Here is a 69911-nt window from a genome sequence, read left to right on the forward strand (position 1 = left end):
CCACTCCGCCTCGGACCTCGTCGCCGGCGACGTTTCCGACCAGGTCCGGCGATGCCACCACTACCACTCGACGCGCGGTTGAGTGGCCGTTCGAACGCGCCTAGCCGCACCTCTTTTCGTGCCCCGTACGCGTTTTCCGTCCGTCTCCGGCGTTCGGCCGCCGCGGAGGCCTCCCCGGCGTTGCTCCGGCGCGGGCGCTGACCTGGCACGGGCAGGGCCCGCCTCTGGGTCGCTGCCCGTGGGCCCCCTGGACCCAGTTGACCACGTTGACCGTGGTCAACTATGCTGACTGGGCACTCAGTGCCACTGACACACGGGCCCCCCGCCTAATTAACCTAATTAAAACATTTTCCTAAATAAAAATAATTAGCTAAACTAATTAGTCACTGACATGTGGGGCCCAACTGCTAATTAACCCCTGTTCAATTAAAATAACCCACTGTTAACCCTCTGTCTATGACATATGGGACCCACTAGTCAGTTTGACCAGTCAGCGGGTCTGTTGACCTGCTGATGTCATGCTGACACTCTGCTGATGTCATAATTCCTTTTCTGTTAATATAAATAAATCCAAAAAATGGTTTAATCTTTAAAAATTCATATAAATTAAACCGTAACTCGGATGAAAATGTTTTCTACATGAAAGTTGCTCAGAAAAATCCAACGAATCCGAGTACACGGTCCGTTCATCTGTCACATGCCCCTAGCATGCTGAACATGGAACATTCCCCCTCCGGTCATCTGTTTGATACAGGTCCGGAACCGGGAATGCATTCCCGGTTGAATTCCCCCTTCACCTTTATCGTGTAACCCTACGTTAGGTCACATCTGGCACATCTTATTGCCATGTTATGCTTTGTGGTGCTATGTTTGCTTTATATTTACTGTTTCTTCCCCCTCTTCTCTCCGGTAGACCCCCGAGACCGATGCTGCCCCTGTGATCGACTACGTCACCGACGACCCCTCCTTGCCAGAGCAACCAGGCAAGCCCCCCCCCCTTGATCACCAGATATCGCCTATTCTTCTCTATACTGCTTGCATTAGAGTAGTGTAGCATGTTACTGCTTTCGGTTAATCCTACTCTCTTGCATAGCCTCTCATTGTTGCTACAGTTGTTACCCTTACCTGCTATCCTACTGCTTAGTATAGGATGCTAGTGTTCCATCAGTGGCCCTACACTCTTGTCCGTCTGCCATGCTATACTACTGGGCCGTGATCACTTCGGGAGGTGATCACGAGTATATACTATATACTTTATATACATGACACATGTGGTGACTAAAGTCGGGTCAGCTCGTTGAGTACCCGCAAGTGATTCTGATGAGGGGGCTGAAAGGACAGGTGGCTCCATCGCGGTAGAGGTGGGCCTGGGTTCCTGACGGCCCCCGACTGTTACTTTGTGACGGAGCGGCAGGGCAGGTTGAGACCGCCTAGGAGAGAGGTGGGCCTGGCCCTGGTCGGCGTCCGCGGTTACTTCAAAATAACACGCTTAACGAGTTCTTGGTATTTGATCTGAGTCTGGCCATTTGGTCTATACGCACTAACCAACTACGCGGGGACAGTTATGGGCACTCGACGTCGTGGTATCAGCCGAAGCCTTCGTGACGTCAGCGACTGAGCGGCACGCGCCGCATTGGACCGTAAGCTCGCACTTGTAGTAAGGGGGCTAGGTCTGCTTCCGGCCGCGTACGCAACGTGCAGGTGTGCAATGGGCGATGGGCCCAGACCCCTGCGCGCATAGGATTTAGACCGGCGTGCTGACCTCTCTGTTGTGCCTAGGTAGGGCTACGACGTGTTGATCTTCCGCGGCCGGGCATGACCCAAAAAAGTGTGTCCAGCCAAAAGGGACCGAGCGTGTTGGGTTATGTGGTGCACCCCTGCAGGGAAGTTTATCTATTCGAATAGTCGTGTCCCTCGGTAAAAGGACGACCCGGAGTTGTACCTTGACCTTATGACAACTAGAACCGGATACTTAATAAAACACACCCTTCCAAGTGCCAGATATAACCCGGTGATCGCTCTCTAACAGGGCGACGAGGAGGGGATCGCCGGGTAGGTTTATGCTATGCGATGCTACTTGGTGAACTTACCATCTACTCTCTTCTACATGCTGCAAGATGGACGTGGCCTGAAGCGTAGTCTTTGACAGGATTAGCTATCCCCCTCTTATTCTGGCATTCTGCAGTTCAGTCCATCGATATGGCCCTTTACACATATACCCATGCATATGTAGTGTGGCTCCTTGCTTGAGAGTACTTTGGATGAGTACTCACGATTGCTTTTCTCCCTCTTTTCCCCCTTTCCTTTCTACCTGGTTGTCGCAACCAGATGCTGGAGCCCAGGAGCCAGACGCCACCGCCGACGATGACTCCTACTACACCGGAGGTGCCTACTACTACGTGCAGCCCGCTGACGACGACCAGGAGTAGTTTAGGAGGATCCCAGGCAGGAGGCCTGCGCCTCTTTCGATCTGTATCCCAGTTTGTGCTAGCTTTCTTAAGGCAAACTTGTTTAACTTATGTCTGTACTCAGATATTGTTGCTTCCGCTGACTCGTCTATGATCGAGCACTTGTATTCGAGCCCTCGAGGCCCCTGGCTTGTATTATGATGCTTGTATGACTTATTTATGTTTTAGAGTTGTGTTGCGATATCTTCCCGTGAGTCCCTGATCTTGATCATACACGTTTGCGTGCATGATTAGTGTACGATTGAATCGGGGGCGTCACACAAAGTGCTCGTCATAAATGGTTGCGTCGATGAAAGCTTTTGGCACTGATCCGGATGACTCTAAGTCACAAACCGGATACGTATTTATATTGAACGGTGGAGCTGTCAGTTGGTGTTGTTCTAAGCAAAGCGTCGTGGCGGAATCTACCTGTGAAGCGGAGTACATAGCTGCTTCGGAAGCAGCAAATGAAGGAGTCTGGATGAAGGAGTTCATATCCGATCTAGGTGTCATACCTAGTGCATCAGGTCCAATGAAAATCTTTTGTGACAATACTGGTACAATTGCCTTGGCAAAGGAATCCAGATTTCACAAGAGAACCAAGCACATCAAGAGATGCTTAAATTCCATCCGCGATCAAGTCAAGGAGGGAGACATAGAGATTTGCAAGATACATACGGATCTGAATGTTGCAGACCCGTTGACTAAGCCTCTCTCACGAGCAAAACATGATCAGCACCAAGACACCATGGGTGTTAGAATCATTACTGTGTAATCTAGATTACTGACTCTAGTGCAAGTGGGAGACTGAAGGAAATATGCCCTAGAGGAAATAATAAATATGTTATTTATATTTCCTTATATCATGATAAATGTTTATTATTCATGCTAGAATTGTATTAGCCGGAAACTTAGTACATGTGTGAATACATAGACAAACAAAGTGTCACTAGTATGCCTCTACTTGACTAGCTCGTTGATCAAAGATGGTTAAGTTTCCTAGCCATAGACATGAGTTGTCATGTGATGAACGGGATCACATCATTAGAGAATGATGTGATTGACAAGACCCATCCGTTAGCTTAGCACGATGATTGTTTAGTTTGTTGCTATTGCTTTCTTCATGACTTATACATGTTCCTATGACTATGAGATTATGCAACTCCCGAATACCGGAGGAACACTTAGTGTGCTATCAAACGTCACAACGTAACTGGGTGACTATAAAGATGCTCTATAGGTGTCTCCGATGGTGTTTGTTGAGTTGGCATAGATCGAGATTAGGATTTGTCACTCCGATTGTCGGAGAGGTATCTCTGGGCCCTCTCGGTAATGCACATCACTATAAGCCTTGCAAGCAATGTGACTAATGAGTTAGTTACGTGATGATGCATTACGGAATGAGTAAAGAGACTTGCCGGTAACGAGATTGAACTAGGTATTGAGATACCGACGATCGAATCTCGGGCAAGTAACATACCGATGACAAAGGGAACAACGTATGTTGTTATGCGGTTTGACCGATAAAGATCTTCGTAGAATATGTGGGAGCCAATATGAGCATCCATGTTCCGCTATTGGTTATTGACCGGAGATGAGTCTCGGTCATGTCTACATAGTTCTCGAACCCGTAGGGTCCACACGCTTAACGTTCGATGATGATCGATATTATGAGTTTATGTGTTTTGATGTACCGAAGGTAGTTCGGAGTCCCGGATGTGATCACGGACATGACGAGGAGCCTCGAAATGGTCGAGACATAAAGATCGATATATTGGAAGGCTATGTTTGGACACCGGAATGGTTCCGGATGAGTTCGGGCATTTTCTGGAGTACCGGGAGGTTATCGGAACCCCCCGGGGAGTCAATGGGCCTTACTGGGCCTTAGTGGAAGAGAGGAGGAGGCGGCCAGGTGGAGGGCGCCCCCAAGCCCAATCCGAATTGGGGTGGGGGCCGGCCCCCCTTTCCTTCTCTCCCTCTCCCTCTTCCTTCTTCTCCTACTCCAACTAGGAAGGGGGGAACCTACTCCTACTAGGAGTAGGACTCCCCCCTTGGGTGCGCCCTATGAGGGCCGACCCTCTCCTCCTCCCCTCCTTTATATATGGGGGAAGGGGCACCCCATAGACACACAAGTCAACAGTTGTTTTAGCCGTGTGCGGTGCCCCTCTCCACAGATATCCACCTCGGTCATATCGTTGTAGTGCTTAGGCGAAGCCCTGCGTTGGTAACTTCATCATCACCATCATCACGCCGTCGTGCTGAGGAAACTCTCCCTCGGCCTCAGCTGGATCAAGAGTACGAGGGACGTCACCGAGCTGAACGTGTGCAGATCGCGGAGGTGCCGTGCGTTCGGTACTTGATCGGTTGGATCGCGAAGACGTCCAACTACATCAACCGCGTTACTTAACGCTTCCGCTTTCGGTCTACGAGGGTACGTGGACACACTCTCCCGCTCGTTGCTATGCATCACATAGATAGATCTTGCGTGATCGTAGGTAAATTTTTTGAAATACTGCGTTCCCCAACACTCTGTAGTGTTACACTACGAACGTTAACAACTCATAGCTGAAATCCAAGGCGAAACTCAGGTGGATCGTTCATTGCCCAATGGAGTTCTCGGCATAACATCAAAAGAGGTGATGAAATCACATTTACGCGCGTGAACACACATATAGTGACAAGGCCATGGCACTAGCGAGAAGTTGAAGCACCATGTATAGAAATGTAAACCAGATTTTGACATAATCTCGATCACCTTTCAACTGCGTTCTTCTGTAAAACTCTATCCATAAGTACTATTAAATCTATCAAAATTAACACTAAGGGGTTGAGTATCACTAATATCATCTTCTCTACATTTTTTTCTCAACACCTAGTCTTTCTAGAGACTTCCCATATGCATGTTTATTCTTTGTTAACGTCACCTTCTTTTTAAAACAAGTCCCAAGATAAGTCTTGGTAGAGCAAATGTTCTAAATTATTTATCTACAAGAACAAAACCTTTGTTTTAACCATCAAGACCTACTCCCACTCGAATACTTCACACATGCTACTACGACAACCATTCTAAGTAATTTAAGTGACCACTTTGGCCTTCAAAGCTAGGTTGGGCTTCTTCACTCGATGGGCACGAGCGAGAGCGTTGTTGGCGGTCTATCCCAAGATTCCCAGGGAGATGAACTCATCCAACACATCATTGGACGACATGGTGTGGAAGTCCAGTCTTTGGTGAATCATAGAAGAAGTGCTCTTGTTGGAAGTCATGATCGCCTTAAGAAACTTGCACTTGATCGAACTGTCATCCATGCCCCTGCTCCCATTATCCCTTAGAGAGACTGCAAGATCCGTTAACGTACTATAAAGCTCTTCTGGGGTCTCATCCTTGTTCATGACAAACTCATCGACTTCATCTTGAATGCCATCAAACTTGGAGTATTGAATGCTCAAGCTATCGTTCAACAAAGTGTTCAGGTGGTCTCAAGCATCCTTTGCGGTCACAAAGGGACAGATGTGGGGAAGATGCTCGGATGACAGAGGTTTATGAATGATGAACAAATCAAACACATTGAGTTTCTTGTCCACTTCTTCTCTTGGAGTCAAGTTTTCTCTTGGATCGTAGAGTTTGAACCCTTCTTCAATGATTCTCCCAATTTGCGTCGAAGAAGTACTAATATGAGACTACATAAGCAAAACCAAGTTAGTAAAATTAGAAGTATCTAATTGAGGAGGCGTGCCGAGGTGAGTGATACAAGGTGAGGGAACTGTGCCACCATAGACAATTGGTGGGGAGTAACGCGGAATGAGCACCCGACCCATTTTTCCCTTGTGAAGGGTCAGGCGTCAAACCACTACCCCCCTCCTTGGAGGAGTTAGCATCTGATTCCAATGGAATAACATCCACCATTTTTCTCAGAAGTAGTGATGGTATTAGACATGCCTAATAGGAATTTATCCAACATGTCTTGTACTTTGTCCACCACAGATGTATTAAGTGAAGTCATTGTTTCATTCAGCTCATCTCAAGTGATCGAAGTACTATCCACGTCAGCAAGGATTTCGCCTTTCCATTCCTCTGTGGCAACCATACTCTTTAGGCGATCAAGCCCTTAATAAAGAGAAGAGGATCTGATATCAATCGAAAGGATCAAGATGGTTGACTGGAGGGGTGGGGTGGGGTGAATATGAGACGAACATTTTTTTCAATTTTAGGGAAACAACAAAAAATAGGTTATCTAGATAAGCAACTAGGTGAACAACCTACATGACAAGCTCAACTACAACAACAAGTTAGTACAGATACAAATTAAAGCAAGCTTGTAATAAATAAGTAGAGATAAGAAGTAGCCGCAAGTAAGACGTTGACGTAGTTCACCAAGCACCACAATGGCTCACCCTATTCTCCTCGCGCCCTCGCACAATGCAAGGTGTCATATTCCACTATGCGGTGCCCTTGAAAGACAGCAACCAGAACCTTTACAATCAAGGTTGAGGCAGACTGCACAACTTAATTGGAGGCTCCAACACCAAATGGATTGTGGTTTCGAGATGACCTATTCCATCTAGGGTGCACAAACACCCAACAATAACAAGATCCATACGATAAAGTAGAGGGGTGTCGAATTTCCTTTGTTGGAAGCCTAGAAATAGCTCGTGTCCCTCAAATCCTAGAAGATCAACAAGTTTGAGTTGCTAGGGAGCAAGATCGGGCAATATTTCGCTTTTGGCAACAATGGAGGAGAGAAAGAGGCAAGAGGTAAGAATAAAGGAGGAAGAAACTCCTCCTTATATAGCTCTCCCAAATCCAACCATTATGTCAAGTTTTGAACTAAGTGGTAGTATCGACTACATAGCTCCACCAAAGGCCCCTTCAAGTTGCAACGCGAAAGCCTGAGCCATACTATTGCTCCAAATTGCGGTAGTACTGGCTATATGAAAATAGTTGGTATTATCATGGCAGTGCCTCCTTGGTGCCAGTGTCTAGCGTAGTGCCGCTCCTACAAAGGGAGCGGTACTTCCATACCAGAATGCGGTGTTAGCAACCCACTAGCTGAGTTGTAGCATAATGGACGGAGCGACACTACCTCTCTGGACGCCGATAGTGTTGGCTATTGAAAAATAGTCGGTACTACCGTGGTGTTACCGCCTAACAACCGCTGCCAAAACAAAGGAGGAATCATCTCTCGGTGGTGGTAGGTCCGATACTGGGAGTGGTAGTGCCGCTCCAACATGGGAGTGGTACCGCCGCTTTAGTGCACGGTACTAACGCCCCGGGTGCCATCAGAGTACTACTCCCGCAAGAGGAGCGATACTATCGCAAGGCATAACGGTACTACCGGGTGTACAAAGACAACATCATGGTAGAATCTAAGACTCTCCTCGAAACTGATGGGAAGGTAATGTGAGTGCAATATATGTTGTGTGTTCGTGTTTGATTCCACCCACACCTTCCAACGCGGACCCCCTCTTAATAGTACATATTTCCTACGACCATAAAAACAAAAGCGTCGAAACCTGTGTTTTCAATCTTTTCTTTCTATAGGGGTACCTAACCGTCTTGTGCCACTATTGAATATGCCTTTGTAGTTCAAACAAATGATTAGTCCGCAAATTGTGTTGCCATCAACACCAAAATCACTTACGGAGGGAAATGCCCTTGACACCTGAGTTGTCCCGTCACATTTACCAATTACACAATCCAATCAACTAAAACTCATTGCACAACCATAACCACCAGAAAAATAAAAAAAAGATGTAGGGGGGAAACATGTGGGTCCTTTATATATGAATCATTTGTGGACTTTTGTGGAAGATGAAATGAGCTACTTCGTCCGTCTAGGTGTATAGGGCACGCATGTAATTTTAGGTCATCGATTTTACTAACTAAATACTATCGGTTATATGTCATCAAAAGTATATCATTGGATTCAAATGCGGATGTAGTTTTTAAACATATTTTTATCACATATAATACATATTTAATTAGCTAGCTAAATTGTTGACATAAAACTATACGCATTACGCGCATGCAAATAGTACTCAAAATCTCTCTACCTCATAACTCTCCCCAAAGATGACCATATATATAGCCATCCATTTTTCAGTCCATAAGAAAACTGGCTAGACTTCTTGGTCAATTAGCTTATTTGATTGAATTGACTTCTCAAAACTTAGCCTTCACGGTACTTTTTGGCTAGGATAGAAGTTTGCTTGCCAAAGGACGCTTGCATGCCAAGCTTGCTCGGTTGAGAGCTCGACCGTTGATCGAGATGTCTACTACCATGAGCCAACACGTTATCCTCACAAGTTTCTCTAGAGACACGTGGTTTCATAGCAAAGGAAAGTCGGACATCGCTGATATCCTCCTCCTCTCTGACTGAACGGGCCAACCAGCTACAACCGGCCGTAGGCCCAAGAGGTAGAGCGAAGCGAGCCATACAGCAAAGGCCCGGCCCAACTCTCGAGCCAGGGGAAACCCTAATCCCCCCAGAGCTATAAGGCGCCGCCAGCGCCGCATTTCCCCAACCCTTGCGCCACAACCAGACGGGAGGAGGAGAGCGGCGGCGAAGATGGTGTCGCTGAAGCTGCAGAAGCGCCTGGCCTCGAGCGTCCTCAAGTGCGGCAAGGGCAAGGTCTGGCTCGACCCCAATGAGGTCAACGAGATCTCCATGGCCAACTCCCGTAAGCGCCTCCCCCTCTCACTCGCTCGTCGCGCGACTCGATTGTCTCGCGTGTTTCGTAGATCTGTGGCCGAGGCGGCGATCCGCGAGGTTTAGGTTGTTCGAGGCGGGTAGAGCTCTGATTGCTTGTGCTGCGCCTGCTCATAGATCGGATGAACAGCCTCGTGTTCTTCGGGTAGCTGAGTATTTAGACGAAACATCATACAGCTGACCACTCTATGGGTTTGATTTTGTGCTGAGCTACCGTGATAGCTATGGGACGGCGTCTCAGGTAGCAGATGAATCGTCGATTCATGTAGATGCTTCGTTTGGATTGAGTCTGCACGCATGTTCTCAACTTATGTTGCGTAGTTTATGCATCTTGCAGTGTATTTAGTGTTAAATATACTGGCTTGTATGCGTAAATTGCTGAATTTTGTAGTACGAATCCATGTTGGTACCACTCGAGCTTAATGTAATTGTTTGTGCATACAGTATAATATTATGGGGGTCTCTTCATGTGATGAATAGGTTTCCTCTGTGGGGTACTGGTAAACTGCAAGAGTTTGAACCTAGTTTAAGAAATCCCGCTTGCACTTGTAAACCCTACTAACCTATCCATAGTACAAGTTGAGTCATAAGTTCTCCATTAGCTTAACCATGGTAACTCGTGAGTTATTCTGCTGATGAAGCTAAAAGAGTTGCTTGTTCTGATGTTCCTTTACCTAAACGTGCAATTATAACTTCTAACGATGAAGCTGGTTTCAGTGTTCATTTATCTTCATGTGCACTAACACAATACATCATTGTTGGATTGTACCGTACAGGTTGCTCTGTTAGCCTAAACCATGATAACTCCACACATATGTTTTTCCAGTGACAGAGTACTGCTTTAGGTGTTACTTTACCTTTGTAATTCATGTACCAGCTGTCTTGTCTGTTAAGGTTCAATTGTTGCTTTGTTTTGTGAATGTTAATCTCATGGACCTAGCTCCTTATGCTGTTCCTCGGTTTGTATTAATAAACATGTAGTTCACATGCACTTAAATGTCTGGTTATTGCAATCACATCCATTCTTCTGTTTTATGTTGTTTGTTTATAATAGGCCATTCTTGTGTTTGTTTTAACTCTTGTGTGTAATTTGTACCTGTACTGTTGTTTCAATCCATTGGTGCTCTTCATTCTTCATTATGCTGTGTCTATTGATTCCTAACTGAGCATAACTGTGATTTATTGTTTGATTAATACTTGCAGGGCAGAACATCCGGAAGCTGGTGAAGGATGGTTTCATCATCAGGAAGCCTCAGAAGATCCACTCCAGGTCTCGTGCAAGGAGGGCACATGAGGCCAAGCAGAAGGGCCGTCACTCTGGATATGGTTAGAAGCTGCAACTTTAATTGGAATGATAGTATTCGTTATTGTAGATAATTGTGTTGTGACCTGTGATTCTGCTCTCTGCACAGGTAAGCGTAGGGGTACCAGGGAGGCTAGGCTCCCCACCAAGATCCTGTGGATGCGGAGGATGCGCGTCCTCAGGCGCCTTCTGCGCAAGTACCGTGAGGCCAAGAAGATCGACAAGCACATGTACCATGACATGTACCTGAAGGTCAAGGGTAACATGTTCAAGAACAAGAGGGTCCTCATGGAGAGTATCCACAAGTCCAAGGCTGAGAAGGCAAGAGAGAAGACCCTCTCTGACCAGTTCGAGGCCAAGCGCGCCAAGAGCAAGGCAAGCAGGGAGAGGAAGATTGCCAGGAGGGAGGAGAGATTGGCTCAGGTAAGATGATGTTTTCACTTTGCCTGTGTATGAGGTCCTGCATTGTATTCTTACTGAAATACAAGATGTTTAATTGTTTACACATCTCACCTAAGAATTAAGCATTTGACTTCCACCTCTTTACTCTCTCTATAAGCGGGGCTTACTCTACAATGGTGACATTTGTCTGTCGATCTTAGATAGCAGACTGTTCAGAGCTGGATGTTAATGTTGAATATAGTGCTACCATACATGATTGATTTTGCTACTACTGTTGTATTACCGGTGTTTTTTTTATTGGCACAATTTGGCTAACTTGTACTATCTGGCAAACAGGGCCCGAGAGATCATGCACCAGCACCAGCGGCTGCAGCTCCCGCTCAGGCAGCAGCGTAAGTACCTCCAAAAGCTTTCTCCACATGGTTGATGTGTTTTGTTCCGTTTATCTTACCTTCTCTGATTTGCATTTGTCTACAGGGCACCAAAGAAGGCCAAGAAGTGAAGGTCTGACATGAAGCTTTAGCTTTCTGGTACTATTAAGGGTTAGCCTAATTTTGGAACATCAGAAGTTCAGAACTGTTTTCTGTGCAATATCTTGTTTGTGTCAGCGTGTCAGATACCTTAAATATCATATCGTGTTTGTTCTGTTGGATGTTTCAGAGATGCTTATGCAGAGTTTGTTAAAACATTTATATTGCGCTTTTGAACCTAGTTTACTCATTCTGTGCGTGCAAATTTACGTGCTCTGATGATGATGATCGTATGCAGTGGTAATTCTTTTGATGCGTTCAGATCGATAGTAGTCTATTTATCAAGGAAGAGTATCTTATTCAGTGTTTCGACGTAAAGTGAACGTATTCCATGAATATGATATGTAATGTGATACATGGAAGTGTGAGAAGGTGCAGTCTTATGTAGTCATGGAATATGATGTCTATCGAATGTGATATGAATATATGAAGGTGTAGTCTTGAAGTATTACTTCTTTCCATATCATATCACGAAATGAAACATGGAGAGATGGTTGAGTGCACTGAAGTGGCGTGTATCTAATCCGTGGTACTGTTCTTTTGCACATCCCTCTTTCTGCTCACTAGGATCATTTGTACTGTGCTTGGTTGCTCATACCTTTTTTTTAATGTTTTTTTCATACTTGTCCCAGTTGGATCTGGTTGAGCATATGCATTGGTGCATGCATCCCTGTATGTGACGAAAGGGAAGGTAGATTGGTTGCGGGCTTGTTTAGGAGGAAACAGAAGTCCGGTTACATGCAACACGTGTTGTGTGGTATCCTCCTTGTCAGAGGTGGGTTACCGGAGACACACAGAAATGAGAGACCGACATAGATAGCACAAGAACGATAACCAAAGATCAAAAGGTCTGGTTTAAAATTATATTGCTTCATCGGACCGGGGGAAATTGCCAAAGCATTTGGCGATTGACACGTTGGAATATAAAAGACTAGTAAATAAAATCCTATATAGAAAGTGGGCCGGTCTCAAAATAAATGAAGTTTTAAACCAAACCAAACCGGCACCGCATAATAGTCTTAACCAAATCAACACTTTTAATCATGCAACAGAGAGGTAGTAGTTCACGACGTCGTCGTCGTTGAAGACGATCACCTTAAGAGTGTCGGGAGTTAGCAATTTGAAGGTAATTGGTGAACGCCGGTGAAGGGGGGCCGACAAGGGTGACACTGCCGTTGATCACCCGGTGACCCTCCATGCGACTCGGTGTTCGTCTTCAGTTTGAAATCAAGCCAATGGGGAAGTGCTTCGTGAAGTACCTTGCCAAAGTGGGTTGGCACTGGCTCATGGTAGTGTCCATAGTTCCTCCGCTTGCTGTTGGGGGTTCCCCCACCACGTCATCGTCCAAGGGCGACACCGACTCCTTGCCCTTCTCTCCGTCAGCCACCACCTCCTTGCCCTTCATGTTCTCTGTGTCGATCTGCATTATGAACAGCATGAAGTTCAAAGATCAACATTCATTCCTATCATCCAAAGCTCCTATATTTATCCACCCAAATGCCACCTACTTACCCTCCACTGCAAGCAAACCCTCTCCGGGTGCTCGCTCGACGCTTGGTGACCACACAAGTTGGAGAACATCATGGAAGTGTGCTCAAACTTCACTAGAATCAAGGACATGCACAAGGAGGCAGACACTATGGTAAAGAAGGCGACGATGAAGGAGTTGAAGACGCTGATTCCTGGCCGAGTGAAAGGCCCTATGTCACCGGACATACTGCGCTAGGCCATGGATCAGGCCAAGTCCGACGATGCTGGTCAGAGAGCAAGATGGGCCAAGTAGGTGAAAATCGTTAGCAAGGAGGTGAAAATAGGACTTACCGCCATTGCCGAAGTGCCGATGATAAACGTCAGTGCTCGCCTTGTTGTTCTCCGATCCGCCGATCACCACCGCAGGTGTGAAAGTGGGAGAGGAGAGAGAGCAATGAGGGAAGGTGAGGTTAATTTATGTCGCGGCATCGGAAAACAACGCGACGCCTCGAGGCCGCCTTCACGCGTGCAACCGCCACACCCACGTGCCTCGAGTTGCACCCCTCGGGCCTGACTGTGAAAGAACGGTCCATTCGGCGTTCCCTCAGAGCCGGGACCAATGGTGCTTTAAACTTCGTGTGGGCCAGCTTTTGGATGCGACTCAACCACCAAAACAGATCAATTTCTTTGTGCGCGAGCCGTCAGTTGAGCTTAATGCGAGCAACCGAACGCGTCAGAACGCGATCTTTCCATTCCCTTGGATCACTTAGGACTTCCGAATCAGAAAGAATGCTGCACGGCCCAAACGTGATTGCCACGCGCTGTCACCAAACCTATCCGAAAGGAACACGACGGCACAACGTAAACGCAAACGATGTCTTGTACCGCCGGTAGACGAGACAGAGCAGTGCACTTCATGCCCATTTAAAACCCGGACCCAACTGGCCACCTATACGATCTCGCTCTGCCGTGTCGCCGGGCATGGACGGCATTGCTCCTGCCTCCGCCCCCGCCCCCGCCCCCGCTCCGGCTGGCCCCCCGTGGCAGCACGTCGGCAGGAGCCTCTCCGGCGCCGGCGCGACGGGCCTGACGGCCGCCGGCACGGTGCTCCTCTTCCTCTACCTCGCGGGGCGCTTCGTCTGGGTGTACAACAAGGAGGTGGCCGCCGCGAACGCGCCCAGCGCACGGGTCGACGCGGCCACCCCGGTCCGCGTCGTCGTCGTGGTCCCGCGGCCCCTCCGCGGCGCTGCGCCGCCGGTGTCGCAGCTCCCGGCGTTCGTGCGCGGCGAGGAGGGCCACCGGGGCGCGCCGGAGGAGTGCGCGGTGTGCCTCTCGGAGTTCGGGGAGCGGGAGGCCGGGCGGCGGCTGCCGGGGTGCGGCCACGGGTTCCACGAGGCGTGCATCGCGGCGTGGCTCCGGCTCAGCTCGACGTGTCCCCTCTGCCGCGCCGCCGTGGCCTCGCCCGGGTGAGTACAGACAAGGCGAGGAGGGGCGACGGCCGTGGTCCGCGTGGTCGATAACGTACGTGTGCATGTAGAAGAATTGTAGATGTAGGTAGACGTCGTCGAAGCCAGCTCGGGCGTTTGTCTCTGCTCGGCATATTCGCATATCCGGCCGCAGCGCTTTGCTCTGTCCTACTCACCCAAGGCACATATATTTCTCTTGCGTGACATGTGTATAGTTTTTTTTTTTTTTTTTTTTTTGGCGGGGGGTGACATCTGTATAGTTGATCCATCAGTTGGTAGTCCTTACAGCACAGCACAGATATGACATGTACATTTGGTCGTTTTAGAAAAATGCAAGTGTATGGTTAGTTTGTGTTCCATTGTACTCACTACGATTGCAATGCTTTTTTTTTGGACAAAGGGTATCATTAACATTAAGAGCAATGTGCATGAGTAATTTTACAATCGTTCATCTGCAGATTACCTAGCTTTAAAAGCGTTGGACATAGATCCTCTGAATGGAGACTATTGCTACAAGTCATACCTGGATGCAGACTTGTGAGAGCAAGATCTGCTGTAGACAAAGTTCATGTTGATGTGATAAACCTGAACTTGAAAGTTGTTGGTGACTTGAAAGAATTTAGCCAGATCGGGCTCGGCTAAGACGACAGGGGCCAAGTGCAAGGTGAACTAGGAAATGGTGTGTCATTCACTCATTCTCGTTGATACTGCGGCATCGGGGTGCTCAACATTGAAAAATTTGCATGTGCCTTGCGGTTAAGATGGCTGTGGTATGATTTGGAGGAGCCAAACAAACTATGGATGGGGCTTGGTAAAAACCCATGCACTGAGGACGACCTTAATTTCTTCTATGCCTCCCCCACGATCACTGCGGGGAATGGCACCAAACGCCAATTTGGGACTCACCTTGGTTGCTTGGGCGCAAACCTAAGGACATTGCCCCACTAATATTTGATGCCTCGAGGAGAAAGAACTGAAAAGTGCATGAGGCCCTAAAAGAGAATGCTTGGTTTCTAAAGTGCATGAGCCTATGCCAACTTTGCAAAAGAGAGCAAGAAATGAGCGCTCACCTTTTCTTCAAGTGTCGTTACACTATTAGGCTCTGGAGATTGATCATCGAGAAACAGGGTCTTGCACACACACTTAGAGGAGCCCGTCAAGGACTGGTGGGACAAGAGAACCGGCATGCAAAATCCTGATAAACGAGCTATGGCCTCCCGCACCATGCTCGTTTCTTGGACCGTTTGAAAAGAGAGAAACATTCGTTCTCCCGCACCATGGTCGTTTCTTGGACTGTTTGAAACAAGAGAAACGCTCGGGTCTTCCGCCACAAGTGTGCCTTTTTAGAGAAAAGGTGCCGGCCGAGCCCGAGAAGAGCTCGAACCTAGCCCAACTTTGAATTAACAAAGCCATCAACCGGCCAGGATTACAAAGGCACCATGATACAGATGAAATGCAAAGGAAAGCGGAAAGAAAGATACAAGGCACTAGGTGGAACAACACAATGGCAACAGCAGAAACACTGATGCCGACGCCCAGCACTACGCCTACACCAACTAGCCAACTAAGAACACGGAAGGAGGGCCACATTGAAGAAGCATCGAGCGCCGGCTGCATCCACAGGCCAAACATGGGCTACACTTGAGCTGTCTCCACCGTCGCAAAAGGCCACAACCCTTTCACCCAGGCTCGATGAGTGCCGCACCGGCGAACAGCAGAATAGCTATCACAAAGCCCAACTCAAGGTGTTCAGCTGCCGTAGGAGAAGCAGACGGAGCTGACCAGCGGACCACAGAGGACCAACCAGACGAGCACCAAGCCAGCAGTGGCAGCACGGAGCACGGGGCACGAGCAGGCGCACACCGATGGAGAAGACCGAAGAAGGCATCACTATGCACCGGGCAAAGCCGAGCAGGAAGTCGCAGGAAGACCAGGCCGTTCGCTGCTAATCCTTCTAAAAATGGTCCTTGATGTAATTAGCTTTGGGTCATTTCGGGTGCTAAGAAACTACGAAACATGGTATCGCGAGAGTAATTAGCATGTCGTGTATTTGAATGAGGCAAATCTTTTGCCTCTGTTTTAAAAAATGAATTCTTCCTGCAAGCTTTAGCCAGACTTGATTGCCAACATGGAATGTGATTTCCTAGTTATCTGAGCGGTTGTTTGTAGAGCAAGAGCTTCTGTTTGTAACGGTGATTTTCACTACTATTCCTGCTGCTGATACGTGAAGTGTTTGGAGAAGACCATGTATCTTGTGGGTTCAGCTGATCCTGCACTGTGTTGTTGTTCATCCACTTCACTCTGGTTTTGTTGTGAAGCGGAACCTGTTTTTGAAATCTCTTCTTGGTTTTGAGTAAGATCTTTGGTTTTAATGATGCCAGTTCTTGGCTTTGAGCAAGCAAGTGAAAAACAAATGCACGTCGTCTTCCTCCTGGTTAGCTACTCCCTCCGTTCCAAAATAACCCAACTTTGTAGTACAAAGTTGGGTCATCTATTTTGAAACGGATGGAGTATATGAGGAGTATTTACCTGCACGATGTTTGCTGATATGAGGAGTATTTACCTGCCCTCATGCCTGTTGGAAGAAGAATTCTCCAGGCCAACGTTTGAACTCTGGAAGCGATACCGTCTTCTTTCCAAATTTTGGTTCAGAAGAGTGCCCTCATGCCTGTTGGGAGTGCTTTTCTAAGAATTCTCCAGGCCAACGTTTGAACTCTGGAAGCTATACCGTCTTCTTTCCAAATTTTGGTTCAGAAGAGTGAAGGCAGCAAACTACTCTGAAGGCTGAAGCTGACCTTAGGTCGATGGGTTTTACATAGGTTAGTTTTGTACCACCATGGTGCGAAGTAGCAGAAAGCAAGGCGCAGCTGTGAACTAGTCGAGATAGGCGATGAGCCATGACCCGGAATGTACACACTTGCAGTTGCAAAAAGAAATTAACATCAAGCCAGCATATTTACATTCTCTGGCAAACTTTATTCAGTGGTACTGCTTCTATTTTACACGATTGTAGCGACCTATATTCTACACTCCACTCCTATCCTTACAGGAGCGTCAGTGCCGCGCGCGCGCGCCACGGTCACGCGAGCCAGACACGAACCAGCTTAGCTTCCCCAGGGCGCGGCGCCGCCGGCGCCATCGGCCCCCTCTCCGCCTTGCCGGGCCAGCATGGCGGCGAGCGCGCGGGAGTGCGGCCACGCGGGGTTGCCGCGCGAAGCCGCCTCGCGGAACATGGCCTCGGCCCGGGCCAGCGACGCGTCCGCGGTGTCCTCCACCATGGTCCCCGGCACGTCCTGCTCGAGCCGGTCCTCGGCGCCGCCGTCCGTGGCGCGCGTCACCGGCTTCCTCGTATCCGCGAACTCCACCTCGGCCAGCGGCGACGGCTTGTGCATCCGGTAGTACTCCCGGTCCTCCTCCCGCACCTTCCTCGCCGCCGCCTCCTCGTCCCCGGGCGTCGCGTCGCCGAGCGGGTCGCTGCCGGCGGGCTTGGAGGACCACCGGCGCCTCTGCGTGAACGTGGACCCTGCCGCCGGGTCCGCCAGCTCCTGCGACCCGAGCTTCCCCGAGGGGGTGAACGGCGGGACCCGCTCCTTCGCGGACGCCTCCGTCGGACGCGTCGCCTTCGCCGATGACGGGTGCTTGTCGTGGCCGCCCGAGGTGGCTTCCTCCGCGCCGGAGAACTTCGGGGGCCCCTCGGCGTAGTCGTCGCTCGGCGGGTCGCCAGAGTGCACGGCGGGATCGCCCGCGCCGCTGGCTTGAGACGACGCGGACAGCGCGCGGCCGTGCGCGCCTAGCAGGCTGCGCCGGGTCGCTGGCGAGCTCGAGGCGAAGAGACGGAGCGCTCGTGCTGTGGCCATCGTGCTCGTGTACTGTTTTTCTTCCCCCGTTTCGTTCCGTTGGTCATGGCGGCTCTGCGGCGGTGGTTCTTATAGCAGGATGCTCGCGCTGGGAGCGTCGAGAGAGTTGCCGGAGCAGGAGGACGAGGTGGGTGGGTGACAGTTCGACACGTGGCGAGTTCGTGAGGATCGAGAATGAGGTGGAAGACACGAGTCGGCTAGAGACCGACCGAGGAACTCTCCTGCTGGTCTAGAATGCACTGAACGGTTTGGACTTTGGGTCAGTTGGGCCCGTAAAGTGAGACCCTTTCGATTTTGGGCTCCTGGGCTTATATGGAGCCCTAAATTTTGCAAAATAAAAACGAACCTTTTAAGTTTGAAAATTACGAAAAAAATTGAAAACTGAAAAAACATACATATGTACAGAGGGATGTGTAGCACATTATAGGCTCAAATCCACGATAGGACTCCATGATTTTTGTTGTGTAAATTTGACCAGAGGCTATATATTTCATTTATGTAAATTTCCATAATGAAATGCGTTCGAGATACACAACAAAAATCATGGACTCCTATCGTGGATTTGAGCCTATAATGTGCAAGAAATTCATGATCTTTTTATAGATCATATCAAAATATATTTTAACATGAAACTTTATTAGCATGCAGTATACGTCCCTATCCCAGAAAAAAAGTGGCATACATCCGTATCTACATGTGTAAATTTTTTAAGCTTTTTTGAAACAAACTTGTTTTTATATTTTTAGTCATGATTTTTTTACATGCACTATAAATTCAGGAGGAAAATGTAGTATACATACATGTGAATCGTGCATGTGCTAGATTTCTACGATTTTTGTATGTGGCTCACATCAAAACTATTTAACTGTAGAACTTACTAAAATGTAGTATATATCCCTCTGTACATATGTATTTTTTTTTCAGTTTTTCTGGAACTAATTTTTTAAAATAAATATTTCACAACTATATAAAAGTCAAATGCAATAAATCATATACATTTTTAGCCTCATTTTCATATTATAATTCAAAATGTTCCTTACAATCACATTGAACTATATTGAACCAATTCCTGCTGCAACCACTGATGAATCATCTCGTGTAATTAAATTGGTGATCCCATTTTTAGCACATACTCCCTCCTTTCCGGTCTATAGGGCTCAATTCAAAAATCTCACCAACCAAGGTGGATGGTTAGTGGTGGAATATTTTTTGTAATTTGCAAAAGCACCCAATTAATGCTCTTGTTTCCTCAAAAAATTATGTTTATCAATGTATTAATTGCAATGCATGAATGCATAATGTACATGCATTGGTCAATTTTCTCTTAATACTTGCATGCAATTATTTAATGCACTTTGGAATCTGAACTTGTGATGGTGAACAACCAAACTGAGCCTTATAAAATGGAAAAACTAAGATTTTGAAAGAAGCCCTATAAACCGGAAAGGAGGGAGTACAAGGTTGCCACATAACTATCTTCATCACCATTTATTACTATTTCATCAATAAATAGCTTCACTGTAGCCAGAATGTCAATAGGCACTATAATAAGGACGCGGAATTTTGGGACATGCGGCCACGCGATGCCGCTATCCCAAGCGTCCGTGCGCGCATCGTGATTCCTAGTTAATATAGCCGCATTGCCAATACACGTCGCGTTAATAGTTTGTCCTTCGAATACATCGTGATATACATCATAGGAGCAGGCCGTACCGCATTTATGATTCATAGAAATACATGCAAGTCTGCGAACACTGCGCGTCACGGTTCTAGAGATGCCTTAATTCCTGTTGACGTGGGGCAGTCATCATTTAGCACCACCCTCTCTAGTCCCAGCCCTTTAGATCTTCTTCAAGCCGCGCCCTGTAGTAAAACAGAAGGAGGAAACGTAACAGAGCTACAAGAGAGGACATGGCTTCTGCACAAACGGTGCTCAACAGGTTGGTCAATACAAAAAATCCTTGATTCCGTCATTTTTTGTTTATTTCGGTACAAGCGTGCGAGCTGGGTGTCATGATGGGCTGCAGACTACACGAGAGCTGGGAATATTGATGGGCGCAGAGGAGCTGGGTCTCATTAAACGCTTGTCCACTTGTGATTTATGGACTGCCAGTGGCTGTGGTGCACACGTAAATGGCAATATTAATAACGTCCCTACTGTTTGGTGTATTTGGATCTGTTTTGCAGTGTGTCTCGATGGAGAGCCGGCTTGGGACCGGCGTTAAAATTCAAGTTGTATTTTTCATGAAGAATGAAGCCAACTGATTTTTTCGGTTACAAAATGATACATATAAGGATTTTCAGTTGTTAATCAGGAGTCCAAAACATGTGACGAAATTAAAATACCAAACTTTTCAAGTGAACAATGCTGGGTGGATAAAGTTGGTGTGATTATGCCAGAGTGCAAGCTTCCGGTGTAATTAACGGTTCACGACCTGCTCCTAATATCCGCTGGATAAATTAAAGCCATTAATCATTCGTGGGTGCCTTGATTGCTGGCAGGCATTTACAGTGTGAGTAATACTAAAACAGGCAGCCAATACGTACATTGATATGCATTGAGTAGCTTGGTCCAAACTTAAATTACTAGCTATTACTACATCAACGACCTTGGTGGAAAAAAAACATTACTGGCTGATGCATGGCTGGCTTGGATCCAGAAAAGGTTGAAATTGAAAGGTAAAAGAAGTAGACACTTGGTGAGCAGATCGGCAAGGCATAACATGGTTATCTTCTTCAGCAAAGCTTGATTATCTTCGAGAATCTGAAAGGTAAACAAAGTAGACAGTTGACTGCGATATGAGAAGAACTGTATGTAGTTCCCACTTCCAGAACCTGCACCCCATTTTTTCAGCCTCGTCAGTGCACGAAATGGATTAAAAGATCGAATATGAACTCACAACATGGCGATCACACTTGTAGAAATTCCTCCCGGGATTGAGGACAGTGCCCGAAACGAACCAGAGCACTGAGAGTGATGAGAGGGAGGTGCAAACTATTGGACATGACGACTGACGTGAGATGAAGGTGGTGGAGAGCTAGCCTGGGACATGGATGAACACATGGTTGTGGAAGGGGTTGATTCGATGCTAGAGTGTGTGTGTGTGTGTGAGAGAGAGAGAGAGAGAGCGCATAGAGTAGAAGAAAATTGGGCAGGGGAAGAAGAAGGCCAGAGTGATTTAAAGAGGAGAAAAACGTGGTGCAAATAAGGAGAGGAGCATGCTGCAGATAACTGTTGTAATGAGTGAGTGGTTAATTGCATGTGTCAGATGCAACTGACGTGCTGCATGTGTCAGATGCAAATACACGCTATACTGAATGCTATATGGTGAGATGGAAATCATTATACAGCCCCCGGGTATTCAGTTTGCACGAATCACGCGGCAACATGCGGTGTGGATACCGACCTCGCGTGGCCGCATGTCCACTCGTGATTATTCGCTATAACAAGTATTCTATCAAACGTCTTATATTTGTTTACAGAGAGTAGTCACCATTCGTTTGCTGATAGGTCTAATACCGTTCATGTATGGCAAAAATGTTATCATAAATTCTAATTTTATTATAGGTAAATTTATTTTTATATAAATTCATATGAGATATTAGCTACTTCCCCCGATTCAAAATAAGTGTCGTAGTTTTGAACTAAGTTTATTTCAATCATAATTTAAAACCGCGCCACTTTTTGGGATCGGATGGAGTAAGAGGCACAAGAGCGAAGTATGATAAACATCTTATATCATGGGACAGAGGGAGTATAATATTACAATAACAATACAATTTTTATTTAATAAAAAACGAACGAATACTCACACGCACGCACGCACGCAAAAGAATCAATTTAGCAGCTGAACTGCTACAAGAGCACTTGTGTTTCACGATCAGAAGCCGGCGAATTTCGATTTCATGGCGCTGACTTCGTCTTCGCCCATGAGGAAGGTCTTGGTGAGCACCTCCATGGACATGGCCGGCTTGGCGGCGAAGAGCCCGAGGGTGGGCGTGACCAGGCCGGGCGACTGGGCGTCGAACATGGCCATGAACACGGCGTCCCCCTTGCCGACGTTGAGCTGGAAATGCTGCAGGCCGCGTGGCACCACGTAGAGCTCGTTCTTCTTCACCACCTTGGAGTAGAGCCGGTTGGCCGCGGACGTGAACCCGACCATGACCTCGCCCTCGAGCACCAGCACGAGCTCGGAGCCGCGCGGGTGCGAGTGCGGCGGGTTGAGCCCGCCCGGGGCGAGGTCGGTGCGCGTGATGGACAGCCCCAGCGTGTTGAGGCCCGGGAAGGCCGACACGGTGGCGCGCGTGGAGTTGACGCCGAAGGGGTTGGTGTCGGTGCGGGGCGCGGCGACCATGGCGTCGGAGAAGAAGTCGTCGTCCGCCACCGTCGACGGCGCCTTGCAGGGGAACCCGTCGACCGCCGTGGCGGCCTTCAGGTCGGCCACGCAGAAGTCCTGCAGCGGCGGCGGGTCCGAGAGCACGCGCGGCGCCGCCGCGACGAGGGCCGCCGCGATCAACAGCGCCTGGAGGATCATGGAGCGCGCCGATGCCATCGGTCAGTAGCTTACACGAGCTGCAACTGCTCTTCCCTGGTGTTTGGCTCCGTGGAATCGCAGTGTGCTGATCTTGGTGGTGCCATTGTCCGGCGGTTCGTTCGCTATAAATAGAGACCATATTGCGTTGCACGGGTGGAGTTGACGAGGATGACTGATTGTTGCCGGCGGTTTACTGGGTCCTAAAGTGCGTGCATGACAGACAGTGAGGAACCGATGATGACGCGCAGAAGGGGTTGTCGCTGTCGAGATCAGGGCACCATTTGGCCTCGGGTTGGGAGTCAGATTTCCGGCAGCGACGGGTTCTGGCGTTTGTGCGCCAAATAGCTGGACGCGCGCGCACCTCACTCACCTAGCTGCCAAAATGCCCATCCGCATCCATTTGCGGTGCTCTTCGGTTCAAGCTGCGGCGACCTCTGCTGCTTCCATTTGTGATGCGCTAGCTACAGGAACTGCGCTGTTCGGTAGTACAGCCCAACCAATTCCGACTTTGAGCTCGGCTATTCTTTTTAACACAGTACACACACGCAGAAGCTCATACATACGCACCTACACTCACCTCTATGAACACGCACGTACAACCTACACCTATGAGCATCTCTGAAAGACTTAGCCGATACATCATCTTGAGATTGACATCTTCCCACTGAACGCATTGTCAAAATAAGTTAATAGTGAACTATTCTGAATTGCCGCAATATCTCAGATACAACCCTGGATGCTGACTAGACAATTTGACTAGTCAAAATAAGTTAAAAAGACGGTTGAAATCGGTTCAGGATTGATTCTTGTCCAGTTCTGGAAGTTTGAGGTTGTGAAGTATGACAATTTTGACTTGTTTTGACTAGTCAAATGCCAGGGATGCTGACTAGGCATTTGACTACTAAAAAACAAGGTTAAATATGGTTCAGGGTTGATTCTTGTCTGGTTTTTTGAAAGTTCGAGTTTGTAAAGTAGACGGTTCTGAAGTTTTTTGTTGGATGTTGACTAAGCATTTGACTAGTAAAAGTATGCATGTGGTTGCAAAATAGTGCTAGTGAATGCTGACATGACACACTTGGTGAGGTGGAAGGCCGCATGTTGAGAGAATTAAATTTGGTGAGAATGAACTATTTAAGAATAGTAGATTCATGGTTGCAATATGAACTATTCTCTTCTTTTTTAGCTCGATAGTGTTATGTGTTTTTTTGTCAACTAGAGCCTGCGTGGTCCGAAGCTCCTCGCTCCGACTTCCCTGTAAATCGGTTTTCTCTTCTCTTGAGTGTTTTTTTATACTGATATAAGAAAAAAAATCTAATGCAAGATTAAAATAATGTTCATAATTTTATAAATTATACTGGATTTTGAAAAAAAACACATCGTTAAAAACATTGAAAATTTCCAAAATGTTCAAAAAATAAATGAAAACTTTTTGTATTTATAAATATTCAAAAGTGTAAACATTCAAGGTTGTAAAATAGAATATTTTAATTTGTTTTGACAAGTCAAATGCCAGGGATGGTGACTAGTTATTTGACTACTCAAAACAAGTCAATACAGGGTTGAAACCAGTTTGGGGTTGATTCTTGTCCGGTTTTGAAAGTTTGAGGTTGTGAAGTAGACAGTTTTAGAGTTTGGGTTGAATGTTGACTAGGCATTTGACTACTCAAAACAAGTCAAAAATGGTTGAAACAGCTAAGGATTGATCTTTGTCCGGTATTGGTAGTTTGAGGTTGTGAATTAGATGGTTTCAAAGTCAGTGTTGTATCTTAGAGTTGGGTGGTAATTCAGGGTTGTAATGTGAACTCTTCTTTCTTTCTTTACCTCGATGGTGTCATGTGTCTTGTGTTGTCAATTAGAACCTGTGTGGGCGGAGCTCCTTCCTCCGACTTCCCTATAAATCGGTTTTCTCTTCTCTCTGTATTATTGTAAAAAGACATTTATTCATTATTTTGACACAAGTCTTGCACAAACCGATGATATAGGGATGTAGCTAGTTAGGTCATCCCCACTGCGCTAGTGTCTAGATGGCAATCCTCCGGAGCAAAGAAGAGGCGGTTGTGTTGGAGGTCAAACGTGAAGCGTGTGTCCAACATCTGCCCCGCGCCGATCACTGACCTCTCAGCGTACGGCACGACGGTGAAACACGCATAGTGGGTATGCTGATGCGTCACTGCCAGGAACAGCAGCTCCGGCTTGATAAAGAGCACGGCCGATTCCGGGTCGAAGTGGAGCGTCACGCTCGGGAAGTGCGCGCGGATACTGTCCCACGCCCCGCGGAAGCACAGCTTGAGATTCTGCACCGGCCCGGGCGCGCGGTGCACCCCGCGGCTCTGCAGGTGCGCCACGACCTCGGCCGCCAGGATATGGTACGCGTCCGGGGCCAGCAAGGTGTGCGACGTCCCAACGTCGACGGTGCACCCGCCGCGGAGGGTGCGCGGGTCGCGTTCGAACATCGCCGGCGTGATCGCCGTGAGCCTTCGCCCGCCCAGGCTGATGCCGACGAGGTGGACGTAGTACATGCCCCCTCCTTGGGCGAGTTCCCCGTGCAGCAGCGCCGTGCTCCGTGCGTGCGGTTGGTCCGGGATGTCGGCGCCGAACCGGAGGAAGCCACGCCGGTGGAGGTGCTCGTGCTCCTTGCCGACGAGGCAGTAGGAGAAGCGCGAGGCGGCGAGGCCGCGGTCCGAGAGCTGCCGGATCAAGGAGGTCGGGTGCCTGTTGAGGCTCATGACGCCGGCCCAGACGCCGTGGTTGTCAAACTGGTGCGTGGAGTGCGCGCAGCCGAAGACAAGGCCGTCCACACCGCTGATGTGGCTCCCGGGGCCGCTACCGTCGAAGGCGAAGTTGTCGGTGCTCAGGAAGCCCTGCGCGCTTGAGCCGTGGTACTGGTACTTGACGTCGAAGATGCACCGGCCCCGGCTGCCGCGCTTGTATGGGGCCGTGCAGCGACGGTCTGTGGACGCAATGGCGTGGTAATGAGGGGAGACGGCGGTGTTGAAGATAGAGCCCTCCTGCTTCTTCTCCGGTATGCATGGTCGGCACCGTATCCACGTCAGGGGGCGGACGAGGTCCAGCGCGAGCTTGTAGAAGTGCTGGGTTTCGCCGCTGCCGACGCCGACGCGGACGCTGTAGACAGGCCCCGTCAATGGGATCATCTTGGGGCGTATGGACGTGATGTTCACGCCGCCCTCGGCATCACCTTCCGGCAGGAGCTCCTCGAGTACGCCGGCTTCAGTGCGGTAGTGGGGCACGAGGGGCAGGCTGAATCCAGCCGCACCGCTGCTGTTGGTGGCGCCGGCGGCGAGGCTCACCGGATTTAGCACGACAAAGAATAAGAACAACATGCAAGCGTATACGCTCGACATGGCTGAAATGTCTGGTTGGATTAGCACAATGATCCTTCGCTTGGATGCCGCATCTTATAGATAGACGTACATCAGAACATGTATCCTTCGTACTACATCAATACATGTATTAGATACACATCATCTAATGTCTCTGATTGAGCAAAACAATGATCTTTGGATTGGAGTAGTAGATAGATACACATCATTTAATGTCTATGATTTATCAGAACAATGATCCATGGCTTGGAGTAGATAGATATGCATCATTTTAATGTCTCTGGTTTATCAGAACAATGATCCTTGGCTTGGAGTAGTAGATAGATACGCATCATATATTGTATCTTGTTTATGAAAACAATGATCCTCCACTTGGAGTAGTGGATAGATACGCATCATTATCTCAGTAGGGATTTCTCCTTACTATTTTAATAGATTTATTAATAAAAAAGAGAAGTTTTTTTTGTGCCGGTAAAAGAGTTTTATTCCATTTGCATAGGTTACAATGAAGAGGCAAGAGTTCCTCAACACACGGTGGACCTCGTCCAAGCCATACAGTAGTAGTGCTCTCTGTACGACTATACAGAATAAAACAAAAAAAAAGGTCTAAGAAGATTACAATCAGCGAAAGACATTGGCCCAAGATCATATCCATCATATCCTTTGCGGTTGGCTGTGTGAATCAGAAGCAAAATATCTTGTTTGAACTTGGCTCCGCAAGAATAAAGGTTTGGCTGGATGCCCTTGAAGCACTGCTGTAAGGGGATCTCCAACGACAACAAATAAATTTCCTCCCGCGTCCGTTCGCGAATAAGGGGGATCGGTCCACGGACATGGATGTCGGAGGGCGCCATCCAATCGTACGAAATTCATTCAAACCGGCCGATATTCATCAGAGTTCAGATAAAAAAGAGCACAAACCATCCATACATACCATGCAAATTAAGTCTAGTACAACAATGCCTCTAATTTGACTAGATACCAGTTGTCGAGCAAGTTTCTCATGAACGGATCATGTCGTTCCGCACATACTCCTACTTCAGCTTCACCCAACAGCGTGTGCATGTAAATGGTTGTCCCTCTGTCCTGTGGTACATCACGGCAGCGCGTGCGGGCTACATACAATTTGTTGATCAATATTGAGTGAATGAATCAATCAATAAGTTGAGCAAGAGCATGTAAAATTTATGATCTCCAGGGTGGTGTCCGCCATGGAGGCCGTCGATAGGGAGCGGAGTGTACCTGGGTACAAACGGCTCCAGGATGAACAACTCAGTCGAGCGGGCACATCGTTGCTGGCTGCGGACGTCCGACAATGCCTTTGTGGCGGCATGAGACGTACAGAAGTGGCGGCGGAGGTGGAGGGGTGCGGATGCAAAGCAAGGGGGTGAAGGCCCGGAGTGGAAGAAAATGGAACCGAGAGGGGGGATTGGGAGGGCTGGGGGCGTCGGAGTCCTACGTATCGGGTGTCTGAACTCCCGCAAACCTCCCCCGACTTTGTCTCGGATTTGCTGAAGAAAACGCGTCTGGACCGCCCCGCAAACTAATACAGGACCGCTTTGGATGGCTTCCTCACCCGAACGGATACGGGCTGTTTGCGAGTCCACCTTGAAGATGCTCTGAGTACCCAACTCAATGATAACACTTGCTAAAATAGCAGGAAGCACTGCTGTATTGGAAGCAATACTCCAAACACTACTGCTTGCAAGCACTGCTCCGAGAAAACAAGGACACTACTGGTGTATTGGAAGAAAACTAGCACTACTACTGCAAGAAAACAACTTGCAAGAAACCTATAGATGCAAACACTACTCCAATCACTACAAGCAAGCAAGCTACTCCAGGAATTACACAAAAATTGCTCCAAAACAAACACTGCTAGTTGGTTGCAAGCAAGCAACCAGACACTGCAAGAAAACAAGAGCAGATACTGAACAATTTACTGCTACACAAACTCCAGGAACTACACGGAAAATTGCAGGGAGTACCAGGCGCAGTGCAAATTTAGGAGCAGAAGCTACTAGATCGACAGAAAAAGTACTCCAGCTGCTGGATCAAATTTAGGAGTAGGAGTACAAGCAAAATTACTACAGCTAGAGAAGCAAAGAGAGGACGGCGACGGAGCACATTTTTTTTTAGAAAAGGAGGTTAAACCTCCGGCCTCTGCATCAATCGATGCATGCAGCCATCTTTATTAATTATTTCACAAAGGTCTGACAAAAACATACATCAATCCACCCGAAGCCACCACTCACACCTACAAACTTGATAATGTGGAGTGCTCTCACTCCCATATCTAAAACCGGAGTCATCGCCGATCCATCCACATAACATATCGGGACCAACAGCCAGTGCAGCCTACCTAAAGCGCACACCACATGCATATGTTTTAGAAGCCGCCATCATCATCAGACCACTGATCCATCTTCAGGAGAGAGATCCGCATCATCCTTGCCAATCCGGACATCCGTCGACGCCACCACGGCGCCACCGCCCTGCGCTCGTCCATCCAGATGTGAAAACTCTGGAAGATCCGTCGTGCGTAGCACCTGCCAACCATGCATGACTCAACATGGCACCTGTCAGCTAGGCATGACTTGACAGCTCCACCGACGTGCAAGACGCTCCTCCTCCTGCCTCTGTCTTAGCGCTGCTCCATAAACGATGCTTCCAAGAGAGAAACGGCACTGTAGTACCGTCATCGTCCGATCTAGAAGACCAGATCCCAGGGTTTCCCCCGAAGCAACACGAGTGGGTCGACAACAGTTACACGACGATGCCTTCATCAAGGTAACGGTGCAAAACGCCGCCATCGCCCGCCAACGGCTCGGTTTTCACCGACAACTATGTCCCCCCGACTCGTAGCCGGGACTAGATGACGAATGTTGAGATCCGACCACCCAGCCGCAGACCGGCCACCTCTGACGGAAGAGATGACCACCATCGTTGGCTGCACTGGTCAGAACAGATCTAACCGGAGGTGCCGCCGACGCGACCACAAGGCCCTGCACGCCACCGCCGCTGATCCAAAGGCAGATGGGGCACCGCCGCCGCTGACCACAACGCCGCCGCCGCCCGAACAGGCCAGACTGCCGCGCCCACAACCCGCGCCGCCTCCAACGCCACCGTGCCACAGCCGTCACCGTCGCCAACACTGCCACCAGAACCGCCATTATGACGCCGGACGGCCGCCACACCGCCGTAGTCTAGATCTGGGCCGTCATGAACCAGATCGGCGCCGCCGCAGTCCAGATCGAGGTCACACCCTCGAGCCAGGGCGCCCCACGTCGCCCTATGACCCGCGAGAGGGAGGAGTGCCTCCGCCGCCGCCGTCGCACGCATAGGCTATGCCCGGCGCCGACCACCGGAGGGGAGGGAAGGAAGGAGCGGTGACCCGGCGGCTAGGGTTGGAGCCCCTCGGTCACCCGCGCGGCGGGCGACGAATGGGAGGGGAGGGGAGGCGACGGAGAGATCTCACGCCCCTGTTCCAGGTAACGGAGACAATAGCACTACTACATCTAATGAAGCAAAATTACCAGGCGCACGGAGCCATGGCACCGTGGCGTGTTGGGGTAGGGCCCGTGCTACCACGGTGGGTGCACCGTGAGGAAGACGAGGCCGTCTTCACTCTTCACGCTTCTCCGGCGCTCCGCTGCTACGGCGCCGTTCCACATCCAGTGCCGCTCTGTCGCCCAGATCGAGCGTCACGCAGATCCAGCGCTTGCGCACGCTATCAGCAAAGAAGTTAATGAAGTGTAGTTCTTAAGACATGGGCAGTAAAAACATTTAAAACTAGTGCCACACTATCACCAAAGTTGATGGCAGTTGGGTGAGTACCTAAAAAACCAGGCCAAGCTTTGTTAAGGCCGGCCCAAAACCTAGCCGCACTACCAGAATAACTGCTTGCGCCGACGGCCTCATCTATGCCGGCAGCCCCCGTCGGCATAGATGGACCTATGCCGACGGCCAAGGACAGGCCGTAGGCGTAGAAAAGCCATCGGCATACATCCATCTATGCCGACCCCAAAGTATGATCAAGTCTTCTAAAAACCACAGAACTGGCTCTTTGCGATGCACACTGATCTACCACAGAAGGAATTTGTACTGCTAGTAGTCACTCTCTGGGTTGTTTGGCGAGCAAGGAGGAAGGCCATTTACGAGGATATCTTCCAGAGTCCGATATCAACAAATCAGTTCATCCAATCTTATCTAGCAGTTGACCCAAAAGGATGCTCTGAGAACATTATTCTCGCTCGCGCCGCTCCCGCGAGCGGCCGGGCGAAACCCCAGCCCGTCGCCGCCGCCTCCCACACCTTCGCCTCCCCCTCCCTCGCCGCCGCCAGGGGACGGCGCCGGGCAAAGCCCATGCGTGCGTCGGCGGCGGCGGGGTCCTCCCCTCCCCACAAGGCGCGGGTGGCGCGGGACGTCCGGCTCCCGTGGTGGCGCGCATGGCCAGGTACGGCGTGCAGGCGAGTGGATCTGGCGTGGGGGCGGCCAGGTGAGGGCGGATCTGGCGCCGGAGAGGGCGTGGCGCGGCCTGCCGCGGAGGCGGCCAGGCGAGCGGATCTGGCGCCGGCGACGGCGCGCGTCCAGGGCGAGCGGGCGTGGTGCACGGCCTGGCCCGGTGGCGGCCAGGCGAGGGCGCGCGCGGGCGTGGCCTGGCGCGGTGGCGGCCAGGCGAGGGCGCGTGGAGGTGCCTCGGATTCGACGCGGGCTGGCGGGGCGGCGCCCCTCCGGCGTGTGACAGCCGGATCTGGTCAAACCTGGCCAGATCCGTGGTGGGTTTGACGCGCGCCGGCCCTGCGCGCTGGTCCTATGATGCTGGAGCAGGCGGCTCCGGCCGTGATAGATGCGGGATGCAGGGACTGATCTGGTCACTGTAGGCTCGCCGTGGGCGGGGTGGACCACGACTCCATGGCTTCTACGACTAGGTTCTGCGGCGGTGGCGGTGCGAGACTGCATGAACGAGCTTCTGTGGGCACGAGCGAAGGTGTGCGGCGATATGGACGAAAGTCCTGCACGACCAGAGGCCGGTGGCGATGGCGCCTGTGGGTGTCATTTTCCTCCTTGGAGGTGTCACCTGAGGTGTGTCGGCATCTTCCTCGTGCTCGGATGGTGGTTTGTCTCCGGGCGAAATCCTAGGTCCGGTGTTGGATCGGCGTGATGGCGGTGTGTTTGACGTCGTTCCTCTGTTGGGAGCATCATGTTTGGAGACACTTCCTGGAAGCTCTTTGTGGCGCTCCTCCGGTGCTCGCCGCTGTTCAAGGTGAAGCTCCAGGCGCAATGTACGACATCTTCGATGAGTCCAAGACCAAGACGAAGCTCTTCCTGGGATCGACCAAGTCCCGCCATCTACCCCCTGCTTCCTGGGTGGATGGTGCATTGGCGAGGGAAGTTGTAGTGGGAGCTGCTGCTGTCTTCGGAGGTGATCGGCGTTGTTCGAGACGCGGTGATGATGCTTAGCTTAGGACAGGTGCTTCGGTTGTGTAGTCATGTTGTTTGTGGTGGGTGTAGCTCTCTGCGGCTATTAGGGCCGCAGTTTTTTCTTTCTCTTTTTGATCTTCGGATCTTCACCATGTTGTTCTTCCGCTGCTTTCTGCTAAATCTGAATCAAGCCAGCAATTTGCTGGATCTTTCAAAAAAAAAATCTTATCTAGCAGATCTTTATGCCCTTAACAAGCCAAGCAACAACACAGTAGGACAACCAATGGCCCGACCTACACATTGGATTCAGCCGCTTGACATGTTTCTTAATATCAATGTTGATGCCGCCGTCACACGTAACAGGGGCCGAGGAGTTGCAGCAGCTATTTGCCGCAATCAAGGAGTCTTCCAAGGGGCATCGGCCATTGTTTTCAAGGGTATAGCTGACCCTCCGACAGTTGAAGCCTTGGCGATCCGGGAGGCACTAGCACTCGTCGAAGACCTCAATCTTCAAAGCATTCATGTTGCTTCTGACTGCAAGGTTGTGGTGGATAATATCAAGCAGCGGCACTTGACTAGTTATGGAGCAATATTACATGAAATCACAGATCATAGTCACTCTTTCTTGAGATGTAATTTTGTTCACGAGTATAGGAGTTCGAATTTCGAGGCTTATAATTTAACGAAGCATGTTTTAAGTTTGGTGGTGTGCCGCCGTGTTTGATTAGGACACCCTGGTGATCTTTTTTTCGTGCCTGTAAACTTTGGTTCGAGTTAAATAAAGCTTTACGGGATTGTCTAAAAAGAAGTCTTCTAAAAAAATTAAGACTTTTGATTTTTATTTGTCTCCCTATTTGAGGCTATGTGTGTCAAATTACCGGACAACCGTACAGAGCGTCAGCGACGGGGCGTACCCATTTTCACGCTCACTGGAGCAATTTTCTTGCAGCACAGCTTTTGTTTTGTTAGCCTTTTTTCTCCGAGAAAACAATCACAAAATTTCATTACGGATATAAGAAAACAATGTAATGCAATATTAAAATAATGTTCATAAATTTATAAATTGTACTGGGTTCCTGAAAAAAACACATCATTTAGAAACATTTAAATTTTTCCAAAAAATAAACAAAAAGTTTTTGCATTTAGAAATATTCAAAGTTGTAAAGTAGAAGGTTTTAATTTGTTTTGGCTAGTCAAATGCTGGGGGTGCTGAATAGGTATTTGACTACTCAAAACAAGTCGAAACAGCTTTGAAATCGATTTGGGGTTGATTCTTGCCCGGTTTTGAAAGTTCGAGGTTGTAAAGTATTTAGTAAACGATTTTAGAGCTCGGGGCTGGATGTTGACTAGGCATTTGACTAGTCAAAACCAGTCAAAACAGGTTTAAACCGGTTTAGAGTTGATTCTTGTCCGGTTTTGGAAGTTCGAGGTTGTAACGTATATGGTTTTGACGTCGAGGTTGTATCTTAAACTTTGGTAGTAATTTAAGTTTGTAATACGAACCCTTCTCTTTTTTTTAGCCTGATGGTGTTATGTATTTGGGGGATTTGATATTTTGCCACCACTTACTTTGTAATTGATTTTTTGCCACCACTTACTTTGCACTTTGATCTTTTGCCACTTTATAACACAAAAACAATCTTTGTAAATGATGGATGAAATACATGCACAAATCAGAGGACAATTGTACCCTTATGCCTGTTTGACTGAAACAGGTCAGCCTGAACACAAATGGGCACGAGCAGCAGCAGCCACGGCCAAACACGGGCACGAGCAGCAGCAGAGGCCACGCACGGCCACGAGCAGCAGCAGCTGCTCTGCTGCCCCTCCACCCCTGCTGCTCCCCGGCGGCCCTAATGCCACGCACCGCATGAGCGGCGGCGGCGGCATCCACGCACGGCCACGAGCAGCAGCGGTGGCGGCGCCGCACGGCCACGCGGTGGCCGGCGGCAGAGCACAAGTGGGTGGAGCGGCGGCCATGCATGGCATGAGCAGCAGCGGCGGCGGCCTCGCACGACAACGAGCAGCAGATGCGGCGGCGGCGCACAGGCACGCGGTGGCCGGCGGCGGAGCACAAGTGCGTGGAGCGGTGGCCACGCACTGCACGAGCAGCGGCGGCGGCGGCCTCGCACGGCTACGAGCAGCAGATACGGCTGCGGCGCACGGGCACGCGGTGGCCGGTGGCGGAGCAAGAGCGTGAGGAGCGGCGGCGGCGACTCGTAACCCTAACCCTAGGCTGCCGGGGGCCGGGGCGGGAGAGAGACGACTCACCTTGGACCACCGGGAGCTCCGGGGAGTTGGCCGCCGCCCCGCCGTCTCTCTGTGAAAGCTGCGGACGAGAGAGGATGTGTCGCGAACGAGCTCCTCTCCTCCAGTTTCTGGTTTATCTCGTCGGCAGGGGTATTTTTTTCATTTTACGTGGGACCCATCTGACAGAGGGCAAAAGATCAAAGTGTAAAATAAGTGGTGGCAAAAAATCAATTACAAAGTAAGTAGTGGCAAAATATCAAAGTGCAAAGTAAATGGTGGAAAAAATCAAATTTCCCGCTATGTATCTTGTGTTGTCAATTTAGAGCCTGTGCGGGCCGGAGCTCCTTGCTCCGACTTCCCCGATAAATCAGTTTTCTCTTCTTTCAAGTGTCTGCATCTGTACTATTGCAAAAAAACATTTATTCATTATTTCCACACAAGTGTTGCGCGAACCGATTATATAATGATGTAGCTAGCTAGCTAACTGCGCTAGTGTCTACTCCCTCCGTTCCTAAATACAAGTCTTTGTAGGATTTCACTAAGTGGACTACATACGGAGCAAAATGAATGAATCTACATTTAAAATGCATCTATATACGTCCGTACGTGGTTTATAGTGGAATCTCTATAAAGACTTATATTTAGGAACGGAGGGAGTAGATGGCAATCGTCTGGAGCAAAGAAGAGCCGGTTATATTGGAGGTCAAACGTGAACCGTGTGTCCAACATCTGCCCCGCGCCTATGACCGTCCTCTCTGCGTAAGGCATGACGATGAAGCAAGCGTAGTGCATACTAGCTTACCCCCGCATAGCGGCACGCCGCGCCCGTCGATACGGTGCGGTTGTATGGATTATGTTTCTTCTTTGTAATAAGTGTTGTCATTTTAGGATGCGAGATGATCACATGAAAAACTATGAATGTAGGGAAAAAAAGATGGGGGATGATGCATGTGAACAAACAGGGAAATACACGATGACACATCTCTAGTAAGGATGATTTATTTTGCTGAACATGGTGCGAGTCATTGCCAGATTAGATCATCTAGTGTAGCCTCCCATTGGATTAGCTCCTATGATGAAGTAGTAAAGAGAAGCAAATAGTCGGAATTATATATACACCGTATGTAGTTAATAATTTTTTCCTTTTTTCATACATTTTTTTACTATCACCGAGAAGTGATCGAGCCAAGCAGGTGGCCAATCTCGTGCACCGCCGCCGACTACTCCAGGGAAGCGATCGCGTCCAGCGACGCCAGGGACACGTCGCCGGCGGTCACCCATGCCTTTGAGGCGCCCAAGTGGAACCAGCTCGGCGGCGTGCCCGTCGGCCGTCAAACACCTCGCTGTCCCGTGGTGGACGTCGACAACCTCCACATGGTAGCGACAATGATGCAGTTTCACGCTCGGCGGAGTAGCAGCGACGGAGGCTGGACGCAGCTCCTCCCCGGCAAGCCCGGAGGTGCAGCGTGGGGAGATACCGCGGGAAGCCACACTCTGAACCTTGGAGCGTGGCTCCACAACTCGCGATGGTCGAGCTTGCTCCGTACTGCACGTCGAAGAAAGGAGGAGCCTAGGAGGGAGGGGCATGCCCAGCGAGGTGGTAAACGAAGCTCCTTTCCATCCCACACAAGAGAAGCGGAGAGAGGCTCGATGTTTTGCGCCGACACTATATCTCGGTGGTGCTTCGGTGGAGATGCGAAAGCGAGTGATGATCACGGAGAAGAGGAAGGAGAGATTTATAGATGCTTATGGCGATGGACGATTGAACCGGAATCTTCCGGAAAACACCTCGATCATCAAGGGCGGTAAGCCGCAGAGGCATCCAGAAGAAGAAGAGATAAGGAAGTAGAAGTAAGCGGTGAGGCAGATAAGAAAGCAACGAAAGCAGTGGATTGGACGGGATGCATGCAACGCACATGCAAGGAAGACAGAAGGAATGTCCCGTATCTGGCCTAGAATCGCGCCCGAGCGGTGCGGTGGCTGTCTTGGCCATATCCCTCTGTCGTTTTGTAATTGGATGTAGTTGCCCGTCCTTCTGCCTGCACATGTGCCTTGTAACTGGACTAGTTGCCCATCCCCCGATCACTGCTTCATCAGACTGTTATTGTTCCGATTGGTCTGCATGCATGTGGTGACTGATTTGCCCACGTTCCTTTGCTGAGCATCGATTTGCTTGTTTCTTGTCTATTCCCGACGACGAAAATAAAACTGGAAACCAACACACCGCATGGCCGACTTAATTACAACATAAACGGCTAGAAGCACACGGCGGTGAAGCAAGCACGTTCAAAAAAATTAGCCGATGCATATACGCCCACACATGCATTTGTACCACAGTACATCCCAAAAAAATGCACGCGTCAACAGCCCAAACCCCCGTAGGTTGCTTTCAAGATCAAACAATTATCTGAATCAAAATCGCTAAAGACACCCAAAGTGCACACGGAAAAATGCGAATCAGTTAACAAATTTTCATCGAAGGCCTACGGCCACCGCGCGATTCTACACGGTAATCTACCAAAATAATGCACGTCGCCATCCAACTGATCAAGAAGTCACTTTCACACAAATGGGTAAACCTGGAAGCAGAAACTTTTCGAGATACAGTGTTTTTGGTATGTTCGTGCGTCACCGCCACGAACAGCAGCTCCGGCTTGATATAGAGCACGGCTGATTCCGGGTTGAAGTGGAGCGTCATGCTCGGTAAGTGCGCGCGGATACTCTGCCACGTCCCGTGGAAGCAGAGTTTCAGCTTCTGCACCCCCGGCACAGTCGCGCGGTGCACCCCGCGGCAGTGCATGTGCGCCACGACCTCGGCCACCAGGACACGGTACGCGTCTGGAGTCAACAAGGTGTCCGCCGTCCCAATGTCGAGGATGCACCCGCCGTGGAGGCTGTGCGGGTTGCGTTCGAACATCGCCGGCGTGATCGCCGTGAGCCTTCGCCCGCCCAGGCTGATGCCGTCGAGGCGGACGTAGTACATGCCTCCTCCTTGGGCGAGTTCTCCGTGCAGCAGCTTTGTGCTCCGTGTGTGCGACTGGTCCGGGATGTCGGCGCCGAACCGGAGGAAGCCACGCTGGTTGTCGTGCTCCCTGCCAACGAGGCAATACGAGAAGCACGAGGCGGCGAGGCCGCGGTCCGAGAGCTGCCGGATGAAGGAGGTCGGGTGCCTGTTGAGGCTCATGACGCCGGCCCAGATGTCGTGGTTAATGAAGTTGTGCGTGGTGTGCGCGCAGCCGAAGACAAGGCCGCCCACACCGCTGATGGGGCTGCCGGGGCCGCTGCCGTCGAAGACAAAGTCGTCGGTGCTAAGGAGGCCGTGCGCTCTTGAGCGCTCGTACTGGAACTTGATTTCGAAGGTGCACCGGCCCTGCCCCTGGCCGGCGCGCTTGTGCGGAGCCGTGCAACGAGGATCTGTGGACGCAATGAAGTGGTAATGAGGGGAGACGGCAGTGTTGAAGACGGAGCCATCCTGCTTCTTCTCCGGTATGCATGGTTGGCACCTCATCCACGTTAGGGGGTGGACGAGATCGAGCGCGAGCTTGTAGAAGTGCTGGGTTTCGCCGCTGCCAATGCCGACACGGACACTGTATATGGCCCCCGAATATGGGATCATCTTGGGGCGTATGGACGTGATGTTCATGCCGCCCTCGGCATCACCTTCCAGCAGGAGCTCGTCAAGTACGCCTGCTGCAGTGCGGTAATGGGGCACGAGGGGCAGGCTGAATCCGGCCTCACCGCTGCTTCCGGCGGCACCAAGGGCGAGGATCACCGGATTTAGCACGGCAAGGAAGAAGGACAACGTGCAAGCGTATACACTGGACATGGCTAATGTCTGGTTGGATTAGCACAATGATCCTTGGCTTGGATGTCATGTCTTAAATAGATAGACTCCTCCCACTCATACTGTATCAGTACATGTAGGATATGCATCATTTAATCTCCTTCATCACAACAATGAGATCCTTCTCTTCGAGTTGGAGTAGTGGATATGCATCATTTATCTCAATCTCAGATGATGTGGATGTGAACTAAATGTATAATCATGAATTTGTGCAGCGAAGATACACATGGTTTCTTGTAGGGAACCAGGAAGGATTTCTCATTTTTTTTATAGATTTTCTTTTTTTGATAAACTTTTTTTTAATAGATTTTCAATAGAAGGATAATTTGATCATACAGGTAAAATAAAAGAAAGAATAAAACAAGGTCTAAAGAAAGTACAATCAATGAAAGGCATTGGTCCAAGATTCATATCCTTTGTGGTTAGCATAATGATCCTTGTTCGCTGCTTGGATATCATGATACATGTATCAGATACGCATCATTGGATGCCCTGTCTTAAATATATGGACTCCTGCTCGTACTACATCAATACATGTACCCGATACACATCATTTAATGTCCATGGTTTCATCACAACAATTAGATCATTCACTTGGAGTTGGAGTAGAGGATATGCATTATTTATCTCAAATGATGCGGATGTGAACTAGTGTTTCTCCCAGAATGTATAATCATGATTTTATGCGGCGAAGATATACTAAGTTTCTCCCAAAAAGCATATCATTGAAAACATTCAAATTTTCCAAAGTGTTCAAAAAATAAATGAAAAGTTTTTGTATTTAGAAATATTCAAAAGTGTAAACATTCAAGGTTGTAAAGTAGATGATTTTAATTTGTTTTGACAAGTCGAATGCCAGGGATGGTGATTAGTATTTGACTCAAAACAAGTCAATACATGGTTGAAACCAGTTTGGAGTTGATTCTTGTCCGGTTTTGCAAGTTTGAGGTTGTAAAGTAGACGGTTTTAGAGTTTGGGTTGGATGTTGACTAGGCATTTGAGTAGAGAAAACCAATCAAAAATGGTTGAAACCGGCTCAGGGTTGATTCTTGTCTGGTTTTAGAAGTTTGAGGTTGTAAAGTAGATGTTTTTGAAGTCGAAGTTGTATCTTAGACTTTGGTGGTAATTCATGGTTGTAATATGAAATCTTTTCCTCTTTTTTAGCTTGATGGTGCTTGTGTTTCGTGTTGTCAATTAGAGCCTATGTGGGCAGGAGCTCCTTGTTCCGACTTCCCTGTAAATCGGTTTTCTCTTCTCTTGAGAGTCTGCGTATGTACTATTGCAAAGAACATTTATTCATTACTTCCACACAAGTCTTGCACAAACTGATGATATAGGGACGCAGCTAGCTAGCTAACTGTATCTAGATGGCACTGCTCCGGAGCAAAGAAGAGACAGTTCTGTTGGAGGTCAAACGTGAAGCGTGTGTCCAGCATCTGCCTCGCGCCTATAACCATCCTCTCTGCGTACGGCACTACGGTAAAACACGCGTAGTGGGAATGCTTGTGCATCGATTCCACAAACATCAGCTCCAGAACCGACGAACATTTTCTTCGAAATTGTTTGGTGGAATAATTTTTCAAATTCATGAACATTTTTTTGATTTAACAAACATTTTTTAAAATGCATGATCATTTTTTGAATCAATAAACTATTTTATAAGTCATGAAAAGGTTTTGAAATTTTAGGATATTTTTCACTTCATGAACAATTTTTGAATTGGCGTTTTTTCAATTTCATTAACATTTTTAATACACGGACTTTTAAAAAAATCATGCAAAGTTTTAAATTTCCTAAACATTTGTTTTTAAAATTGAGAATATTTTTGAATATGCGAATATTTTCTGAATCCATAAACATTTATTAATTATTATACATTTTATTTCAAAATTTTCATCTTTGAAATTTCCGGAACTTTTTTGAAGTCCCAAATTATTTAAAGTAGAAAAACAAAGACGGAAAAGGAAAACAAAAATTAAAAAAAATGAAATTGAAGAAACAGGCCGCCCGGACATGGGCTGGTCCAAACAGACGCATTATGTCTTCTCCCAGCGCGCAGAGCGCAATATAGTAGGTTTTTACTATATGGGCCGGCCCAGACGGGGATTCATGTGTGAAACGTTTTTTATCACTTATAGGTGGCATCGACGGGTAATATTTTGCAACTTTAGGGGCAATTTTGATGATGTATCACCAGAAGCAATAGTCCCTTTATTATTAGATACAGATATAGATAGATTAAACCTCATATCCAAAAATCTGCCTACGTTTTTTAGTAGCTTCTCAATGAACTCCGTCTATCAGTACACATCCGGAATCTTATGAATTTGTAACCATATTGGCATATGCACAAATTCCACTTCTTCGGCTGGAATAAAACCATCATATGGATGGAGAAGGCAAACCCAATTTCTGACCTAAACATACCTTTGTTTTTGGTTGAAAGGCAATTCTTCGCCACTAAGGGCGTGTTTGGATTGCTGGGTCACACCTGTATCACACCTGACGTGCAAAATCCAACGTGTTTGGTATCCTGCGGCCTTCTCAGCCTGGCTTGTCAGATGCAAAAGAGGGCCTCTCAGCCAGGCTGAGGGAAACACGAGAATTGGGAGTATCCGGCAGCCAGCCTCGCGCATGGATCACCCTTTATTTTTTTATCTCTCCCACGCTTCAGATCCGATCAAGCACACCAACCAGCCATCGCCATCTGAGCCCCCTCGTCCGCTAACGATGCGAACTCCCTCGCCGGAGAGCGAATCTGCCGGCATTGCTCCACGCCCATGTTGTGGGCTCGCTGCCTTGCTTCGACATCGTTGGGTTCCGCCGCCGCCGAATTACGGCATCACCACGCGCACGCGCACCCGCCACCCATTGAGATGAAGAAGGGGGAGGGGAGCACCTGCACGTCACGAGCCACAACTGGCATCATGTTTCTCCCCCTTTTCACCTCGAGGCGAGCCACCGCCGCAAATCCAGTTGGGGTAAAATCTCTACTGCCGGCATCTCCTACCGGTTGTTGTCCCCCCTTCATTTTGTTGGTGTCACGGCCATCTACCCCATCTAAGTGGAATGGTCAGATTGGTGAGAATGTTTTTATTGTTTTGGTTCAGGTTTCAGTTCATTCTTGTTTTACTTGTTTGAGGTTATAAAGTAGATGGATTGAAGTCGAAGTTGTATCTTACACTTTGGTGGTAATTCATGGTTGTAATATGAACTCTTTTCCTCATATTTTGCTTGATGGTGTTTGTGTTTCGTGTTGTCGATTAGAGCCTGTGTGTGCCAGAGCTCCTTGCTATGACTTTCTTGTAAATCAGTTTTCTCTTCTCTTGAGCGTCCGTGTTTGTACTATTGCAAAAAACATTTATTCATTATTTCCACACAAGTCTTGCATGAACTGATAATATAGGGATGTAGCTAGGTAGCTAGTTAACTGTGCTAGTGTCTAGGTGGCAATCCTCCGGAGCAAAGAAGAGGCGGTTGTGTTGGAGGTCAAACGTGAAGCGCGTGTCCAACATCTGCCCCGCGCCTATCACCGTCCTCTCTGCGTATGCCGCGATGGCGAAACACGCGTAGTGGGTATGCTGATGCATCGTCTCCACAAACAGCAGCTCCGGCTTGATAAAGAGCGATGCCGATTCCGGGTAGAAGTGGAGCGTCACGCTCGGGAAGTGCACGCGGATACTGTCCCACGTCCCATGGAAGCAGAGCTTCTGCGCTGGGGGCAATATCGCGTGGTGCACCCCATGGCGCTGCATGTGCTTCACGACCTCGGCCGCCAGGACATGGTATGCGGGCGGGGCCATCAAGGTGTACGCTGTCCCGACGTCGAGGGTGCACCCACCGCGGAGGCTGTGCGGGTCGAACTTGAACGTCGCCGGCGTGATCGCCGTGAGCCTTCGCCCACCCAGGCTGACGCCAACGAGGTTGACGTAGTACATGCCTCTTCCCTTGGCGAGGTCCCAGTGCAGCAGCGCCGTGCTCCGTGCGTGCGACTGGTCCGGGATGTCTGCCCCGAACCTGAGGAAGCCACGCCGGTGGAGGTGCTCGTGCTGCTTGCCGACGAGGCAATAGGAGAAGCGCGAGCCGGCGAGGCCGCGGTCCGAGAGCTGCCGGATGAAGGAGGTCGGGTGCCTGTTGAGGCTCATGACGCCGGCCCAGACGTCGCGGTTATCGAACCCGTGCGTGCTGTGTGCGCAGCCGAAGACAAGGCCGCCGACGCTACTGATGGGGCTGCCGGGGCCGCTTCCGTCAAAGACGAAGTCGTCGCGGCCAAGGATGCCATGCGCGCTTGAGCCACCGTACTGGAACTCCACGTCGAAGATGCACCGGCCGTGGCCGGCGCGCCCGTACGGAGCCGTGCAGCGAGGGTCTGTGGACGCAACGTAGTGGTAATGAGGGGAGACGGCGGTGTTGAAGACGGAGCCGTCCTGCCTCTTCTCCGGTACGCAGGGCTGGCACTGCATCCACGTTAGTGGGCGAGCGAGGTCCAGCGCCAGCTTGTAGAAGTGCTGGGTTGCGCCGCTGCCGACGCCGACACGGACGCTGTAGAGGGGCCCCGAATATGGGATCATCTTGGGGCGTATGGACGTGATGTTCACGCCGCCCTCGGCATCACCTTCCGGCAGGAGCTCCTCGAGTACGCCGGCTGCAGTGCGGTAGTGGGGCACGAGGGGCAGGCTGAATCCGGCCGCACCGCTGCTTCTGGCGGCGCCGAGGGCAAGGCTCACCGGATTTAGCACGGCAACGAAGAAGCACAACGTGAAAGAGTATACACTGGACATGACTAATGTCTCTGGTTGCATTAGCACAATGATCCTTCTTTGCTTGGATGTCGTGTCTTAAATAGATAGACTTCTTCCACTCGTAATACATCAATACATGTACGATATGCATCATTTAATGTCTTTGATTTCATCACAACAATGAGATCCGTCTCTTGAAGTTGGAGTAGTGGATATGCATCATCTATCTCAATCTCAAATGATGCGGATGTGAACTAAATGTATAATCATTATTTTGCGCAGCGAAGATACAATAGTTTTGTATAGGGAGCCAGAAAAGATTTCTCATTAATGTATTTTTTTATAGATTTTCAATAAAAAAGAGAAGTACAATTAGTGAAAGGCATTGGCCCAAGATTTATATCCTTTGCAATTAGCACAATGATCCTTCTTTGCTTGGATGTCGTGTCTTAAATAGATAGACTTCTTCCACTCGTAATACATCAATACATGTACGATATGCATCATTTAATGTCTTTGATTTCATCACAACAATGAGATCCGTCTCTTGAAGTTGGAGTAGTGGATATGCATCATCTATCTCAATCTCAAATGATGCGGATGTGAACTAAATGTATAATCATTATTTTGCGCAGCGAAGATACAATAGTTTTGTATAGGGAGCCAGAAAAGATTTCTCATTAATGTATTTTTTTATAGATTTTCAATAAAAAAGAGAAGTACAATTAGTGAAAGGCATTGGCCCAAGATTTATATCCTTTGCAATTAGCACAATGATCCTTCTTTGCTTGGATGTCGTGTCTTAAATAGATAGACTCCTCCAACTCGTACTACATCAATACATTTATGAGATATGCATCATTTAATGTCTCTGGTTTCATTACAACAATGAGATCCTTTGCTTGGAGTTGGAGTAGTGTATATGCATCATTTATCTCAATCCCAAATGATGTGAATGTGAACTAAATGTATAATCATGATCTTACGCAGCGAAGATACACTGAGTTTTTTTTATAAGGAGCCAGAAAGGATTTCTCCTTAATGTATTTTGTATAGATTTTCAATAAAAAAGAGAAGTTCGTACAGGTAAATAAAAAATGAATAAAGCAAGGTCTAAGAGAAGTACAATTAGTGAAAGGCATTGGCCCAAGATTCATATCCTTTGCGGTTAGCACAATGATCCTTCTTCACTTGGATGTCGTGTCTTAGATAGATAGACTCCTCCAACTCGTACTACATCAATACATGTATGAGATATGCATCATTTAATGTCTCTGGTTTCATTAAAACAATGAGATCCTTTGCTTGGAGTTGGAGTAGTGGATATGCATCATTTATCTCAGATGATGCCGATGTGAACTATTGCTACGCCAAAATATATAACCATGATTTTGCGCAGAGAAGATACACCGAGTTTTTCATAGGGAACTAGAAGGAATTTCTCCGTACTATATTTTTTAATAGATTTTCAAGAAAGAAGAGAAGTTATACATGTAAAATAAAACAATTGATAAATCAAGTTCTAAGAAAAGGACAATCAATGAAAGGCATTGGTCCAAGATTCATATCCTTCATATCCTTTGCGGTTAGCACAATGATCCTTCTTCGCTTGGATGTCACGTCTTAAATAGATAGACTCCTCCCACTCCTACTACATCAATACATGTACCAGATACACGTCATTTAATGTCTTTGATTTCATCACAAGAATTATATTCGTCGCTTGGAGTTGGAGTAGTGGATATGAATCATTTATCTCAGATGATGCGGATATGAACTATTGCTTCTGCCAAAATGTACAATCATGATTTTGCACAACGAAGATACATAGAGTTTTTTTGTGGGGAACCAGAAGGGATTTCTCCTTACTTATTTTTTTTAATAGATTTTCAATAAAAAGAAGAAGTCCGTACACATAAAATAAAACAATGAATAAAACATGGTCTAAGAAAAGTACAACGAAAGGCATTGGCCCAAGAATGATATCCTTTCCGGTAGGCCTTATGAATCAGAAGCAAAATATATTGTCTAAAGTTTATTATGCAAGAATAGATGTTTGGTTGCATGCCCTTGTGGATGAAATAGTTCCTAGTGATCCAAATAGCCTAGGCAGTAGAGACAATGATTTCCATGGCAAATGGAACTTTGAGAGCAGATCTTAAGGATTGAATTTGGTCTTGAATGTGGCCTAACCCAGGTAACTATCCTTAACAAAGATATTGCCAACATACATAATCAAACAGACATTGGAATGGTTTTGGGTCCGGTTTCCCCTATTAACTGGACTAACTCTCTTCTTCTTTAATGCGATATGGGGCTCCCCGCCCTCAGACGAGGTTCGTAAAAAGGTGATCTGTTGATTCGGTTGTCGGGCCTCCACATAGCACAAATGTGTAATTAGGGAGGAAGAAGTATTTACTGGGGAGCAGCTCCCTTGTGTTCAATCTGTTGTATATGAGCAGCCAAAATCAATCTTTGTGTTTTTTCTGGCATCAGGACTTCCAAAGCTAATTGAGAGCGGCAACGGGGTCTTTTTCTCTAGTGATAGCCATATATAGGGAAGAGACAGAGTATTCCAAAGGAGATGAGCCACATTTCCATATATCATGATCGGTTTCTAGCTGAAAATCACCCTACATCAGCTCAAGGATGGTGAATTTCTAGAAAGCTTCCACAGATGGAGCAAAGGTGAAAAGGTTCAGGTCTATGATCATGATGCATGATCTGTTCGACAATGGTGTTTTCCTCAAGGGCAAAAGAGGCCAAATGGGACCATGAATCTTCCAGTTTGTTGCAAGTCCAATTATCGTTCTAGGAAAGGATAGAAGCATCATCTTGCACCTGACATGATGCCATATCTTTGAATTTAGGAAGCAGTTTTAAGCAGTCCATCTACCAGAAGGAGTAGTCTGCATTTTGAGCAAGTGAGGGCCATTCTGATAATAAGTATCCCAAACTAAATTGGCCTAGAGGATATTCTGCGTATTGAGGAACTTATAGATGTTTTCCATTAGGAGGGCATCATTCTGAGCTTCCAAATTCAAAATACGCAGGCCTCCTTGCTCCTTTGGCCTGCAAACCATTTCCCAAGATGCCAGGGGTGGATTTTTCTTTTCAAGATCTTTCCCTCTCCATAAATAATGCCTTCTATATTTTTTAATAGTACCTTTATATAATTTGAGGCAACTCATGATGAAAGTAGGGATAGAGGAGAGCACAACATTAACGATTAGGAGTCTACCCCCATATCCAAGGAATTCAACACATCCACTCAATCTTTGTTCACCTTTTTCAATCAGAGGGATAAAGTGATCCATCTTGGGTTTTGTGAGATCAAGATAAATTCCAAGGTATAGGAAAGGGGAGGAGCCCTGTTAATACTAAAGGAATGAATCATTTCAGAGTTGATGTTTATGGGCACCAAGAAAGATTTATAATATTTAACTTTCAGGCCAGATGCATATTAGCATATGAGTTAATAATTTCTTCCAGTAAATGCAACTCAGCATGACATGCTCTCATAATAACCAAAGTATCATCAACATATTGTATCATAGGAAAGTCCGGGCAAAATTTCTTAAGGGACGATCCAACTTTCCATAGCTCATTGCATCATTTATTAGATTTTGTAGGAAATCATAGGCAAATGACAAAGAAGAGAGGTGAGAGAGGGTCACCCTATCCTACTTCTCTTCTGCACTTGAAATTTTTCCCAGACACCATTTAATAGAACAACTAAGGAGGTAGTAGAGAAAATGTTCTTGACCCAAGTATACCCTTTGCCGCCAAGCCATTTATATTTGAGGACCCCCAAAATAAAATTGATCAATTTTATCCAAAGCCTTCTCAAAAGATACACGGAGTTCATCGATCGTTGCATCTCCATATCGATTCTCTTACTCATGCATTAATTAATTGACCGATCTAAAAAGAAAAGAAAATCAATTTTGTAAACACTGGAAAATTGTTGAAGTCTAAGTTTAGCCGCATTCCAACACCCTAATATCGGGCATTTTTGGCACTCACGTGTAAAATCCGTCTAGATGCGGTCCCCTACCCCAAGCAAATTTGATGATCATATAGGTAAGACCAGGGATAACCAGGAAAATAGAGCACGGGCAGTAGAAAAAGTTAATGAATTGTAATTCTTAAGACATGGGAAATAAAAACATTTTAAACCAGCGCCATGCTATCACCAAAGCTGATGGCAGTTGGGTGAGTACCTAATTAATGTGGATGATTTCGACACTAGGGAGCAAGAATGTTCTGTATTGGAGTTTAGAAAACAAACTAACACTTCTGAAATAATTGTAGTGTTGAACATAAACCCTTTTTAAATAAGAGAAAAGCATTTTTTTCGTCCCTCATTTGCAAAGTTCAGGTTTGATCCCTCAAATCTCAAATCAGACAACTTGCACAATTATGTCTTCAAACAGGACAACTTTAGTCCCTTGACCCAGCATTCTTAATGATTGAGCGTGGTTTTGAGCGGTCTTTCTCCATATGGCAATCTCTCTCTTTCCGTCATATTTCTCTTGTGAACGTTCTATCAAGAACTTGGTATGCAATGTCTGTCGCTGCAGCGACACACCTCCACCGTTCCTGGCAACGTCGTCCAATGTTCGTCGTTCATCGACACCTCCGCCGCTAACCGGCATGGTGCACCCGAATTTTAAGAAGTCAGTCAAATATTTTTTAAACTTCTTGGCAACATACATGGTCTAGCATAATACTCACGGTAAAATTTTTGGGACAAAATGACTTACGCCATATTCCAAGCAAAAACGCCATTATTCATGGTTTTTGTATCAGCACTTTTATTTATTTTTTATTTTTTTGCTCAGAATATGACATAGCTCATTTTGTTCCGAAACTTTAAAAATGCGTATTATGCTAGACTATGTTTGTCGCAAAAAAGTTTCACTTATTCTAAAAAAAATTGCTTAATCGGGTGCGCCTGCACACATGTTCCAAAAATCCGTACCACATGCCTAATTGACTAGGGAAGATGAAAGTTTGCAATATAGGTATAGCTAAAGTGGCTTGTGTTTCATAGTTTGATGTCTTAATAAAGATTTGCATGTGGTAGTGTTTATTTCATTACAGAATTGAACCAATACAGATCTTCTTTAGCTGATGCTCTCTGTTTATATGCAGGTTAGTTTGTCATCTACAAACCATATAGCAGTAGGGCAGTGGTCCACATAGGTTTGAAGTACTGATACATCAACAGTTGGTACTATTTCCTTGTGTTTGTTTATCACAGCAGTTCTAATTAAGCCCCTCAGAGAGCTACGGGTAGAATTTGGGTTGCCAGGCTCTGCACTGCTACTTTGTCTGTAATACACAACAAAACAACCTCCGACGCCAACAATCTGTTTATCCACAATTCTGATCCCCAACAATCACCACCGGCGCATAAGTCCGCTCCACCAAGCGCCAACAGAAACGTCAGCACTGCATAAATACAGGTGCCGCCTCCTTATCACAACATGGCAAATGCAGAACGAAATATTACATGATCAAATGAGAAGATTCTTTTCCATTCCCTATCTGTCTGAACAACCAAACTTCAAACAGTTGAGCATGACTCACCTTGATCGCGTGTTTCAATTCGAGGGAGAAAAACAAAAATCATCTGCTTGTCGTCAACGGAACAAGCTCTTCACTTGTGCCACTTGATGCTGCACCCGACACTACAGGAACAGAAACGAAACGTTGGGAAACTAACAAAGTGGATTAAAGACATATGAAAACATGCTAAGATTCTACTTGACCTAAACATACCTTGGTTTTTGGTCGAAAGGCAATTCTTGGCCACTAAGTGCACAGTCGATTGCACGGCTTAAATCTCTACAAGTTGCAAACGAATAAGAACACATGGTAACCTGGAGCGTTTGCGCATCGATTCACAATATACCTTCCGGTGACTGGCACATTGTTACTGGGTCTTGAATCATCAAATTGCCCATGGTAAAAAAGTTCAAATGGCCTTCGCCCATCCTGGCACAAAATTTAGACAGATAAGAAATAAGGAACGATGTGACACAAGAAAACCGAGACACTGAACATATAAGCATCATGAATTCATAGATTACGAGCATACGAGTCGATGTTGTTACCTTTTTGAACAAGTAGAACTCTGGTGTGCAGACTGCTCGAAAACCCTTAGCAACTTCTTGAGACTGCAAGGTGCAATAGTAAGCATAGAGTTGGAGAGATCACAGGGACTGCATCAGGAAGCACATATAGTGGGCAGACCTCATCATACAAATAAGGAAAAGGGTATTTAAACAATTTTGCCTCCTCCGCCATGTACTCGGGGCCATCCTGCAGAATCACAAGATTAATTTGTGTTCAAATGGGAAAACCTGACAAGTTGCATCAACCATAATGGAATAATATGTATTGATACAGAAGCAGCACAATACATAAGTCTAACGAGCAAAGAACAAAAGGCATCTCCCATTTACTAAATTCCTCCAGTTACCTATCATTCATTTTATTAGCTAGATGGATAAGGTTCAGTCATAAATTAAGTAAAATATGAATTTTCTGAGAAGACATTTTTAAGTTCGCAGGAAGAAATTCCCTGGTTAAGAAGTACATAGAAAGGAACTAAAAGCTATTCATGCTTATTGGTTGTAAGTAAAGCATAACCTGGGGATGTGTCACAATTGAATTTGAGGATATGGCGACAGAAGCAAGTCCTTTCTGCATTGCATTATATTTGTATCCATGTCAATTTGAAGCTACAAGCACAAATCAAAGAGAAATTCTCATCTGGTCTTGCAATGTTCTTACCTCCATATAGAATGAAGTGAGCTTTGCAATATCTTTTTTCAGATGTTTTACAAATGGACAGTGATTGCATATGAACATAACCTGAAAGAAAGACAAAGTCGAGAATTACTCTCTTGAACGGACTTGTGTTAAACACCTTCAAGAATTACAGTTATGTTTGCACAACTGAGTAGATATATGACACTCCATATTTCTCCAGGGACACATGAGTTGGCTGAACACCTAGCCTTTAGGGCAGTCTACTGAACCATTTCGTACTTAAAAGACCAATTTCCGAATTGTTACACTTTCCGTGGATTTTTTTTTTGTTTTTTCCCTCGTTTTAGATACCTATTGTAAAGGTTAGAAATTAATTCTTGGAGTCTAAACTATTCACGGCGAAATTTCTGGAAAAACAGCGCTTAAGAAACATGTGACTGCAGTGGAGTGGTAAAAGCTAGAAAAACAGATGGCTATCTTCACAAGCATTTTAAGGAACAATATATGTATGCATGCCTAATAAATCAACTTGCTTCAAGACCTACTAATTCAACTTTTTTCCAACCATCAGTTCAGCAATATACTTGCATAGCTCATTGATCCATAAACACCCCAGCATCATCATCAACATATCAGGGAACACATTTATGTCATGTCATACAGCAGCAACTTGAGTAAATATACCAATTTGAGATGGTGACTCAATAAACATACAGGAAAAAAGTTGGATATACCGTTGTCACTAAACATCTATCGAACCCCACCAGTCAATGATCAGAAAGTTTCCCAAAAAAATTTAACGCTCTTACTGAAATTGCCGGATGCGCATATTCACTGCCCTAGTCTAACTGAGGGTAACAGCGAATGCTGAACAGAAAGCATGCACGCTAACTTTTTCAGTCATTAAAGCAAAAAATGCATCTATGTATAGCACCGACTAACCAAGAGATTCACTGACCAGCAAAGCAGGGCTACCCTCGAAGTCATCCAGTGTCCAGATTTTCCCCGTTAGGGGCTCCGGGAGCTGCACAATCACGAACAAGAAACCATAAGGAACAACACGGCAGCAACATGAGGCTTCAACCTTGATTAAAACATGGGTTAGAGATTAAAAAGCAAGAGCGACCTCGAATTGGGGAGCGCGGAAGCCCACGGAGACGCCGGTGGACTCCAGCCTGGCTGCGCGCACCCGGAGACGCGTACTGGGGCGGCCTCCCCTGCTCGCCGCCGGCGAGACAAGGGGCCTATACGCGCGGCTGTGGCGGGCGAGAGCCGGGCATGGGCGGGAAGAGGAAATTGCAGAGGAGGAAAGCAGGGAGGCGCGCGCTCCGGCGGCGCACGCGGCGACCAGGGACATGGCGCGCTCTGCTCTTCCGTTCCCTTCTCTGCTGCTGCTAACCTGTGTGGCTGCCACTGTCCGAAATCCTGGCTATTCTGTTCGGCGTATCTCCCGATTCCGTAGATGGGCTTAAGAAAGTAGTCCAGTTTGGCGAAGAAATGGCCCAAAGAAAGTAGTCTAGTTTCCGGACCAGTTGAAGGAAAGAACATTTACCCCTAAAAAAACTCCAAAAAAAGTTGAAGAAAGCACATATGTCTTGTACGATTTCTCAAAAAAAAAAGGCCTGCATAAACCGTCCCCAAAAACAGAACAAGATTAAAATCATGCCCTCAAGGTCCTAATCCACACATTTGTCATCATGCGGTACTGGCACAGGACGGTCGCTGAACGGCGGGTCGACGCGAGTGTAGAGGTGGTTGGTTTGCCGGACAATTTTGAGCGGCGAGACAACTAGGCGACAGAGACGAGGGAAACAACAACTATTTGAGCGTAGGATAACGGAGACGAGCGGAGATACAACAACAGGGATGAGCCGGGTTGCTCGGGGCTAGGAGGAGGAGACAATTGAGGGACGACATCGTGCGCGGTTGGGATCGATGTTGGTGGTCCACGTACCCTGATGATCTCCTCGTCATTGTGCACCACATGGCAGAGGAACATCCAGCCATCTTCTCTGAACCACTTGAACCTCTAGTTATCATACCACTGGTACTGAAAAAACCATCATTCACACTTATTTAAGACCTTTAAACCTCTGACCACCTAGACCTCTAGTAGAAACTAAAAGACCGAATTACAAAAAATAACCCTCTCTATCCTTCTTAAAACCTTGGGGAATCCTTATTTCCACCCTATGGCCTTCCTCACAACTCAAAGCATAAGAATATTGGACCCACTCATGCACCTTCACCCCCCTTATGCATGACAGGACGTGCAGGTGTGTTTTGGCCAACGGGGAAGTAAGGGTACTTTCTACCATTGTGTATAGGGAAAAGGGACATGTGTTGGCTAGCTATGCTTTCGCTAGCGTATTTTTGTTGATAATAGGGGTATATTCCCCCAAAAAGGTAAGAATTCAGTTCGGCGGAAGGGTACAAAGGTTAAAAAAAGTACATCCTCAACGAGTTGATACATTCTCTTAGGGCATCTTCAAGGGAGACCTGTAAAAAACCGGTATATGTTCGGCCGGACACATTTGTTCACTTTTGAAATCCAACGGGGACCTGTATCAGTCTGTGAAGCTATCCGGATGTCTAAATTTCGGTATTTTGGAGACAAAAGTAGGGAAGCTTTGCCGGAGTACGGACATGCAATTGACCAATCACATGCATGGTTTCTCTCTTCTCTCTCTTATCCCATCGGCACATGCATGGTCCCCCTCATCTTTCTCTCTCTCCTCTCCCAACCCACAAATATTTCACTACATGCATGGTCCACATCTACTTTTTCTCCTCCCAACCGGATACTTTGCAATTAGTGTTGGATTGCTCTCTCCTGTATCATGTCCGCGGACCACGTCCGGACATAAAAACGGACATATACCGGAGAAATTTACAGGTCAGCGTTGGAGATGCCCTTACATACTCTTAGATTTAGATCCTCTTGGCGTATCAAGGTTGTGGGGGATGTTAGGGGCCTGCCAATAAGGGTGTGTGTTGCTGGGTTGGCTGCTTTTTTTGGTTTTCAGAAGGTATTACTTAGTTTTTTGTTTTACTTTATTTACTGTGTTTCTCAAGGCTTTAGTACTTTTTCTTTTGTTTTTCCTTCTTTTTTGTTTTCGTGATTATTTTTTACCATTTATTTATTGTTTTGTTTTTATTTTTTTCTTTCTCTTCTTTCTTTTTTTCACCTGCTAAGCATGAATTTATTAAAAATGAGCATTTAAAATGCCTATGAAGATTTTTTTTAAAAAATTCTTGAACATTTCAAAAATTTATGAATATATGTGTATGTACTAAAACTCTAAGCTCCCTGAGAAAGAAGATGCTCGAGGTTGTAATGGGCCATGAGGCAAATGCTAAAAATAATATAATCTAAGCCCTCCTAAAAACTCTTCCTTCAAGAACTAATCCAAGGCCAGGGGAGCCTCCCCCCCACCCCCACCCGCCTCAGCCTCAAGATAGCTCTGGCACTGCTAAGTTCACCAGAGAAGCCAACACTGCTGCTCTCCCATCCGACTTTGTGTCTATCGAGGGTGAGCGTGGGCACCAACCCAAGGTCATTGCCCTTATCAACTTTTGCTGCGGTGCTCGTCGGTGAACAGGTGGCCACGCAGTGTTCAACAATAGCGCTTAGCGGCAGGTGTGGGGTCAATTCCGACACGGTTAACGCCTAGCCCCAACATGCAAAACCAAAACAAGGTAGCCAATCATAACAGCCCATCGACTGAAAAAAAAATCTAACTCAATAGGTGAAAACGGCACGGCGAAGCGCGCTTATCCCTCTAGTTAAGATACTAAGCTCCCGACATTTTTAGCCTTGTGATGCATAGGGGTCTGTGAGGGATGCTATGGGTCCCATCTATAAGGGTGTGTGTCATTCTGCCGCATGGTTTTGGGAAGGTATTGTTTGGTTTTTGCTTTCTTTATTTTCTGTGTTTCGGCAGTTTTTAATAGTTTTTCTTTTTGGTTTATTTCTGGGTTTTAATTTTTCTATTTGTTTCTATTTTTTACATTTTTTTTATTGTTTCATTTTATTTTCACGTCCTAATTCATGAATACATTTATTAAAGTCATGAACATTTTTAGAATTCATGAACATTTTTTAAGTTCATGATCATTTTAAAATTTACAAACCTTTTGCAAATCTGCGAACTTTGTTGGGAATCCGTGAATATATCTTCGCGAAGAGTTTTATTAATTCTCAACATTTCAAAATTCAATATTCATTAGCATACATGAACCTTGATAACCCACAAGTATAGGGGATCGCAACAGTTTTCGAGGGTAGAGTATTCAACCCAAATTTATAGATTCGACACAAGGGGAGCCAAAGAATATTTGAAGGTATTAGCAACTGAGTTGTCAATTCAACCACACTTGGAGATTAATTATCTACAGCAAAGTGATCAGTAGCAAAGTAGTATGATAATTTTGATAGTAGTAACAGCAGCAACGGTAACAGTAACAGTGATAGCAGTAATTTTATAGCAAGTGTAACAGTAACGATAGCAGTAGTAACTTAGCAAGAACAATATAAGATAAATTCGTGGGCATTGGATCGGTGACTTGTTGGATGATATTCATCATGAGACAGTTATAACCTAGGGAGATACGGCACCAGCTCCAGTTCGTCAATATAATGTAGGCATGTATTCCGTAAATAGTCATACTTGCTTATGGAAAGAACTTGCATGACATCTGTTGTCCTACCCTCCCGTGGCAGCGGGGTCCATATTGGAAACTAAGGGATATTAAGGCTTCCTTTTAATAGAGAACCGGAACAAAGCATTAACACATAGTGAATACATGAACTCCTCAAACTATGGTCATCACCGGGAGTGGTCCCGACTATTGTCACTCTGGGGTTGCCGGATCATAACACGTAGTAGGTGACTATAATTTGCAAGATCGGATCTAAAACATGGATATAATTGTGATAACATAAACGGTTCAAATCTGAGTTCATGGCACCCGGGCCCAAAGTGACAAGCGTTAAGCATAGCAAAGTCATAGCAACATCAATCTAAGAACATAGTGGATACTACGGATCAAGCCCTAACAAAACTAACTCAATTACATGATGAATCTCATCCAACTCCTCACCGACCAGCAAGCCTACGAAGGAATTACTCACTCCCGGTGGGGAGCATCATAGAATTGGCGATGGAGAAGGGTCGGTGATGATGAAAAACGAAGATCCCCCTCTCCGGAGCCCCAAACGGACTCCAGATCTGGCCTCCCGATGAAGAACAGGAGGTGACGGCGGCTCCGTCTCGTGGATCAAGATAATTCTTTCTCCCTGATTTTTTCTGGAAAAATAGGATTTTACAGCATCGGTTTCAGAGTCTGCGGGGCCACCAGGTGGGGACAACCCACTTGGGCGCGCCAAGAGAGGGGGGCACGCCCTGGTGGGTTGTGCCCACCCAGGTGCCCCTCTCTGGCAGGTCTTGGCTCGAGAAATTCTTTTTTATTGTATAAAAATTCCTCGCAAAGTTTCATTCCATTCCGAGAACTTTTATTTCTGAACAAAAACAACACCATGGTAGTTCTGCTGAAAACAACGTCAGTCTGGGGTTAGTTTCATTCAAATCATGCAAATTAGAGTCCAAAACAAGAGGAAAAGCGTTAGGAAAAGTAGATACGTTGGAGACGTATCAACTCCCCCAAGCTTAAACCTTTGCTTGTCCTCAAGCAATTCAGTTGATAAACAGAAAGTGAAAAAAGAAAAACTTTTACGAACTCTTTTGCTCTTGTTTGCAAAAATAGGCTTAAACATCACCCAGGTTTTTAGCCAACATTATAACTAACCATGCCGATAATAAGTCTTATAGAATATATTAACTCATATCAATGGCATAGTCAGCTAGCGAGCAGTAATAAGGTATCTCAAACAGCAACACGTTGTCAAAATAATCATGATGTAATATGACAATAGTGGTATCTCGCTAGCCCTTTCTGAGACTGCAAAACATAAATGCAGAGCACCTCCAAAGTTCAAGCAGCGACTAAACATTAGTAATTCATGGTAGAAAAGATCCAGTCATGATGCACCCAACATTAGCTATACACAATGCATAATTCATGACAACTGTGCTCTCAGGTTCTGGCGCTTGTTTTAGAAGGTGATGACACAACATAGAAATAAATAGATAGTCCCTTTACAGAGGGAAGCAGTGATTTACAGAGGTGCCAGTGCTCAAGTTTTAAAACAGAGATAAATGATATTTTGAGACATGCACCATTCTCATTTACTTCACGACCATCAGTTATCAATATCTTCCATGCTAAGCACGCTAGTGGCGGTTCCCAAGCGATCAATGTAAAGGTTTTGAGTCCATTGGGAGTTTTTGTTTGATTATTTGAGAGATTAACTTTTTTTCAGTTTGCAATTTGGGACTAGGCATCCCTATTACCGCCCTTTTCTCGTGCGATGACGAGTGAATAAACACTCGACCTGAGAATAACCCGTTTAGCATGGAAGATACCGACCACCTCCTATCTTTCCATGAATGATCCAGGCACACAAAAGGGATATTTTTTTAGAAGTTTTTAGAGGTGGCACATGCAAATTTACTTAGGACGGCAAGGTAATACCGCATATAGGTAGGTATGGTGGACTCATCTGGAATAACTTTGGGTTTAAGGTTTTTGATGTACAAGCAGAATTCCCACTTAGTACAGGCAAAGGCTAGCAATTAGATTGAGAAGCGGCCAGCTAGAGAGCAACAACGGTCATAACCATGCATTATGCATAAGTAACATTGGACACTAGCATGAGTAGAATATGAACACCATGAACATAAATATCATAGAGGCTATGTTGGTTTTGATTCAACTACATGCATGAACATGTGCCAAGTCAAGCTACTCGAACATTCAGGGGAGGATACCATATCATCATACTACATCACAATCATTTTAACGCTGTATTGATATCCAAGATAAATCATTATCCACTCCTAGCTACTTATGCATGGCATGAGAAACTATAATCTCTAATTGTCATTGCAAACATGTTTAATCATAATGGGCTGAATCATGGATACTAGATTAAACATATTTACACAAACAGAACAAGTCGAGTTCATACCAGTTTCTCTCTGCCACGGCCAGTTCATCGAATATCGTTATTATTGCCTTTCACTTGCACGACCGAATGATATGAAAATAATAATAGTGCAAGAATGTCGTGGACTAAGCTGGAATCTGCAAAACATTTTATTCAACAGGAGAAGACAAGGTAAAATGGGCTCTTTATTAGATTAACATTTATTCATATGAGAGCCACTCAACATTTTCGTCGTGGTCTTCTCCTCGGTAAGACTTGAATAAAAAAGAAAATAAAAGAAATTCAGAGAAACACACTGAAATATTTTTGGAGTTTTTGGTTTTCTTGAACAAGCAAATAAAAGGGAAAAGCAAAATCGAGAAAAACTATTTACACGGGAAAGCTCCCAACAAGCCAAAGAAGAACAAGGAAATCTTTTTGGGTTTCCTTTTTAGTGCTACTACTAAGCATGCATAGAAAGTAAACTACTACAACTAATTTTTTTGGTTTTTCTAAAGGTTTTCAAACACACAAGAAGAAAGCAAGAAAATAAATCTAAGCATGGATGATACAATGAAAAAGTGTGAACACCGACAAATGGAATGATATATGTGAATATGAATGTAATGTCGGTGAGAAACACGTACTCCCCCAAGCTTAGGCTTTTGGCCTAGCTTGGTAGTCGATCAGTAGCCTGGATGGTAATAGGGATCCTGAGGAGCAGGCATCCACTCATCCCATTGCTGAGGCTCCTCCTCTGCCTCTATAGCAGCCTGAGTGTTCCAGTAGACGATGATGTCCGCAGGCATAATCCTATATCCGCCCTGGCAAAAAAATCAAACAAAGCAGGTCCAGGCAATGGAATAATATCACGAGTTTTAATGCTAAAGACCAGGTTATAAGGAATGGGGATGTTAGGATAATCTCGTGCAAGAAAATGATGTTGTTCCATGGCTGCACGGTCTAGGTAAACCTTGGTCAGAGGATAATCATGATGGCGTATCTCAACATTAAAGTGAGCCGCCAAATGGATAGCAAAAATCCCACCCTGTATTTCACCCTGGGATTTATTAAGATGGAGGCGACGAGACACAATAGCTCCCAAGCTATGAGTGTTGTCGCCCTCCAGTGCCTGTCGTAAAACAGCAAAATCTGGTGCGCTGAGCGCACCTACTCTCTTTCTAGCAAGCAAACACTTAGCAACAAATAAAGCAAAATAATGTACGGCAGAAAAGTGTATGCTAGCAGCAGTGGTAGCTGACACCCCTCTCTCATCCCCCACTATCAAAGTGCGATAAAAGTCCTCAAACCCAGCCGGCCTAGGCTTAGCTAAACTCCCATCAGAAGGGATCAGGCAAATGTCACCGAATTCAGTAAGTGGTATCTGATGGTTTTCAACATATAAATCAAAGCTCATTTCAGGAGGATTATTCCTAGGCAGGAAAGTAAAACTTTGAACAAAGATGTTTGTGAGGATTTGATACTGTTCACACTCATCTGTGATGAAGTCAGTGAGGCCGGCATTAGCAGCATATAGTGTGAACTCCTGAAGAATTCCAGTCTCTTCCATGAACTGAGTGTGCGGCCATTCGCACGGCCGCACCTCCGCCAACCTCCGAGGGTGGAGATCACTGTCAGAAGACTCCCCAATAACACCCTTGGAGTTCTTCTTAGAATCAAACTTCCTAAAGATATTCATGATTTTCCTATGAACAAAAATCTGAAATTTTAGCCCACAAATTTTTCTCAACAAAACTTCACAAAATTGATAGCAACTAATCATAGGGATACATAGAGGCCAAAGCAAGCATTCAAACTACTTAGAACTCTAAGAATTTAACATGCAAGCTCATCTACAGCAGCACCAAGAGTAGCTAATTATTCAAAATATAAACCACTAAAACAAAAACTAATTGGACAAACAGTGGAGTCACATACCAAGCAACAATCCCCGAAACAGTTTCGAAAACGGAGCTTTGAGCAAAGAGATCGAAATCCGCGGGTTTGAGGGCAAGAACACGGGAAAGAGAGCAATGGAGATTTTTTTCTGGAGGTAAGTGATGATGTGGGATGAAGAGGTAAGTGAGGGGGCCCACGTGGGGACCACAACCCACCAGGGCGCATCCAGGTGGGTTGTGCCCACCTGGTGCACCTCCCTCTGATATTATTTGCACCAGAAATTCAGAAATATTCAGAAAAAATAGTATTAAATTTTCATACCATTCTGAGAACTTTTATTTTTGGGTCATTTTCTTATTGCACGGGAAATTCAGAAAACAGACAAAACATGGCATTTTATTTTATTTAACTAATAAAATGAGAGAACAAAAAGTAAGGACAGAAGGTAGTGCTTACTAAATTCATCAACTTCATACCGCTCAAAAATGATTTATTAATAAGGTTGATCAGGTCTTATTAACAACCACTTTCAATTAGCATGAAACCGAAGAACTTTCGTAAATCACTAAGTTACCTCAATGGGGATATGAATGTCCCCAACAATAAGAATTTCATATTTTTTGGCAGTAGGTAGAGGTATTTGAAAACTTCCAATAGTGATTGTCGGAGATTTTTCAATAACATTTAATACCATTCACTTGGAATTGTTTCTTCGGAAAGTGCACCATATGCTCATTACCATTAATATGAAAAGTAACCTTGCTTTTATTGCAATCAATAACAGCCCCTGCAGTATTCAAGAAGGGTCTACCAAGGATAATCGACATGTTGTCGTCCTCGGTCATCTCAAGTATAACAAAGTCAGTCAAAATAGTAACATTAGCAACAACAACGGGCACATCCTCACAAATACCGATAGGTATGGCAGTTGATTTGTCAGCCATTTGCAAAGATATTTCAGTAGGTGTGAGTTTATTCAAGTCAAGTCTTCTATATAAAGATAAAGGCATAACACTAACACCAGCTTGTAAATCACACAAAGCAGTTTTCACATAATTCTTTTTGATAGAGCAAGGTATAGTTATTCCCGGATATCCAAGTTTTTTAGGTTCTCCATCTTTAAAAGTATAATTAGCAAATTATGCACCTTTTATTCACCTGCCAATTCAGCACAAGAGTCTGGAATTATTTGCAAATTCAATGGCTTGCTGGCCTGTCTCCTTCTGAGTGTCTCATTGCTGCCAGGAAGAGTTTTGGTCAGCCTTTTTTCAAGGAGGCTGTTCATCTTGCTGCTTGGAATGTCTGGTTATTGAGGAATGGAAGAATCTTCAGAAATGAGAGACATACCTTCGCAGCATGGAGGAGAAATTTTATCCATGATATAACTTTGCTCTCCCACAGATTTAAGCCTAGTTTAAAACCTTTGCTGCTGCATTGGATTAATTCTTTGCCCTAACTGGCTGTTTGTTTTACTTTGCCCACTTTGTAAATTTGTACATAGGGCCATAGGTAAGTAGCCTGATTCTTTAGGTGAGTAGCCTTTTCTTACCAGAACCTTTTGTACTTTGTTTGTTTGCTTGAGTTTTAATAAAGTACTGTGGGGCTGTTGCCTCACAGTCTCCAGTAAAAGAAAGTATAATTAGCAAGCATAGTGGAGATTTCAGCTTCTGGTATTTTTCTCTTATTAGTGATGATTTCTTTCATATACTTTGCATAGGGAGGCATTTTCAAGATATCAGTCAAGCGAGTACGCAAAAAGACTGGTCTCAGCATTTCAGCAAAGAGTTCAAATTCTTCATAATCATTCTTTTTAGTTGACTTGGGTGGAAAATGTTGGAAATATGCCCTAGAGGCAATAATAAAATGGTTATTATTATATTTCTTTGTTCATGATAATTGTCTATTGTTCATGCTATAATTGTGTTATCCGGAAATCGTAATACATGTGTGAATACATAGACCACAACGTGTCCCTAGCAAGCCTCTAGTTGACTAGCTCGTTGATCAACAGATAGTCATGGTTTCCTGACTATGGACATTGGATGTCTTGATAACGGGATCACATCATTAGGAGAATGATATGGACAAGACCCAATCCTAAGCATAGTACAAAGATCGTGTAGTTCGTTTGCTAGAGCTTTTCCAATGTCAAGTATCATTTCCTTAGACCATGAGATCGTGTAACTCCCGGATACCGTAGGAGTGCTTTGGGTGTACCAAACGTCACAACGTAACTGGGTGACTATAAAGGTACACTACAGGTATCTCTGAAAGTGTCTGTTGGGTTGACACAGACCGAGACTGGGATTTGTCACTCCGTATGACGGAGAGGTATCACTGGGCCCACTCGGTAATGCATCATCATAATGAGCTCAAAGTGACCAAGTGGTTGGTCACGGGATCATGCATTACGTGACGAGTAAAGTGACTTGCCGGTAACGAGATTGAACGAGGTATTGGGATACCGACGATCAAATCTCGGGCAAGTAACGTACCGATTGACAAAGGGAATTGTATACGGGATTGATTGAATCCTCGACATCGTGGTTCATCCGACGAGATCATCAAGGAACATGTGGGAGCCAACATGGGTATCCAGATCCCGCTGTTGGTTATTGACCGGAGAGTCGTCTCGGTCATGTCTGCATGTCTCCCGAACCCGTAGGGTCTACACACTTAAGGTTCGGTGACGCTAGGGTTGTAGAGATATTAGTATGCGGAAACCCGAAAGTTGTTCGGAGTCCCGGATGAGATCCCGGACGTCATGTGGAGTTCCGGAATGGTCCGGAGGTGAAGAATTATATATAGGAAGTCCAGTTTCGGCCACCGGGAAAGTTTCGCGGGTCACCGGTATTGTACCGGGACCACCGGAAGGGTCCCGGGGGTCCACCGGGTGGGGCCACCTGTCCCGAAGGGCCCCATGGGCTGAAGTGGGGAGGGGAACCAGCCACTAGTGGGCTGGTGCGACCCCCTTGGGCCTCCCCTGCGCCTAGGGTTGGAAACCCTGGGGGTGGGGGGGCGCCCCACGTGGCTTGGGGGGCAAGCCACCCCCTTGGCCGCCGCCCCCCCCCTCAGATGGGATCTCCAGGGGGCCGGCGCCCCCCAGGACCCCTATATATAGTGGGGGGGGAGGGAGGGCAGCAGTACCACAGCCCCTGGCGCCTCCCTCTCCCTCCCGTGACACCTCTCCCTCCCGCTTGCGCTTGGCGAAGCCCTGCCGGGATCCCCGCTACTTCCACCACCACGCCGTCGTGCTGCTGGATCTCCATCAACCTCTCCTTCCCCCTTGCTGGATCAAGAAGGAGGAGATGTCGCTGCTCCGTACGTGTGTTGAACGTGGAGGTGCCGTCCGTTCGGCGCTCGGTCATCGGTGATTTGGATCACGACGAGTACGACTCCATCAACCCCGTTCACTTGAACGCTTCCGCTCGCGATCTACAAGGGTATGTAGATGCACTCCTTCCTTCTCGTTGCTAGTAAACTCCATAGATGGATCTTCGTGATGCGTAGAAAATTTTAAATTTCTGCTATGATCCCCAACAATGGCATCATGAGCCAGGCCTATGCGTAGTTTCTATGCACGAGTAGAACACAAAGCAGTTGTGGGCGTAGATGTTGTCAATTTTTCTTGCCACTACTATTCTTATCTTGTTTCGGCGGTATTGTGGGATGAAGCGGCCCGGACCGACCTTACCCGTACGCTTACGTGAGACAGGTTCCACCGACTGACATGCACTAGTTGCATAAGGTGGCTAGCGGGTGTCTGTCTCTCCCACTTTAGTCAGAACGGATTCGATGAAAAGGGTCCTTATGAAGGGTAAATAGAAATTGGCATATCACATTGTGGTTTTACGTAGGTAAGAAACGTTCTTGCTAGAAACCTATAGAAGCCACGTAAAAACTTGCAACAACAATTAGAGGACGTCTAACTTGTTTTTGCAGCATATGCCTTGTGATGTGATATGGCCAAAAGGATGTGATGAATGAGATATATGTGATGTATGAGATTGATCATGTTCTTGTAATAGGAATCACGACTTGCATGTCGATGAGTATGACAACCGGCAGGAGCCATAGGAGTTGTCTTTATTCTTTGTATGACCTGCGTGTCATTGAATAACGCCATGTAAATTACTTTACTTTATTGCTAAACACGTTAGCCATAGAAGTAGAAGTAATCGTTGGCGTGACAACTTCATGAAGACACGATGATGGAGATCATGGTGTCATGCCGGTGACGAAGATGAAGATCAAAGGAGCAAAATGATATTGGCCATATCATGTCACTATTTGATTGCATGTGATGTTTATCATGTTTTACATCTTATTTGCTTAGAACGACGGTAGTAAGTAAGATGATCCCTTATAATAATTTCAAGAAAGTGTTCCCCCTAACTGTGCACCGTTGCGAAGGTTCGTTGTTTCGAAGCACCACGTGATGATCGGGTGTGATAGATTCTAACGTTCACATACAACGGGTGTTGACGAGCCTAGCATGTACAGACATGGCCTCGGAACACACGCAATACACTTAGGTTGACTTGACGAGCCTAGCATGTACAGGCATGGCCTCGGAACACGGAAGACCGAAAGGTCAAGCATGAGTCGTATAGAAGATACGATCAACATGAAGATGTTCACCGATGTTGACTAGTCCGTCTCACGTGATGATCGGACACGGCCTAGTTAACTCGGATCATGTTTCACTTAGATGACTAGAGGGATGTCTATCTGAGTGGGAGTTCATTGAATAATTTGATTAGATGAACTTAATTATCATGAACTTAGTCTAAAATCTTTACAATATGTCTTGTAGATCAAATGGCCCACGTTGGCCTCAACTTCAACGCGTTCCTAGAGAAAACCAAGCTGAAAGATGATGGCAGCAACTATACGGACTGGGTTCGGAACCTGAGGATCATCCTCATAGCTGCCAAGAAAGATTATGTCCTAGAAGCACCGCTAGGTGAAGCACCCATCCCAGAGAACCAAGACGTTATGAACGCTTGGCAGTCACGTGCTGATGATTACTCCCTCGTTCAGTGCGGCATGCTTTACTACTTAGAACCGGGGCTCCAAAAGCGTTTTGAGCAACACGGAGCATATGAGATGTTCGAAGAGCTGAAAATGGTTTTCCAAGCTCATGCCCGGGTCGAGAGATATGAAGTCTCCGACAAGTTCTTTAGTTGTAAGATGGAGGAAAACAGTTCTGTCAGTGAGCACATACTCAGAATGTCTGGGTTACACAACCGCTTGACTCAGCTGGGAGTTAATCTCCCGGATGACGCGGTCATTGACAGAATCCTTCAGTCGCTTCCACCGAGCTACAAGAGCTTTGTGATGAACTTCAATATGCAGGGGATGGAAAAGACCATTCCTGAGGTATATTCAATGCTGAAATCAGCGGAGGTGGAGATCAGAAAGGAACATCAAGTGTTGATGGTGAATAAAACCACTAAGTTCAAGAAAGGCAAGGGTAAGAAGAACTTCAAGAAGGACGGCAAGGGAGTTGCCGCGCCCGGTAAGGCAGTTGCCGGGAAGAAGCCAAAGAATGGACCGAAGCCTGAGACTGAGTGCTTTTATTGCAAGGGAAGTGGTCACTGGAAGCAGAACTGCCCCAAATACTTAGCGGACAAGAAGGCTGGCAACACCAAAGGTATATGTGATATGCATGTAATTGATGTGTACCTTACCAGTACTCGTAGTAGCTCCTGGGTATTTGATACCGGTGCGCTTGCTCATATTTGTAACTCAAAACAGGAGCTGCGGAATAAACGGAGACTGGCGAAGGACGAGGTGACGATGCGCGTCGGGAATGGTTCCAAGGTCGATGTGATCGCCGTTGGCACGCTACCTCTGCATGTACCTACGGGATTAGTTTTAAACCTCAATAATTGTTATTTAGTGCCAGCTTTGAGCATGAACATTGTATCAGGATCTCGTTTAATGCGAGATGGCTACTCATTTAAATCCGAGAATAATGGTTGTTCTATTTATATGAGAGATATGTTTTATGGTCATGCCTCGCTGGTCAATGGTTTATTCTTAATGAATCTCGAACGTGATGTTACACATATTCATAGTGTGAATACCAAAAGATGTAAAGTTGATAACGATAGTCCCACATACTTGTGGCACTGCCGCCTTGGTCACATTGGTGTCAAGCGCATGAAGAAGCTCCATGCATATGGACTTTTGGAGTCTCTTGATTACGAATCATTTGACACGTGCGAACCATGCCTCATGGGTAAGATGACCAAGACTCCGTTCTCCGAAACAATGGAGCGAGCAACCAACTTATTGGAAATCATACATACCGATGTGTGCGGTCCAATGAGTGTTGAGGCTCGCGGTGGCTATCGTTATGTTCTCACTCTTACTGATGACTTGAGTTGATATGGGTATGTCTACCTAATGAAACACAAGTCTGAGACCTTTGAAAAGTTCAAGGAATTTCAGAGTGAGGTTGAGAATCAACGTGACAGGAAAATAAAGTTCTTACGATCAGATCGTGGAGGAGAATATTTGAGTCACGAATTTGGCACACACTTAAGGAAATGTGGAATAGTTTCACAACTCACGCCGCCTGGAACACCTCAGCGAAATGGTGTGTCCGAACGTCGTAATCGCACTCTATTGGATATGGTGCGATCTATGATGTCTCTTACCGATCTACCGCTCTCATTTTGGGGCTATGCTTTAGAGACTGCCGCATTCACTTTAAATAGGGCTCCGTCAAAATCCATTGAGACGACACCGTATGAATTATGGTTTGGGAAGAAACCTAAGCTGTCGTTTCTAAAAGTTTGGGGATGTGATGCTTATGTCAAGAAACTTCAACCTGAAAAGCTCGAACCCAAGTCGGAGAAATGCGTCTTCATAGGATACCCCAAGGAAACCATTGGGTATACCTTCTACCTCAGATCCGAAGGCAAGATCTTTGTTGCCAAGAACGGGTCCTTTCTGGAGAAAGAGTTTCTCTCGAAAGAAGTGAGTGGGAGGAAAGTGGAACTTGATGAGGTGATAGTCACCCCTTCCGAACCGGAAAGTAGCGCAGCGCGGGAAGATGTTCCTGTGGTGCCTGCTCCGACTAGGGAGGAAGTTAATGATGATGATCATGAAGCTTTAGATCAAATTACTGCTGAACTTCGTAGGTCCACAAGGACACGTTCCGCACCAGAGTGGTATGGCAACCCTGTCATGGAAATCATGTTGTTAGACAACGGTGAACCTTCGAACTATGAAGAGGCGATGGCGGGCCCAGATTCCGACGAATGGCTAGAAGCCATGAAATCCGAGATAGGATCCATGTATGAAAACGAAGTATGGACTTTGACTGACTTGCCCGATGATCGGCGAGCCATAGAAAATAAATGGATCTTTAAGAAGAAGACAGACACGGATGGTAATGTGACCATCTATAAGGCTCGACTTGTCGCTAAGGGTTATCGACAAGTTCAAGGGGTTGACTACGATGAGACTTTCTCACCCATAGCGAAGCTGAAGTCCGTCCGAATCATGTTAGCAATTGCCGCATTCTATGATTATGAGATATGGCAAATGGACGTCAAAACGGCATTCCTTAACGGCTTTCTTAAGGAAGAATTGTATATGATGCAGCCGGAAGGTTTTGTCGATCCTAAGAATGCTAACAATGTATGCAAGCTCCAGCGCTCCATCTATGGGCTGGTGCAAGCATCTCGGAGTTGGAACATTCAATTTGATGAGATGATCAAAGCGTTTGGGTTTACACAGACTTATGGAGAAGCCTGTGTTTACAAGAAAGTGAGTGGGAGCTCTGTAGCATTTCTCATATTATATGTGGATGACATACTATTGATGGGAAATGATATAGAATTCTTGGAAAGTATAAAGGCCTATTTGAATAAGTGTTTTTCAATGAAGGACCTTGGAGAAGCTGCTTATATATTAGGCATCAAGATCTCTAGAGATAGATCAAGACGCCTCATTGGTCTTTCACAGAGTACGTACCTTGACAAGATATTGAAGAAGTTCAATATGGATCAGTCCAAGAAGGGGTTCTTGCCTGTATTGCAAGGTGTGCAATTGAGCACGGCTCAATGCCCGACCACGGCAGAAGATAGAGAAAAGATGAGTGTCATCCCCTATGCCTCGGCCATAGGGTCTATTATGTATGCCATGCTGTGTACCAGACCTGATGTAAACCTTGCCGTAAGTTTGGTAGGAAGGTACCAAAGTAATCCCGGCATGGAACACTGGAGAGCGGTCAAGAATATCCTAAAGTACCTGAAAAGGACTAAGGATATGTTTCTCGTATATGGAGGTGACGAAGAGCTCGTCGTAAAGGGTTACGTCGATGCTAGCTTCGACACAGATCTGGATGACTCTAAGTCACAAACCGGATACGTGTATATTTTGAATGGAGGGGCAGTAAGCTGCTGCAGTTGCAAGCAAAGCATCGTGGCGGTATCTACATGTGAAGCGGAGTACATGGCGGCCTCAGAGGCAGCACAGGAAGCAATCTGGGTAAAGGAGTTCATTACCGACCTAGGGGTGATTCCCAATGCGTCGGGCCCGATGACTCTCTTCTGTGACAACACTGGAGCTATTGCCCTTGCCAAGGAGCCCAGGTTTCACAGGAAGACCAGGCATATCAAGCGTCGATTCAACTCCATTCGTGAAAGTGTTCAAAATGGAGACATAGATATTTGTAAAGTACATACGGATCTGAATTTAGCAAATCCGTTGACTAAACCTCTCCCTAGAGCAAAACATGATCAACACCAGAACTCTATGGGTGTTCGATTCATCACAATGTAACTAGATTATTGACTCTAGTGCAAGTGGGAGACTGTTGGAAGTATGCCCTAGAGGCAATAATAAAATGGTTATTATTATATTTCTTTGTTCATGATAATTGTCTATTGTTCATGCTATAATTATGTTATCCGGAAATCGTAATACATGTGTGAATACATAGACCACAACGTGTCCCTAGTAAGCCTCTAGTTGACTAGCTCGTTGATCAACAGATAGTCATGGTTTCCTGACTATGGACATTGGATGTCATTGATAACGGGATCACATCATTAGGAGAATGATGTGATGGACAAGACCCAATCCTAAGCATAGCACAAAGATCGTGTAGTTCGTTTGCTAGAGCTTTTCCAATGTCAAGTATCATTTCCTTAGACCATGAGATCGTGTAACTCCCGGATACCGTAGGAGTGCTTTGGGTTTACCAAACATCACAACGTAACTGGGTGACTATAAAGGTACACTACAGGTATCTCTGAAAGTGTCTGTTGGGTTGACACGGATCGAGACTGGGATTTGTCACTCCGTATGACGGAGAGGTATCTCTGGGCCCACTCGGTAATGCATCATCATAATGAGCTCAAAGTGACCAAGTGGTTGGTCACAGGATCATGCATTACGGTACGAGTAAAGTGACTTGCCGGTAACGAGATTGAACGAGGTATTGGGATACCGACGATCGAATCTCGGGCAAGTAATGTACCGATTGACAAAGGGAATTGTATACTGGATTGATTGAATCCTCGACATCATGGTTCATCCGATGAGATCATTGAGGAACATGTGGGAGCCAACATGGGTATCCAGATCCCGCTGTTGGTTATTGACCGGAGAGTCGTCTCGGTCATGTCTGCATGTCTCCCGAACCCGTAGGGTCTACACACTTAAGGTTCGGTGACGCTAGGGTTGTAGAGATATTAGTATGCGGAAACCCGAAAGTTGTTCGGAGTCCCGGATGAGATCCCGGACGTCATGAGGAGTTCCGGAATGGTCCGGAGGTGAAGAATTATATATAGGAAGTCCAGTTTCGGCCACCGGGAAAGTTTTGGGGTTACCGGTATTGTACCGGGACCACCGGATGGGTCCCGGGGGTCCACCGGGTGGGGCCACCTGTCCCGGAGGGCCCCATGGGCTTAAGTGGGCAGGGGAACCAGCCACTGGTGGGCTGGTGCGCCCCCCGGGCCTCCCCTGCGCCTAGGGTTGGAAACCCTGGGGGTGGGGGGGCGCCCCACTTGGCTTGGGGGGCAAGCCACCCCCTTGGCCGCCGCCCCCCCTCAGATGGGATCTCCAGGGGGCCGGCGCCCCCCAGGACCCCTATATATAGTGGGGGGGGGGAGGGAGGGCAGCAGTACCACAGCCCCTGGCGCCTCCCTCTCATTCCCATGACACCTCTCCCTCCCGCTTGCGCTTGGCGAAGCCCTGCCGGGATCCCCGCTACTTCCACCACCACGCCGTCGTGCTGCTGGATCTCCATCAACCTCTCCTTACCCCTTGCTGGATCAAGAAGGAGGAGACGTCGCTGCTCCATACGTGTGTTGAACGCGGAGGTGCCGTCCGTTCGGCGCTCGGTCATCGGTGATTTGGATCACGACGAGTTCGACTCCATCAACCCCGTTCACTTGAACGCTTCCGCTCGCGATCTACAAGGGTATGTAGATGCAGTCCTTCCTTCTCGTTGCTAGTAAACTCCATAGATGGATCTTGGTGATGCGTAGAAAATTTTAAATTTCTGCTACGACCCCCAACAGAAAAGGCATAGGTTTTTGAACCCACTGTCCTCTTTCTTTACCATGTTTTCTAATGAAGTCTCTTTTATCATACCTTTTATTCTTGGGCTGTGGGTTATCAAGATCAACAGGTGGTTCTATCTCAACATCATTATCTGGTTCTTTTTCATTATTTGGTTGAGTATCTTCATGAACATCAGCATTATCTTTTTCATTATCACTAGGTGGATGTTCATTACCAGATTGAGTTTCAGCATCAGGGATAGAAGTTTCATTTTCATTATCAGGAGGTTTTTCTACTTAGGTTCACTAGAAGCATGCAAAGTCCTATCATTTTTCTTCTTATTTTTCTTTTTAGAAGGACTAGGTGCACTAGTGTTATTTCTTTGTGAGTCTTGTTCAATTATTTTTGGGTGTCCCTCAGGATAAAGTGGTTCCTGAGTCATTTTACCTCCTCTAGTTGCAACTCTCACTGGTGCGCGTCGGTCCTAAACAAATGGTTTAAAACCTCATTCCGCGACGACATTTGGAACCATCGCCAAGTGAGTGTGGGCGATTGGGGGGCCCTTCCTTCACGACCCAGAAACCGTCGGGGATATGCCCTCCTGGTACACACGCTCAACAAAATGAGGTTGTGTGCGACCGGCCAGCGCTCAAATACGGAAATACGTACAGTAGAGCTAAAAAATACAATTATATGGCTAAATTGTTTCCGGTCGCAAGTACATCCCACATAGTCAGTCCCCGCTAAACTTTTCCATTCGTATGTACATCCCACACAGTCGCTCCAAGGAAAACGTTCCCGTTCACAGGTACATCACACACAATTTTTCTAATTAAATCGTTTGCATTATTGAATGTATCACACACGGTCCGTAGAAGAAACTATGTGGCAAAGGCTGTCCATGACACACAGTTTTTATGTGGTAACGTTTGCGCAAGGTGACCTAATGCAAACAGTTTTCAAGAAAAGTCGTGTGTGATTGTTCATTGATCCAACACGGTTTATTCCTAGAAACTGTGTGCGTTGCCTGAGGTCATCGCCCACGGTATTTTTTCAATAACCGTTTGCAATAGCAAAACCCAATTAGCAGGCTAATTCGCCATTAGCAGGCTAATTGCCCTATTATTAATAATCCATTTATTAATCTAATTGACATTCATATTAAGCACACAATATATTTCATTTCCTTATTAAGGAAGTAGAATTTCATAATTGAAATACATCAGAGTACAACATGATATAGCTTCAGCACTTAGCTACCCCATTACACAACTGCACCAGCACCAAGTTCCACATGCAACATGTAGAACCTTTCGAAATTAGCATCATAGAT

The 69911-nt window shown here is 46.6% G+C and overlaps 7 protein-coding genes and 1 long non-coding RNA gene across 10 annotated transcripts; 1 reads left to right on the forward strand and 7 right to left on the reverse strand.

The window, feature by feature from the left end:
* Positions 1 to 8864: 8864 nt before the first annotated feature.
* On the forward strand, positions 8865 to 11579 carry LOC109781259 (large ribosomal subunit protein eL19y). Of its 2 annotated transcripts, none has more exons than XM_020339864.2 (5): positions 8865 to 9125; positions 10358 to 10480; positions 10567 to 10878; positions 11193 to 11251; positions 11337 to 11579. In XM_020339864.2, exons 1-5 carry the CDS (start codon positions 9014 to 9016, stop codon positions 11367 to 11369), a joined length of 639 nt encoding a protein of 212 aa, XP_020195453.1. In that variant the 5' UTR covers positions 8865 to 9013; the 3' UTR covers positions 11370 to 11579. The 2 variants fall into 2 exon arrangements, with proteins under 2 accessions (XP_020195453.1, XP_020195452.1); XM_020339863.2 differs by having other exon boundaries at positions 8866 to 9125; positions 10567 to 10880; positions 11196 to 11251.
* Positions 11580 to 17261: 5682 nt separating this feature from the next.
* Positions 17262 to 18225, reverse strand: LOC109781252 (uncharacterized). Its single transcript, XM_020339854.4, has one exon. It carries the CDS (start codon positions 18180 to 18182, stop codon positions 17430 to 17432), a length of 753 nt encoding a protein of 250 aa, XP_020195443.1. The 5' UTR covers positions 18183 to 18225; the 3' UTR covers positions 17262 to 17429.
* Positions 18226 to 21894: 3669 nt separating this feature from the next.
* On the reverse strand, positions 21895 to 22893 carry LOC109781251 (germin-like protein 1-2). The gene has a single exon (XM_020339853.4). The coding sequence runs from the start codon at positions 22733 to 22735 to the stop codon at positions 22064 to 22066; it is 672 nt and encodes a 223-aa protein (XP_020195442.1). The 5' UTR covers positions 22736 to 22893; the 3' UTR covers positions 21895 to 22063.
* A 1744-nt stretch (positions 22894 to 24637) lies between these two features.
* On the reverse strand, positions 24638 to 26132 carry LOC109781243 (aspartic proteinase nepenthesin-2-like). The gene has a single exon (XM_020339845.4). The coding sequence runs from the start codon at positions 26077 to 26079 to the stop codon at positions 24712 to 24714; it is 1368 nt and encodes a 455-aa protein (XP_020195434.1). The 5' UTR covers positions 26080 to 26132; the 3' UTR covers positions 24638 to 24711.
* A 5526-nt stretch (positions 26133 to 31658) lies between these two features.
* Positions 31659 to 33855, reverse strand: LOC120974941 (uncharacterized). Its single transcript, XR_005770544.2, has 2 exons — positions 33754 to 33855; positions 31659 to 32016 (listed from the first exon to the last, which is right to left on the reverse strand). It is a non-coding gene; the product is annotated as an uncharacterized lncRNA (long non-coding RNA).
* Positions 33856 to 36135: 2280 nt separating this feature from the next.
* Positions 36136 to 38120, reverse strand: LOC109781242 (protein ASPARTIC PROTEASE IN GUARD CELL 1-like). Its single transcript, XM_020339844.4, has one exon. It carries the CDS (start codon positions 37556 to 37558, stop codon positions 36194 to 36196), a length of 1365 nt encoding a protein of 454 aa, XP_020195433.1. The 5' UTR covers positions 37559 to 38120; the 3' UTR covers positions 36136 to 36193.
* A 2795-nt stretch (positions 38121 to 40915) lies between these two features.
* On the reverse strand, positions 40916 to 42392 carry LOC109781250 (aspartyl protease family protein 2-like). The gene has a single exon (XM_020339852.4). The coding sequence runs from the start codon at positions 42376 to 42378 to the stop codon at positions 40999 to 41001; it is 1380 nt and encodes a 459-aa protein (XP_020195441.1). The 5' UTR covers positions 42379 to 42392; the 3' UTR covers positions 40916 to 40998.
* A 5034-nt stretch (positions 42393 to 47426) lies between these two features.
* Positions 47427 to 50548, reverse strand: LOC109781258 (uncharacterized). Of its 2 annotated transcripts, none has more exons than XM_020339862.4 (10): positions 50228 to 50548; positions 50060 to 50125; positions 49123 to 49203; positions 48979 to 49032; positions 48580 to 48648; positions 48441 to 48503; positions 48239 to 48321; positions 48106 to 48171; positions 47914 to 48014; positions 47427 to 47775 (listed from the first exon to the last, which is right to left on the reverse strand). In XM_020339862.4, the coding sequence occupies exons 1-9, from the start codon at positions 50456 to 50458 to the stop codon at positions 47984 to 47986; spliced, it is 744 nt and encodes a 247-aa protein (XP_020195451.1). In that variant the 5' UTR covers positions 50459 to 50548; the 3' UTR covers positions 47427 to 47775; positions 47914 to 47983. The 2 variants fall into 2 exon arrangements, with proteins under 2 accessions (XP_020195451.1, XP_040257543.1); XM_040401609.3 differs by having other exon boundaries at positions 47427 to 47799; positions 50228 to 50546.
* Positions 50549 to 69911: the final 19363 nt, after the last annotated feature.

The sequence above is a fragment of the Aegilops tauschii genome, chromosome 2 (assembly GCF_002575655.3).
Source record: "Aegilops tauschii subsp. strangulata cultivar AL8/78 chromosome 2, Aet v6.0, whole genome shotgun sequence".
NCBI lineage: Eukaryota > Viridiplantae > Streptophyta > Magnoliopsida > Poales > Poaceae > Aegilops > Aegilops tauschii.

Excerpts from the sequence above, each read along its gene's own strand:
- LOC109781252 (XM_020339854.4), bottom strand. The coding sequence starts at position 18,182 with ATGGCCACAGCACGAGCGCTCCGTCTCTTCGCCTCGAGCTCGCCAGCG.
- LOC109781250 (XM_020339852.4), bottom strand. The coding sequence starts at position 42,378 with ATGCAACCAGAGACATTAGTCATGTCCAGTGTATACTCTTTCACGTTG.
- LOC109781259 (XM_020339864.2), top strand. The coding sequence starts at position 9,014 with ATGGTGTCGCTGAAGCTGCAGAAGCGCCTGGCCTCGAGCGTCCTCAAG. Across the intron at positions 10,879-11,192 it reads GAGGGAGGAGAGATTGGCTC|CAGGGCCCGAGAGATCATGC; the intron begins AGGTAAGATGAT and ends CTATCTGGCAAA. Across the intron at positions 11,252-11,336 it reads GCTCCCGCTCAGGCAGCAGC|GGCACCAAAGAAGGCCAAGA; the intron begins GTAAGTACCTCC and ends ATTTGTCTACAG.
- LOC109781258 (XM_020339862.4), bottom strand. The coding sequence starts at position 50,458 with ATGTCCCTGGTCGCCGCGTGCGCCGCCGGAGCGCGCGCCTCCCTGCTT. Across the intron at positions 48,649-48,978 it reads CAATTGTGACACATCCCCAG|GATGGCCCCGAGTACATGGC; the intron begins GTTATGCTTTAC and ends GTGATTCTGCAG. Across the intron at positions 48,504-48,579 it reads TTCCTTATTTGTATGATGAG|TCTCAAGAAGTTGCTAAGGG; the intron begins GTCTGCCCACTA and ends TGCACCTTGCAG.
- LOC109781251 (XM_020339853.4), bottom strand. The coding sequence starts at position 22,735 with ATGGCATCGGCGCGCTCCATGATCCTCCAGGCGCTGTTGATCGCGGCG.
- LOC109781243 (XM_020339845.4), bottom strand. The coding sequence starts at position 26,079 with ATGTCGAGCGTATACGCTTGCATGTTGTTCTTATTCTTTGTCGTGCTA.
- LOC109781242 (XM_020339844.4), bottom strand. The coding sequence starts at position 37,558 with ATGTCCAGTGTATACGCTTGCACGTTGTCCTTCTTCCTTGCCGTGCTA.